Below are 72,089 nucleotides of genomic sequence, written 5' to 3'. Positions count from 1 at the left end.
ATCTGCACACTTCTAAAGTTTCGGCTAGCTCCATTAGAAATAGTAAAGTCACTTCCGAGTGAATTATACTTACATATTGATAACAGATGGAAATATGCAATGGACTCAGAGAGACAAATAAGAGAAAGAAGTCTAGTCCATCTATTGCCTAATATGTCTGTAGCAGAAATCAAGGAGCATTTGACCACATACAATTCTAAATTTCTTGTCAAACAGAGAGCCTTAAAATTGATGAATGGGCTATACATTGATGTGGAAAATGAGACAAAATCCAAGTGGTAGGAGATCTTCAAACTAAAGGATGTCAGTGAACAATCTCAAATTGAAATTGTTGATGTCACCGAGCAAGATCCTAATGTCACCGAGCAAGGTCCAGACCTGGCTGACACTATTCAAATTGATGAAGATGTTATAGATGAAGAAGCACCGGAGCAGGAAATGATTGAAGGCACTACCTATGCAAAACTTGTATCTAGTGAATCTATTTTAGAACAAGTTTAGCCTTATCCGTTGGTGAAGCCACCTGTCTCAATTGAAGCTCCTAAGGACACAGATCAAGGCACCGAAGGTAACAAATCTGAAGCAGCAGAAGATACAACCAAAGATCAGACGTCTCAAGCACCATCAAGCACTACAAATGTTACAGCTGAGACCCCTAGCACCGAGACACCCAAGGACACTACAACAGCTACAAGAACCAACCAAAGTGTTGCATCTACCGAGCAACCTACTGAGGGTCAACAAGCCTCACAAGCACTTATCTTAGTGCAACCGACCAAAGGAAAAGAGAAGAAGGTGAGAAAGCATAGTTTCAAAATTGATTTGACTAAACCGATAGTGTTGCCCAATTTCGACATCTCAAAATCAAAAGGGCAAGCACTTACCGATTTCAGTTAACTATGCAAAGCAAAGGCCGAATAGGAAAAACAATTGGCTATTCAAAAGAAGAATAAATTACTTCAGAAGGTCAAGACACTACTAATAGAAATGCTACCGTCTGCAATAGTGTCAACCGATGCTGCCATCCACATTCAACTGGATGAACTCCTTACTCAAATAGAAACATCTGGAGTTGATGCATCTGAGTACTTAAGCAAGCTAAAAGATAAAGAGCTTACAACAAAAATGATTGAAGAGGTACAAAAAGAGCTTACAGCAAAAATGATTGAAGAGGTACAAAAAGCTCTCGCTATAGGAAAAGTAAAGCTTGTCAAATTCATTATTGAGTTGTCCCCTCAACTCAAGCATATTCTTTATTTATTTCAGAAACTTTGTACATTTTCCTTATTCATTAAAGATATCAAGAATAAAACTGATGCAATTGAGAAAGAGATCACCGATCTCTCAACTAAGTTGACCATCGAGCCTAATTCAATTTAGAATATTTATACAAAGCTTCAACATCTCATGGCTCAATAGTTAGAACTCGGGAATGAAGAGCATAAAATCAGGATGGATATAATGACCCTTCAGACATTATTCCTTCCTCATCTCTCATCAGTACAGGAACAGATCAACAGAGCTACACGCCTATCAACTACACAAGAGGGAAGCACTCTTGATGGCTTAATATCACTATTAGTTGATATTCAAGCACAAAATTCATTAATGGAAAGTGTAAAGGATTCACTCTCAGTTGCCCTCACCGATGCCTGGAACAAGTATAAATCTATTTTTGATCAGTTACCACCTCTGGATGGAAATTAAGTTTTTGATGTTTGTCAAAAAGGGGGAGTAATACTATAATACTACATAGAGGGAGTAATACCAGAAAAAGGGGGAGTAATACTATATTTGAAGAGTGATATAGTTTTGGTAACACATTTTTGAGTATTGTATACAAGGGGAGTATACCGAGCAGAATATATAGAGCATTCAGAGCACACAAGCACAGAACAGAACCGAACATGCAAAATTCAAAGTTATGTACAGAATAATGATAAGGGGAGTATATCTTCATATACTATTTCATTGACTATTGTATATATTGTCAAGTGTAGTCATTTTGCAAAGTATATAGATTTTTGAGTTATTACTTTGAAAGTAGTTTTTGTCAAACATCTCAACTAATGTCAAAAGGGGAGATTGCTACTACTTATCAAATTGCCATTAGTTTTTATATTCAAAGTCATACTATATATTCTAGTCGGTTAGTATTACCGAATCATGTAGTCAGTACACACAGAGAAGTTGGTATGAACAGTCTAGTCGATTACAGAAGAAAGCAATCACAGAACATAGTATTCACCGAGCTGTTTACCGAGTATTTTTTTATGGCTACCGAGCAGTAAAGTTAACTCACTGAGTTGATATTCACCGAGTGAAACGTATTACCAGATACATTGAACCTGGACATGCACATGCACATGAAAACGTGTTACAAGATCGAGGCACATCTAACCGTTATTACATTAGAAATTGCACTAGAAGATTGTGTATGATTGCAAGGTCAATCTAACCAATGAAATATTTTGTTTACTTATTCATTCGAGGAATCTTGTTTGTAAGATTGAAGCAATGAATTAGATCACTGCTTTAAGAGATCTATTTATACAGCATGGGAATAGAGCAATATGTGTGTGTATGTATGTAGGAAGATGGTTACAAAGACATAGAGAGGTCACCGAGAAGGTTATCAGAGAACAGTCGAAGAACAAAGTAAACAGAAGGGTTTATCAAGTTACAATATGGGTTACTGAGGTATGCTATAAGCAAGGTAATCTTATTCTGAGCACATAGAATCTGTTATAACATTTCAGATGTAAAGTTGCAGATATTTGTAATGATTTTATTGTAATATTGAGAAGTTGAAAGAGAAACCTTTAACAGGGTAAAAGACTCTAACCAATTCTATAAATTGTAAATCCTCTAACCAGGTGCAACATTCAGATTAATGTTGTAAAATCATTTAGCAAGGTATATCTAACATATCTTGTTACTCCTAACAGGGTAAGCTATCAGAAATAGCTAAATGTAGCTCTAACCGAGCACTCTTTATTATTGCAGTAGTGAAGTTGTGGGTGCCATCCCCACCGCAGTTTTTCTCTCTAACCAAGAGTTTCTACGTGACCAAAATATATGTTTTATGGAGTGAATCATGTATGATTGTTATCTGTTTGTTTTAACTTTATTTTATGTTACTGCACTATTTTCTTTATGCATAACAGTAAGGTTATTATTGAAGAAAGGTTTTGAAGTACTGATTCACCCCTCCCCTCTCAATACATTAGCTTTCCATATTGGGCCTAACAAGATTTTTGTTGTTGAATTCATTTAGTCTTTCAATATCATTGTTTCCATTATCTACTTTTCACCATATACACATTTTGGTACGCCCGGTGGGACTCTTTTCCCTTTTGTATTTAACATCTTTTGTTGCAAATTTTGTACTTTTTAAGTTGCAGATGTGACATTTTCCGATGATATTTGGACTTTTTGCGTCTACGCCCTTTGAAATCACTTTTTTTTTGTCGCGTTTACACATTCCAAAATCGTGTTTGTGTTCCCGACAGCATTTTTATTTTCCAGATTATAGGTTTTCATTTCAGTCGTGTTTGTGTAGTCTTGTTTAGGGGCGTCTGTGAGTTTAAATCACATCTGCGCATTCCAAAATCATGTCTGTGTTCCCAACAGCATTTTTCTTTTCTAGATTGCAGGTTTTCATTTTAGTTGTGTCTGTGCATTCTTCAGGGGCATTTGTGAATTTAAATCACGTCTGCACATTCCAAAATCATGTTTGTGTTCTCGACAACATTTTTATTTTCTAGATTGCAGGTTTTCATTTCAGTCGCATCTGTGCAGTCTTCAGGGGCGTATGTGAGTTTAATCGCATCTGTGATTGGTTTAATAGTGTTTGTTTCTCTATATTTATTTTTGTGTTCTGCATTTTTTAGTTCCTCATTTAGGGTTTATATTTCGTCAGTTTGTCTTGCATTTAGAGTTTCAGATTTGGTTCATTTAAGCTAATATCTTGTGATCCAACAAATGAAGTGGTGTAGCTTGTCTTTGGATGTAAATTGTGCGTCGAAGGCCCCTATTTTTTACAAAGTGTTTTGGGATTTTGTTAAAATAAGCCTAACTTGTTTTCTTGCAGGAAGGGGTAATCATTTGAAACAACCCAAACTACTAACAAATATTTGTTGTAGGACCTTGCAAGGGTTTGATTTTGATTTTCATTGTGTGCTTTTCTTTCATAGATTAGCAAACACTTCAATTGGTGCAGTAAAATTGAACCAGTGTCTTTTGTGTCTTGAGCAATAGGCTCTTTGTGTTTAATCTTTAGAAGGTCTGCCTCCCCGTGTGGTCACTAGGACTACTAGTGAGGATGGAACAACCCAAGTGGTAGTGAGGTAATACCCCTCTCTTTTGAACCACTATAAATAACTGTATCCATGGTGAAAGCCATGGGTAATGTGTGTTGATTAGTCCATACCGACACTATGCCTCCCCATAAACCCATTTGATCAATAGTAGGGCGTAACCCCTACCAGTTGGGAGCCTTCTGTAATTACAGAGCTGAAAGTGTCGCATGTATGGCCACACGAGTGGATGCCCTTAATAGCACATTTTTGTTTGAGAAAACCAAAATCCTTGTAGTTGTTGAGGAAGGAGGTCGGACCTGTAGAGTGGCCCACACACATACGGTTCTTAGTAGAGGTACAAAGTTCACCATAGGGAATTTACGTGGGGACAGGTGCTTGGCTTCCCCAGAGAAGTGAATGTCGAGGGTGGAGCTAGTGGGGTCAAGCACCTAAGTATCTGCTTTGAATAGCGTAACCTCAAGGGAAACCTTGTGTGGGATCAACAACTATTGTCCTAGCCAACCATAGGAATTGTGCTTGTCTTGTTTAAACATTCAAACATTCAAGACCAAACATCAAAACATTGTGTCTTTTCTCTCTTCAAGTGTATGCAAAACATTTTTACATCAAACAACACACTTGCTTTTGAGTCATTTTGAGTCTAAACACCTACAAACATAGAGTCTTCATCAACATTGTGTCCTCTTGTCATGAAAAAATGGTCAACAATTCAGATTTGGTCACAACAACAACTTCACAAATTGGAAAAATTGCACTTCGGATTTATAAACGCATCCATGTCTGACAGAAATACATTTGTGTACTTTAACCATGTTTGTGTAGGACAACAACACGTCTATGTCATCGCGGCAAACTGTATATTCATAAGATTCTCAGAAACACACTTGTGTAGTATCTAGTCAAGTTTGTGTTTAATAACTCCATATGTGAAGGATACAGGCACGTCTATGTTTAGCAATGGGAAAACTTACAATTTAGTAAACAAGAGCAATCAGTTTTGGAATTCTTGAGCTTCCTAGGTTATTTCTCCAGGTTTCCATCTAGCATTCAACCTATTTGAGTTCATCATTGCTTTACACCTTGCATTACATTCACATTTGTCTAAACTTGAGTCAAAAGGTCACTTGCTTGTCCCCATCTTAATTTGTCAACACAATACATACAACAGCATTTTTCTAAGTGGTCCCTCATCAAGGTCTATCACCTTTGGGTCTCATTTGGTCTTAGTTGGAGTCAAGGTCAACTTACATCATCAAGAGATCTATCATCTCTTTGGAAGTCACACCTACTCTACTACATACATACTTGGTCTTACACTTTGGACATTGCAATTACACCTTAGATTCATTTATATTTCATCCAACTCTTGGTCTTCCATACTCGTTCCATTTTAATCTAGTCTCACACATCTTGGTCAAGACCTAGTTCATGGTTGAAATTTGTTCCCAAAAATCTAGGAGGGAAGCTCAAGAGTCCGCAAACATGAGTGGCTATGAGTACGATAATGATATATTTTTTAATTCTGAACATACCACATTACCTGACATGGACATCTATAGCAACATTCAGAATATTGAGAACATGGATAATAAAAACAACACTGATGCACAAGATGACAATGTTGACAATATTTCAATACACTCAACAGAGGTGGAAGATGAAATCATGGATCCTCATTTCAACAAGATGATACAAGAAATCATGAGAAGAGATAGACAATACTTCCTACAAGTGATGGCACAAAATGGAGCTAAGATACCTCACAATTTTGACATGTCCCAAATAATAGAAAATTGACCTACTCAAGAAAATCAAGTCAACATGGATCAAAGGAGACCTAATAGTGGAGGTAATAGAGGACCACATTTCGTGCCTAAGTCACCATCATCATTGTTTCAAAAACCTAAGATCCCAAATACACATGATCAAGCTTATGATACTCAAGAAATAACATCTCATCAATAATTTTGTCTACATGGACCCTTATAAAAATCTTATGCAGATAAATACACTCAACTGCATACCAATACTAAGGACCAAACTTAAAAGCAATTGGATACCCAAAAGAATGCTCAAAATTTAGACACACGAAAACCCCGTGTCAAATTTGAGGGCAGTACACAAGATCAAACTCATGATATGCCTATAGAACATGATATAAATAGACATTCCAATCCTCATTATGACCCTATATCAGGTGGTCCCTACACGCATTATCATTATAGACCCCCTCCATATGAACATGTTTATGATCAATACCATTCATGCATGCATTATCCTCCTCCTCCACCCGGTGGCGCGGGCATGGGATATGGTCCAAGAAGTCGGTCTCCACCCAAAAACAATTTAGAACAGCAAATCAAGGACTTACAAAAGAAGATGGACATCAATACACCAAAACCATCTCACACAATGAGAGATATATGTCCCTATCCATTTGATAGAAACATTCCAATGCCTCCATTTCCTACACACTTCGTAACACCAAAGTTTGAAAAGTACAAAGGCAAAGGGGACCCTAAGGCACATATAAGACAGTTGTTCATAGCTTGTATTTAGGTAGCAGTAGAAGAAACATACTTGATGAGATTGTTTCCACAAAGCTTAGTTGAAAAAGCTATGGAATGGTTCTCCCAACTTCCACCTAGAATTAAGTCATGGGGTGACTTAGCAAAGGCATTTATCCAACATTTCTCATATAACATAGAGACAGATATATCAGTTGCCACTTTGTGCAATACCAAACAGAAAGATGGGGAGTAATTTTCATTATTCTTACAAAGATGGAGGAATTTAGCCAGTAGATGCTCTTGTGAAATTCCACAAAAACAAATGGTAGAGATTTTTACACAGAATGTCAACATAGAAATTGGTTATGACTTGAGGAAAGCTTGTTTGTCCACTTTTAAGGAAGTCATTGAGAGAGGCTTAGCAATAGAGAAGGTCTTAATTGAGCAAGGTATCATCAAGATATTTATAGAAAATAAAGAAGATTTTAAAGAAAAGGACAAACAGTAAATGATGGCGAAGTTGATGCTAACATAGTGAGACCAAAAATTACTCGTTTAGGACCAAGTTCTTCTACAAACAACCAAGTAAATGCTCAAGGAAATTCAAAACCACAAAGGAAATACACCCCATTTGGAGAACCACTTGAGTCAGCTTTTAGGAAGCTAGTGGAAAACAAGCTAATAACAATTCTAGACAATCCTCCACATGAACCAAAAGTCAAACTAAATTGGTGGAATGACGATGAGTACTGCGAATATCACAAGAGCAAGGGACATAAAATAGGAAATCATCATCACTTGAAGAACATTATATAGGATCTTATTGATAGAGGTGACATTGAGATTGATGGACATACATCCAATCAATAACATGAGATGTTTAAGGATCCATTCCCTAAACATGACAAGGGAAAAGCCAAAGCCATAGATAATCAAGCCAACTATACCAAAGTGCCCTATGACTATGATTCAACCGTTAACCTTACTTTCAGAAAAAGGATAGATAGCACTGAACCATAATGTTGTTCGAGTCTACTAAAAGAATTGATTTGTTGAGATCCCATTGCTTCTATTTACATCTCATCTAAAACTGACCAAATCCATGAAACTAATACTTTATTACAGAGAAGACAAAACTTTTTTGAGGATCCGTAATGTAAGTGTTGCTTTATTGCAGATTGTGCACGGATAGACAGATGAAAACTGGAAGAAATTGTACTCCTCGAAACATGTGATTCTCTTAGCTCCACACCCATCACTAGACTTAGGATTTGCCTTAGACACATATAGGAGCTGATTTATTATGGATGGAAAGGGGTGAAAAGGAAGGATTATTATGAATGACTAACCAATCTTAGGTAGATCAATAACAAGCCATGATGGGAATGGGTAAGTTTATTATGGATGGATAGGCTGTGAGTGTGTGCAAAGTGAAGGGATGAGATTGAATCCTGAAGGAGGGAGGAGAAATGTCTCTACACATGGCTCCAGTAACTTGGTTTTCACCATGGTACTTTCCCAAGGCGCCACCGAAGTCACCATTGGATGAATTTATTTCTCTTTTTGTATTTCTGAACTAGGATATTCTAGAGAGCTATGCGTAAAATCTGCAAAGATGCATGTTGTTGATCAGATCTTCCAAAGGTTCTCCATCTGGGGTCGAAAGATGATATGCATCTGATCCGTAGACTGCTATGATGACATAAGGACAAAGCCAATTGGGCTCAAATTTTTCTTTTTTCTCTCGGTCTTGTTGATTTCTTAGATTCTCCTTGAGAACTAAGTCACCCACCTCAAAGGTATGAGGCTTAACCTTATGATTGTAACTATGTTGTTCCTTGACTGGATGATGTGTTTCTTGAGTGACTATCTTCCTTGATAAAGGAACTGAGATAGAATTACTAGCGTGTGGACTACATAGGCGCATATGCATGTCACCTAAAGAAGTTTCTGCATCCCTGATAACAAAACCCTTCAAGGAAGTTCCATTAAAGGTCCATGATGTATTGCCCGAAGGGAATGGATGTGTGGAACAAGTGAATGAGTGGTGAAGGCTTATGATTATGAAAAGAAGTGAAATTATCATGACATGATGGAGACTTAGGATCAACAAGTATGCTTTTTGACTTAAAATTTTAGAACTTTTGCCCCCCAGTTATTTTGATATTAGGGGAGATCAACTCTTGTTCTTTTTCCTTCATAGGATTTTTATCCTTGACTTTGATTTTTGCAGAGTCCAATAGCTTTTGATTTTGATTTGGACTATAGGCCTTTTCTTTATTTTTGAATTTTAGATTATTCTTTTCAAAGCTTGATTTTTGATCCCCAATTAGTAAGGGCTTTTGTGATTCTTGTTGATCCAAGTCTGGGAGAGGAGTGAAAATGGAATGAGTGGATGAAATGGTAAGGCTATAGAATTTCTCAAGAGGACTTGCGATACACTCAATAGATTCTTTGCTAGAACCACTCTTAGGACTATTGATATCAAGAGTTACTTGCACCACTAGAGGAGATTTTCATTCAAACTTAGTAGCCACAACACTAGGTGGTTCACACCCAATTCCTTGATATTGCAAATTGTTTGTAGGTTGTTCCTGTCGATTGAATACCTTAAGAGATAGTGAGAGTTGATCAACATGAAAGATATACTCACCACATCCCAGGTCTTTAATCTTGAATTTTTCTTTGAGCTTTTCTTGTTTTGATGTAGAAGCTTTCAAGGATTCTATATCAACATATGCTGAAGATGGAAAAACTTCTCGATCGACTGGGATTGTTATTTCTGATCTAGGTCATAGATTGTTGCAATATATGAATGGATTCAGATCGCCTTTGATGGTCACTTCAACTCCATTGTGTAGGAATTTGATACACTGATGATATGTTGATGGAATGACTCTCATTTCATGAATCCATGGACGTCCCAAGAGTATATTGTATGCAAGTTCTAAGTCTAGGACTTGACAAACCACATCCTTAGTTACTAGCCCAACTCTGAGAGGTAAAGTGACTGTGCCTTTAGATGAACACTCTTCATCATCATATACCTTGATGGTAATTTTTTTTGTAGCATTCATATATTTATTCGAGTATCCCAATTGTACTATTATGTTCAAAGTACATATATTGAGACCAACTCCTCCATCTACCAGGACTCATTTTATTCAATGTTTGTGTAGGAAGGCTTCAATGTGTAAAGGTGCATTATGTGGTTGGCTTACGGAGGCATCATGAGCTTTGGTGAATGTAAGGCAATGTGAAACGGAAAGGTATCCCACCATGACTTGAAATTGGTCCACGTTTAGATTAGTGGGTATAGAAGTTTTTCTTAGGACTTTATCAAGTATTGCTTTATGCAAAGGAGAGATACGCAATAGTTATAGGATTGAGATAAGCGTAGGTGTCTTCCCTGACTGTTATACTAGGTTGTACTCAGGTTTGGCCAATGAGGAAGTGGTGGTTTTAGCTGGAGCACCTTGCAGGGTGACCTTACCTCGATGAGTTGTGGCATTACATTCAGAGGTAGATTCAGAAGAAGGTCCAATGCCTTTTAGTACAACTTTGGTTCTTTGGGTAGAACTTTTAGGTGTTTTGTTCTTTATGATAATAGTAGAAACATAGTCTTCTCCATCGAAACCAAATGTGAAATTACCATCGGAATTCCGACGAATTCGAGCATTTCTTTAAAAAAAAAAAAATTTGGTCACAATATACCTTCTCCATTGGAATTATAGACTAAATGTATTAGTGATACCTCATGTGTCTTTGGATCCATAAGTCTATATGCCTTAATACCCTCGAGATATCCAACAAATATGCAAGGCCTACTCTGAGGTTCTAATGCCTTGTGCTTTTGTGGATGAATGTGCACTTATGCTAGACACTCAAACACCCCGAAGTGTCTCACAATCAGTTTTCTACCACACCAAGCCTCAAAAGGATTCATACCCTTCAAAGCCTTATGGGGAACTTGATTTTGGATTTGTGTGGCACAACTGATAGCTTCTGCCCAAAATGTGGGACCAAGAGAACGAGCATGAATCATGCAAGTAGCCATTTCCTTAAGGGTTATATTCTTCCTTTATAAAACACCATTTTGTTGTGGAGTGTACGCAACTAAGTGTTGAAGATCAATCCCCTCAAGAGTACAAAATTCCTTAAGTTTGTTGTTCACATATTCCCTTCCATTGTCTGTGCAGAGAATCTTGACTAGCTTCCCTAATTTCTTCTCAACGTGAGCCTTGAAGGCTAGAAATCTATCAAACACTTCACTCTTGTGAACAAAAAAGTAGACCCAAGTGAAGCGAGAGTAGTCATCAATGAAGGTGAGGTCATAGTAGGCCTTGCTAGATGATGGCACTAGAAATGGGCCTACTACATCATTGTGAACCAAATGAAGAACTTTCAAATCTCTCCAAGACTCCCCTTTATCAAACTTCTCTTCAGGATGCTTTCCCATGGACCCCCATGAACATACACCATCTGAAAAGCTGATTTAAGGGAGACCCATGACCATTACCTTGGAGCTTAGCTATTGAAGATAGTAGTAATTGAGGTGTCCAAACTGCTCATGCCATAGATTACTTTCTAAATTTGAATGAGTGAATAAGGCGATAGAAGGAAACCAAAGCACAAAGTGGGAGAATGAATAAAGTTGTGTTGTGATTGGCTTGTCCCACTACTACCAAGGAATCATTCTCAAGTTCTTTGACCACAACTAAATCAAGTGTAAACTTGAATTTATTTTCATTTCCATAGTGGGTGATTTGGTAGATTGAAAGAAGGTTGGTGCTCAAGTTAGGAACATAGAGAACATTCTCAAATGTTCCATCATTTATGTCAATCAAACCCTTCCCTTTAACTTCCACTTGTGTGTCATCACAAATGAAAATGTGAGGTACCTTGGATGGCTCCAATGAGGAAAACTACTTCCTCATAGAACTCGTGCGATGAGAGGCACCCGAGTCAAGTATCCACTATTTGTGAAGAACTTGTTGTTGCCACAAATTCTTGCCCTTTTCCTTTTGACTGCAAGGAAGTGGAAGGAGATGAATCCTTCTTCTTGTAGGTGGATGAAAAATTGATGTTGTTCTTATTAATGATGTATGTCAACTAATCAATTTATTTTGAGTGTCAAGGATGGTCATCATGAAGTATTGCCTTGTTGTGGAGAGGATGATTGTGCTCTATGTTGTTGTGGCTTTGGCTTAGACTACTTTTTGTTAGTGTCTTTTCCTAGATTCCCTTGATTAGCCACCAAAGCCTTGGAATGAAGACTTGAGAATCCCTATGTTGATAAACTTAGCTTGCTCAAGAATCAATATTTCTCTGAATGAATCAACTGATGGTGTAGTGAATGCACTTGAAGTCAATCAATAGGTTTGGAAGCTAGAAATAAAGGCTGCATACTCTGATGGAAGCTTGTCGATGCCATAATCCTTGATTTTTGTTCTTAGCTCTGTTGATTTCATGACATAGTCTTAGATTATAGAAAAATCCTCGAGATCCAACATCGTGAGATCATTATCAAGCTTGCAACCCCTGATCTTATCAACTTGAGCATACAATTTGCCAAATATGTCCCACACCTCTTTAATTATAGTACATTTATTAATGTGAAAGATGAGGTCATCTGATACATACTTTCTCAAAGTTCCAAGAGCCATAAAATTTTTTGTGAGGCATTCTATTTAAGAATTTGGATCAGATTTAGGATTCATTGTTGCTACCATTGTTCCATTTATGTAATGAGTTAGTCCTTTTCCCATTAACTTACTCCATGCTTTAATTTTCCATGATGCATAGTTATGTGGAGTTAGAAGTGGAAGTTTAGGAGAACCCATAAAATAAAAATGAAAGAGCACAAGATAGAGAAAGGCACAATCACACAAGACACCCCCCCCCCCCCCCCCCAATTCACTCAATCAAAGAACCCCCCTCAAAATGATGATTTGGTACTTTATACGTGTGTATAATGGGCCATATGCAAACAAGGGAAAAGTGGACTTATGATTTCAATATTACAACTGCCTTAAATAGGCTATATTAGACTCAAACCAATAATGCACAAGACCTTAACTGAGATCCAAGCATGTGCATATGCCAAATGAGGCCAAAAAAGACCAATTTTGAAAGTGATATTTCTACTTAAAATGGTGAAAAACTAGTAGCACCACAAGAAAGCAGATGAAAAATTATGCACTTTAAAAAAAACAACAGTTGAAAAGGAGGTGGTATGAGCCTGAATGAAGCCTAGGAAGTTGTAAAAATGAGGATTGAATGAGTACAATTATGGAAAACTAATATTTCTGAAAAATCTACCCACCAAAATCAATTACTAACCACACCACTATGGGGAGCATGAAAAATTAGCCCAAATGATGTTTTTTTTTTTTTAATTGCACTAAAAAAGGCCTCAAAATGACCAAGTTATGAGCCTTCAAAGTTGGACTAAAAAATCAAAAACTTAAATGGTGAGGGGGTAAAAAAATTTCAAAAAGTATGCTGACATAGTGCTGACATCAATATCTCATGGGCTTAAATGTGAAGGCCATTTGGTCATCACAACCAAAAAATCTCTACCTACATGGTTGTCCATATTGTACAAACAATTGATGTGGTTGTACAGAATTCACTAACGTGGCATGCAGATGTGTTGACATGGCATGTGACTAGGCTGCCACATGGTGATACTAATTGTTGACATGTCTTGCTAATTAAATTACAATTTTATGATGTATCGACCATGTGGTGTTGATTGTGTTGGTCGTACAGTGGCATGGCAACATTGATTGTGTAGGTTGTATGATGACAAGGCATCCATGTGGCACTAACTGGGTGCCTACTTGATTGTATGACTACGAATTGAAGGAACACAAATAGACCAGTGAGAGGGGGGGTGAATCAGTGAAACTTTAAACTTAATTTTTTAACTATAAAATCAATAAAGTCAGAGAGAAAAAATATCAAAGAATGAAATATTGAACACACATGCACATCATACACACATAACACAATGTGTATGAGGAAAAACCACAGTGGGGAAAAACCTCGATGAGAAAAGCTGCTAGAGACTACTGCTCTAATTTAGCCTTACAAATAAAGGTATGGTTACAAGTTTATGGGCACCAACCCCTAATCTATATGAGCACCAACTCAAAGGAGCACCAACCCCTAACTTTATGAGCACCAACTCAAAGGAGCACCAACCCCTAACTTTATGAGCACCAACTCAAAGGAGCACCAACCCCTAATCCGAGTACCCACTCAGATGACATACAATGAGTAAATATTCAGTTACAGTAAGACACCTTGTTACAAATGAGATTTTGTAACTCACTATTATTCTACACTTTTGTTCAAGGCTCCTGATGCTTGCTTGCAGTGTTATGCCTGCTTTGTTGTTGTGTTATGCTAATGCTCTGAGTTCATTCCTCTACAACCCCTCTTCAACTCTCAGCCCTATTAATATCTTGTTATGTATCTTTTCTTCACTTGTTTTCTTTTCTACCTCTCATGCACCCTACTGCACTATATCATCTTATTTTGAGTGTCTTCTTCACCTCTTTACTCCACCTTCTTTACCTCTTTACTCTGCTAGTATTACATGCAAAAAATATAAGTTCACTCTTTTGCATCAGTCTCTTCAATTTTTTTCTCTATGACTCTTTCTATGTGTCCCCCCTTTTTGCTTTACCTCTCTGCTTTTCTACTCACATCAAACTTGCCTCTTAAACTCTCCTCTGCAATTATTACAATCTGCAACACCTTTCACTTGATTTTTCATAGAAGTGCTTCTGATAACCCTTCTTGGTCCTTTATTGTCTCCACTCTACTTTGTTTCTTAGTTGTATTTCATCTCCTCTTCAACCCTGATCATTCTGTATGCAATCTCTTTCAGTGTTGTCTACTTGCTCACACTGTGTTATGCTGACATTTTGAGTTTTCTCCTCTGCACCTTCTCTTTTTTCTGTATGTGCTTTATATTCTCATTGTGTCTACCTTCTTCACTTCTTTCTCACTGCTACACCTCACGTATAGTACATGTGTTCTGCTCAAGGAATGAGTTCACTCTTCTACACCCCCTTTTCAACTCTCTACACAACAATATTGCTTCTAACTATTTGATAATCTTTCACGTACTAAAGATTTCCTATGTTATGCACTTGCTCATCATTGTGTAATGCAGGCGTTCTAGGTTTGGGATGTGGATAGTTTGGCTCCAAAACGACTGATGAACATTTGTGTTATACACATAGCCGAAAAATAAAAGGAACAACTAGTTTTGTCGAGCGTGACTGAGATCTGTATTTTTCGACTTACCCTCATGTTATGTGAAAAGCGTGGTGTTTTTTGAGCCAGATTAGCTACAACCTTGGGTTTGCTTCTCTACCTGTTTGTTTTAGTTTTGTGTTCTGTATCCTCTCATTTTTTCTTATCTTTTTCAGTCCCCTACACTCCTACAACTCACATTCATTCATTCACCAACTACCCATATCCACTCACTTCACTTGGTGGTCATCTACGTACTCCAAAGGTTTTCCCTCTGAAAAGGAAATTCAAAAATCTACTCTAGCCCCTAAATGATCTATCTTGTCTCATCTTTAGTCTAGCAACAATCCATATTAAATGCCACCTTCCTTCTTTACCCAATAACCTCTGCAATATGATTTTTCCTTGTACACAACCTCCATTTTGGAAATAGACTTTCAATTGCCCTTTATTTAGCATTTTCTCCCTTTTTTATTCACTAGTCAATTTGAATTCCTCCTTTGACACACATGCTCCTCACAGCTTCATAGACTAGTCAACAAGGGTTCTTGTCCACGTAACCCTCATATCTCATTCAACAACATGATGGATGGTGGGACCCATCAATATGTATTTGCACTCACAAATGTTCTGTGTATAGAAGGCACCCATGGTGGACTCGTGGGCAAAGTGATAAGATGGAGTATCTAACATCTCGACTAACACAACGTGTTATGCAATCCCTATAATAGTCGTGTGACCAACACAGTGTATTATGCTATACTACAACTTTTTTTTTGAGTCAAGCCTATTTGCCCAATGCCTTGACAACCCTATGGCCTTTGTCTTCTCTGTCCAATTACAAGTTCCAATAGAAAACTCCAATAATCTTCTTTGTCTTCTATGTGGCCTTTGACTAAATGTAAACTCCATGCTTGTTCAACTTGCTCAACCACATTGAAATCTGATTAATTCTACCAACATGAGATAGTACCATCTCTATCATGTTGATATTCACTTTGGCACACTCACACTCAATGCATCTCTATGTAGTGCAGCATCTCAACTCTGCTCAACTCTGCCAATATGAGATAACATCATTTCTATCATGTTGATCTTGACTCTGGGACATTCACACTCAATGCAGCGTCTCAACTATTGACATCAATGACAATCTAATACCAACATTAATGTGGTTGTCAAGTCAGGTCATCTATATGATCACTTGGAAGATGATTTGGTGCCAACTAGGCATTGAGTTAGCGATGATGTCAAATCTAATCTTATAGGGTTGGAAAATTAAAATGAGCCATGTGTTGTAGGTTTTTGTACCTGTGACCACTAGTTGTCTGCCATGTGGTGGGCACAGGTTGAGTTGTCACTAGAAGATGTCATCGTTGTTGGTAGTGGTGTTGTCGATGGTGGTGGAGACCATGGTCGAAGAGGCGGAGAGACTGGCAAAGCTCATGACCAAAGCATGTGGAATGACGTTAGAGGAAGCAATTGGGTGTAGCACAAGCAATGAGTAGTGAGGCTGGGGAAACCATAGTTGTCATAAAATGTAGCAACAACTGCAGGTAATATCACCTCATACCCCCCCCCCCCCCCCCACAAATAATATTTTTTATTTTTTAACTTTTTCAACAACAAAATAAAAACTGCAAAAAAATTTAAATTTTTTTTTGAAAAAATCATATCATCAGATAGGTATTGACCGTATGATCTACTTGGCTAATTTTTTTTTGCCTAATTTGCAAATTTTATAGAAATGGCCTCCTAGATGCAGCAGGGTGCTTGGATTTGGCATAGCATGCTCCAAAAATTTGTTGCTCCTTAGATCTGAAAATAAGTGAATCTACAAATATACCAAGATCTCTCCAAAAAGACTATGCAATGGCACCCCAATGACTCTAATACCATGTAAGAATTTGCCTACAAAAACCCAAGATCTGATTGCCAATGAATACCACAAAAGAAAGAGAGAACAAGATAAACAATCTAACAAACTATATTCTCGTCAAGGTGCAAAAATTGATCAATGATACAATGTACATGAGCATTCTTATAAAGGCAAGGCCATAGGGAAATAAGATTACACAATCATGACATGTGGCCCAACGATATACAAGAGTAGGTAGGAGAAATAATAGATTATTCCACTAAAGGTGTCAAGATAACACCACCAAAGGTGGAATTTATCCTACAACCATATTCCCTAGATATGCAATTCCCTAAGTGTCTCATATGAAAATTACTATGAGATATATTATCCTAGTTTGACTTAAGTAAATTGTAATTATATGAGACATAAATTACACCAACACATTTTAATGTATTGCATAATAAGGGTTTCAATGATGTTTCCTACTTTCACTTCATTTCTCAAAACTTTCATACATGTTTCATGTTGTTATGTGATGATATTTTTAAAGATGTTTATTAAATGCTTGGATCTTATTAAAGATTTTAATTGGATATTTCAAGTTTCACCTTTGATAATCCTCCTAGGGATGATGTTAAGATGAATAATGGTTATACTTCTCCTAGAATGTCCTTTAATCACAAGGAAATAGTTAATGCTCCTATCAATGATCTCTATAATAGAAATGTAGCATTGAAGGGTAATGATGAATCCTCTTCTCATGAGGTTAATGCAATGTCCTGAATTGTACTCCCTTACAATTTAGTCAGTATTTGGGGCCCTCACCTTAGTGTTTGTACTCTAATGCTTAACTGAGACCTAATTATGCTTACATCATGCAAATATGACCTTGTTTTCACTTTATGCATCACATGGCCCCTTTGTTTCGGCCTTAAAATGGGGTAGGACCAAGGCGTGGTGCCTTGGTCCTCATTGGGACCATGGCACCATGCCTTGGTCCTCCCTATTTGAGCCCCTCGTTGAACCCCTTGTGCATTTCAAAATCTGAGCGAAAAACCTAGCCCCATGTTGGCCTATGTCAGAAAATTAGCATGTTTTTCGATGGGCAAGTATATATGGAGGCTTTCTCCTCTCATTTGGATATAGAGGATAGATGTGATACAAGGATACAAGAATGAAACTATAATCATCAAGCATTTAAGCATTCAAGCGTTGAAGTATTCATCATCAAGCATTTCTAGAGGTCTTCAAGGTTGCATTCTTCATTCATCAATTGTGGAGAAAAATTACATCGTATGCAAGCATGTGTGTGTGATTAGGGTTTGTCATGTTCGTGCCATTTCATACAAAATATGTGATTACATCAAAGAAGCAAAGCATCATTATCAAACATTGTAGATTTGAGGTATATCTTTCCATTATTTATTTCAATATTTGCAACATTTCGTTCAAGGTTGATTCCTCACACGGGGTTTGACTATTCCCAACCTATTACCCTTTCTTTATGTGTGCAAGAAATAGGCACGAAGTTGCGATCTTCAGAATCAACATCATTTACAGAGACAAATCAATCCCCCTTTGTGCGAAAAGTTCAGAGGACCAAGGCAAATTTTGCCACAGTCTTGACATTTTAGGAGCTCTTTCGAGGATTAGATCTGAATCTACTTATATTTATTAGATCCAGGTGTGTGCCTCAATCCGATGACTGTAACTCACTATTTTTGCATTTTAATCCTCATTTCCAACACTTTACCCCAATTTCAACAATTCAACTTACAAAAGAGGTTAAACAAATTCATCCCTTTAATACAATTAGTATTCAGTCCTAATCCTTGTTGGTTTGTGATTGAATCTATTGGATTCTAACCCTCTTTTGAATGTAATTGGTCCCTAAGTAAAAATGAGTGGTTTTCATCCTTCTTGTGGTGGAAACCCTAATTTTCCATAATTACAATTACTTTGGTAAAAGAGGAATATGTTAAACATACTCTTAATACATCCATCATCTTAGAACCTCATCATTCTCCAAGATATTACCTTAGCCATCAACATGTTTTGAGACAAGATAATGTTATGAATTCCCTTAATTATATGTTACCTGATATGACATTGAGTAGAGATGAAACATTAGATGATGAAAACACTTCTTCCTAACCCAGCAATTTAATGTTTTTAGGAGCCTCTTACCTCTCAAGTGGACATAAATAATAATGTTCATCGTCCAAGGATCTGTCGCCCTTCATCTATTCAGCCCTATGGTACTTCAAAGTATACTTACACAACAAAATTCAATGAGGTTTATGATGAAAGTCCTTCCCCTTCGCATTTGCACATAAATTATAATGTTGCCTCGACATGAGTTCTAAAGAATGATATAGTGGACAAGGTCTTTGATCTACTTTTCCTTTGTTGAATTGTATCTTTTATAAAGATATTATTTGTAACTGCATAGAATTGTTTGTCCTTCGTGAGCATTTTCTCCTAGAGTAGAGGTGTGTATCCTTGATTAAGACCTCTTCCTTACTTAAAAGTGTATGTCTTTTACAAATGATCTATCCAAATGGTGTTGAAAGTGTACAATCCTTCAACAAGAGTCCCCTTTCCTATCAATAAGGAAGGTGTGTATCCTTGGTCTCCTTCCCCTTTCTTAGTGTTGGAGATGTTGCCTTATTAAAGATCTTCTCTTGGAGGTAGATATCTTTAAACAAAGATCTCTTCCTCCCCCTTTTATAGCCATGTATTCTTGAAAAGGATCCCATTACACTTGTTTCAAGATATCTCTTTTACAACTATCTCTTCCTTGCTTAAAGAGTTATATCCTCTTTCCATCTTGGGAATGCATGCATTTTTTCTTAAAGGATATCTCATTGGTAGTGAGGGTGTTTTTTTGGCAATATGTGTCATCATTGATGTCAGCCTGATATTTGACAATATATGTTATATGTTTGGTCCTTTGCTAGTGACAATGGTTGAGGTGTCATTGATGATGTGGTTCCCAATTGGTGACATATGTTAAGGTGTCTTGTGGATATCTCATTGGCAGTGAGGGTGTTTTGTTGGCAATATGTTTTGTCATTGATGTCAGCCTGATATTTGACAATATATGTTTATATGTATGGTCCTTTGCTAGTGACAATGGTTGAGGTGTCATTGATGATGTGGTTCCCAATTGGTGACATGTGTTAAGGTGTCTTGTGGATATGACAATTATGGTTTCCTATTTGCCAACTTGCTTGCTACAGTAATGATGGATTTGTATGGTGTCTACATTGAGATTGGTTGATGGTTCTCTATGGCGGATTATCTATTTGCTTGTTGTTGATGCTCTTGGCCAAGTGTTTTCACTTGGAGGACGACTATGAATAGTATAGAGTATGTCAAATATGTTATTATGTAAATAATTGTTGCAAATTGTGAAGGATCTCAAGAATAGGTTGAGCATATGCTTTGTGATTGATATCCACTATCCTAGTGTTGATATCTAACATACTTTGGTGACATGGTTGACAATATTAATATTTGGATGCTACTCTATAGAGAGAGTTGATGAAGATATATTTGTTCTTATATTACGATGACATTTGTCATATCAGATATGCAATAGTATAGATTAATGTATTGGTAAGAAATCACTGAGGAAGTGTTTGTTGGCAATAGTTTTGTGACTCAATTCTATTAAATTTCCACAATCCATGACAATAGGGAAAATAGTTTTGTGGCTGACATGAGTATTTGTATGTGTGGTTGAGTGGATCATTGAGGATGTAATGATGAGATTGAATTAACTATTTTTTGTCATGGCTAATGTTTATATGTTGTTTTCTTGTTTTTCTTAATTGTTATGAAGAGGTTGATGAGAGAAATAAATGGATATTGGTTGCAAATGGTCTGTGGATGTCTGCCTCCTTGGTGTCTGATGTCTGCACTAAGTTGACTATATTGAGATTATTGATATTGATGGTGGTAATGGTATGTTTACGTTGAGATATTAAGATGAGGATTAGATGCAAGAAGATGATGTATTAGATGAGAAGGTGTTGTTTCCAAGATAGTTTAGTCTCTAAAAGTCTGATGAAGCAAGTTGCTATAAGAAGTATGTATTAATGTGTGCCTAGAAGAATGCTCTGCATTCCTCCATATTTGTACATATGGTCTTGCAGACTTAGATATAATGTTTATGCTCTATGGATATTGCACTCCTATCTTTTCAAGTCCCTTGTTGCAGTTCATCAGGTTAGTAATTGTTGTTGGTTGACAATTTGCTTCTCTGTCAAAAGTGGTTTTGGAAATGCTCTGCATTGATATTTCTAGTGTTTTATCTTGGAGGACATGTTTATAATGTATGTGTTGTATCTTAGTTCAATTATTAGATGGTGTTGTGTTCTATAAGAAATATTCGATATTATGTTTTGTATTTGACTAGGTCTCTGAAACGAAGTGTTTAGTATCAGTTATGATGTGTCAGTGTGATCTTGATATGAAGAAAGAAAGGAAGGATTTGAGAATTTTGTTAAATGTTCATGGAACATCCTAGTGCACTTTGCATAATGCTAGAAGGTCTATTTGATGACACATGGTGATTGGAATTTATGTCTCAAAGTAACTACTTTGGTTCGGCCAACTAGTGTGGTTACTTGGCGTGCGGTGAATCCTTGGATATCTCTACTTGCTTAGATGTTTTTATTACATTGATTTTGGGTCCTACCTTGGCATGTGAGGATCCACATTAAACTTGTTCATCTAGAAGATATGTTTTGGGCTGACTTGTGGCATGTTGTTTGGCGTTTCTACATGTTACCTTGTTGCCAACCTTGGGAGGGTGTTCGATAGTGTGTGAATTATTATCGACTACTTGGAAAGAAGCATTGAGATGTTTTGGGTCCTCTCTATCTTCTGGATTGGACCTTTTTCACCACAATTATGTTTTGGTGGCCGATTTGATAGGACCTATGCTTGTCCTTTGTTCTAGCCAACCTAATTGATGTTTGCAATGAAGAAGATGATATATATAGAAGATCATATTGATGTTCAAGGTGTGTATGCATGTGAGTGAGTGTGAGTGTGTGTGTATATCAATGTGTGTGCAATGCCTACATGATTATATCATTTGTTGAAGTTATTTCTGACAACTAGTGTGTAGTGATTGCTATGGAGTTGGTCACTTGAGATAGAGACTCAAGGATGGCTTCATGTTTGGAGATTATCAAAGGCAATATTGATGAAGGCCTATTTGTTCTTGACTCATATATCCATTGTACCTATCTTTAGAGAAGTGATCTTCAGATTGCAAACTTTTTATCTTGCACTAGGGTTGTGCACTCTAGCCTGCAAGTCCTTTAGGGAGTAATGCAATTCCTTGTCAATGAGCCTAAAACTATATTGTAATCATTTCATACATTGTGAGTTGACTCTCATTGTGGTTTTCCCCTATTTGGATTTTCCACGTAAATCTAGTATTCTCTTGTGATATGGTGTTTCACTATTATATCTTCCATTGTTGTTGATAAGAATAAGGTTAAAGAGTTTTTGGAATAAGTAATAAAGTTTAAGTATTAGGTCCAAACTCATTCACTAGCACCCCCCACCCCCTCTCAATCCTAAGGTATGTTCAACATGTTTATCCTTGATGTGCATCTCTATCTATATGGAGGTATGTTGACATCTTAAGGGGGGGCATGGGATGCCTCCTTGTTGTTTGTATTGGTGCACACTGTAACACCCATTTTGTAGTTGATTTTTTGGATTGTCTTGCAAATAAAGGGCTTTGTTTGGTAATATTTGTGTCAGTGCACCTTGCAAAACCCATTTTACAATTGCGTTTTCAGATTGCCTTACAAATAAAGGGTTTTGTTTGGTAATATTTGTATTGGTGCATGCAGCAACACCCATTTTGTTGTCTAGTTTTTAAATTTTTAAACAAACAAAGGCTTTTGTTTGGTAATCTTTGTGTTGGTGCATGCTGCAACACCCATTTTGTAGTCAATTTTTCAAATTATTTAGCGAATGAAAGGTTTCTCTTTGTGATATTACTTAGTGCGAGGCAACTAACACGCCTTTCTAGCCCTATTCAACTCCCCCTTCTTTAAAATGGATCACACAACATAACGTACCTTGTTGTCTAGTGGAATCCATGATTCTCTCTCTTTCTCCATGGACCCATAACATAACATACCTTGCTAGTTTTTGGATCATGGTTTCTTGTCTCATTAATTGGTGTACGCTCTTGCTCTTGCTATAGGATTTCTTGTGCTCTTGCAATAACGTTTAGAGAGTGATATTAGTGGTGTTGTCATTTTTAATTATTGAGGTCTCTTTAACTAGATGACTTGGAGCCTTTGTTTTTAGCATTGACCCTTTTGTATGTCTTTTGTTTACCTTTTCTTGCCCTTTTGCCCATTGTTTGGCTTTACTTTATTTTTCTTTGTATTTTTATTTTCTTCCTTGTATATGGTTGTGCTAGTTAAGATCCTAAGCTTCAGGGCTTGTTCTCTCAAACTTAGTGATATTGTACCTCTTGTTAAACTCTCTCTCTCTCTCTCTCTCTCTCTCTCTCTCTCTCTCACTCACTCACTCACTTTACCATGAGTATGGACGTAAGTTCATAATTTAGCTAAAGTGGGGGCTAAATTGTAACCCCTTTAAAATTTCACACTCTTTGTGTCCTTGCCTTAGTGTGTCCCATCCTAGCTCTTCCCAAGCCTATTTTTGGCCTCCTTACTAAAAAAACTATTGTCATATGTTAATATGGTCTTTGAAGAAGAAAATTCAATCCGAGTTAGTGACAACTATTGTTAGTGTTTGGCACTTTTTTAAAGAAATATCAGGAAGATAATCTATGTGACATCCTAATATGAAATTTGTTCATGGTATTTGCATCTAATACCTTTAGGTTAGTGGCACCTATTAACATAGTTTGACACTTTTAGGCGCAAATTGTAGACATGTGTTTCTTTCTGATTTCTGTTTCTAAATTTGTTCTCAAAGTTTGCATTTATGTTAAATATTGCCAAATTTATATCTTTGGACCTAATTCTATCATTTTATCTTATCCAATCATATTCAATAATAAACAAGAGAATAATCAATCCATTATGAACAACTCTCCGAGTTTGCATTTGGGCCTATTGATTATTCTTTAATGTATCGTCGATATAAATGTATTTTATTCCTAGTGAGGAAGCTAAGTGATGTAGGAGTGTAGGTTGTTTTATCAAGTGGTGGATACAAGATGGCTAGAGGTTCTATGTTGGTAGCTAAGGGTTTCTAAATTGGAACTTTGTATAAGTTGGATGTATGCATGGTTTATGCAATAGTACTTCTGTGAAGTCCAAAAAAGGGCTTTGGGTTCTTCACCTCACCATCAAATCATGTAGAGAATAAGATTGTAGTATATACATCTAATGGTCATGCTTTTTGGTACCTAAGGGTGCAAATGCTTTGGAGATGAAGCTCTCAACAAAGAAAACAATGTTGTGGCATCAAAGACTTGGCCACATTGGTGAAATGGATCTTAGATCCCTAAAAAAATAATAGCCTTGTTGATAGACTTGATGATTGTAATCTCGAGTTCAATTTTTGTGAACATTATATATATGAAAAATAACACCATGTTGCTTTTCATTTTAGTTCTCATAAATATTATGGGGTTTTAGACTATATTCATTATGATGTGTGGTAATGTTATTGTTCCTTCATTATCTAGATCTGTGTACTTTTTTTTTCATAGATGTTTATAATAGAAGGACATTTTTGTATTTCCTCGAAAGTAACTTTGAAGTTTTCAGTCAGTTTAAGGAATTCAAATCCATGGTTGAAAATCAAACTAGTAGGAAAATTAAGTGTTTGAGGACCGATAATGGTGGCGAGTTTTGTTCCACAAAATTTGACAGGCTTTATAAGGACCATAATATTAAGAGATATAAGACAATTCCATACACCCTACATCAAAATGGAGTTGTGATGAAGGTGCATTCTAGAGATTTTTATATTATTATGTAGGTAGGAATTTGTTTGTTTATAACCTCCCAATAATCTCATATTGATCCAAATCCATTTGTTTTTAGCATAAGTCTAAGAGGTTAAGAGTAATTTTAGGAGTAGTTTTTATTTATCTCAGATAAGGGAAGATTTTCAACGAGGCTATTTTGGCTTGAGATTGTATAAATAAAGGCTTGTATTCAATATTTGAATAAGGAGAGTTTCCGTGTAACTAAAACAATTTGATTAAACTCCCATTTAATAACCTTATTGATTAGTTTCTTATATTACTACATAATATGTTGATATTGTTGCATTAGTTTCTCAAAGTCTGTATGGTAGTGTTGTACATGTGCATCAAGTTGCAGTGAGGATGAACTTAATGTCAATACAAAGGACTAGGAGTATGATGAGTGGTGTTGGCCTTGAATAGTTCTAGGTTGAAGAGGTAGCCATCATATGCTAATTAATTAATACATCTCATACTTCAACACTTGTTGAAAAGACCCCTATGGAAGCATGGTTTGGTAAGAATCCCTTGATGAGATATTTAAGAGTCTTTGGTTGTGAGGCATATACTCATGTGCCTAGCGAGAAAATATCAAAATTGGATAACGAGGTGGTTAAATGCATCTTCATCTACTACGATGTTAGTGTGAAAGGTTACAAGCTTTGGGATCCAATTATAAATTAGGTTCTCTATAGTAGAAGTGTGATATTTCATGAGATAAAACCTTTTAGTGTTGATTTGCAGCCAGAGAAAGAAGAGAAACAAAAGGAGATAGTTCAAATTCCACCCAGTCTAAAGAAGGATGAATTACATACTCCTAATGGACCCATTGATGAGGAGAGTTCTAGGAGCTTTGAGAGTTATAAAGAGGAACAAGATCCTCAACCTTAGCCTTTGAGGAGGTCTACATGTGTTAGGTGACAATAGAAAAGGTTTGAATATTCCTTATTGGATTCCAATTGCATATTTACTTTAATTGCTAGCACTGATTATCTTAAGACAATTAGAGAGGATATGGGTATGAAAGATACATATTTCTAGATGGAAACCATTAATAAAAAGATGAATGCATTGAAGAGGAATGCTACATGGGATCTTATACATTTATCTGAAGGACAAGAACCTATTGGTTGTAAATGTGTGTTCAAGAAGAAATTGAGTCTTGATGGGAGTATTAAGAAACATAAAGCATGATTGGTCGCTAAGGGATATTTCCAAGTGGAGGGAATTGACTATGGGGAGATGTTCTCTCCTATTGCAAAGCTAACATCCATTTGGTTTCTATTATCACTTGCAACAACTTATTATTTGGAAGTTGGACAAATGGATGTAAAGAAAACATTCATTCATGGTGATTTGGAGTAAGAAATCTATATGTCAAAACCAAAGCATTTCATTGAAAAAAGGTAAAAGAAACTTGTTTATAAGTTGAAGAAATCTTTGTATGGTTTAAAATAGTCTCCTAGAACATGGTACCAAAAGTTAGACGCCTAAGTGTTGTCCTTGGGATTTTTGATATCCAAATTTGACCATTGTGTTTATTACAAATCTAAAAAATGGTCACATTCTCATTATTGTCTTGTATGTGGATGAAATGTTATTCATTGGGATAGTAAAAGAATGATTCAAAATTGATGTTTCGGTTGTCAAGATAGTTTGAGATGAAAGATCAAGGTGTAGCGAGGTATATTCTAGGGATGAAAATAAAAAGAGATCGAGCTAATAGAAAACTTTGGATTAGTCGAAGCAAGTATGTGAACTTTGTGTTGGAGAGATTCAACATGACAACTTGTAGGTAGTTGGGTGTTCTCGTGTTATAGGAGATGAAACTTTATGTGGAGGATTGTCTAAACTCTCCCATTGAGATGGAGGACACAACTAGAGTTCCTCATGAGAGCGTTGTTAGCAACTTGATGTATGCTATGGTTTATACAATGCCAAACATTGCCCAAGAAATGGGAGTCCTTAGTCAATTTATGGCTGATCCCAAAAGGGTGCATTGGGATGTAGTGAAGAGAGTGTTCAGGTATTCGGAAGGTACTTTCAAGTATTCCTTATGTTTTCATAGTAATCCTATTAGACCTCAACATTCTGTGGGTATCCGTAGATATTTTGATTTGGTTTGAGCAGACGCTATTGACAATAGAAGATCCACCAATGCATATGTGTTCACTATATTTGGTGGTTCTATAAGTTAGATGAGTAAGCAACAAACTATAGTCAGTTTGTCCACTATAAAAGCAACATACATGACAACTAATCATGCTTACAAATAAGCCATTTGGCTTAAGAGATTGTGCTTGAACATTGGTTTTGATGCATGACATACTACTATATATTGTGATAGCCAGAGTGCCATTTTCTTGGCAAAGAATCTTACTTCCCATTCTAAAACAAAAGCACATTGACGTACAATTTTATTATGTTTGTGACATGGTGGAAGGTGTAAAGGTGAAGTTAGAAAAAAAGTTGACACTTGGTGAATGTTGCTGATGCACCGATGAAGCTAGTGAACACTGAAAAGTTTAGATTGAATGTTGGTTCAATGGGCCTTGGGGCCTGAGCAGAGATGGAGTGTGACTCTTTGTAGGTTATCGACAAGTGGGAAAGTGCTAGGATCAAGGTATATAAACCTTTGAGAGTCCTAGCATGTTTAATTATTCCTCTATTTAATCTCATTGTGCATATTTTATTTTTTATATCTTAAGAGTTAAGTTTTCTATAGTTGCATATCACTTTGCGAGACTTGCCAAAGAGATGCCTTCTCACATGTAAAGTGAAGAGAAAAAATTGTGACACTTGTCAAATGGGTGCTCATTCTAGGCAAATGGAATTGTAAAATCCTTGGGAGAAGCACCTAGATGCCATGTGGCATGATTGTGTGGAGTTAACTCTTGATTATTGTAATACAATTGATTTGTGCTTTGGTGTGTGGGTTTTTTCCCAAAAGAGTTTTCCCATGTAAAACTATGTGTTAAAGTTTTATGTGTTTATGTGTTTTGAAGCTATCTTGCCTTTGAACATCTTAATCTATAACTGTTTATCGGTTTGAAAGAAATTTTTGCATTCACTTTCTTGTGAGATTTTGAATTAAGAAGGTTGTTTTTGCACTCTGCATTCCTTTCAGATTGTGCAACTTTATTGGTACCAATAACACACAATTACTAGGGCATTTTTGCAAGTATTGGACCAATTATGCAAATTTTGTGGTGTTCAAAGCAGACAATCAATAGGACAATAAAGAATATGTATTAAACATCATTTTGAAATGAACACTTTTTGACTCTTACATGCATAATGAATCTGATCGCATTTGTCATAACTACCTAGAAGCCAATTCAATACCTATAAACACTTAAATCGCATATAAAAAACCCCAAAAAATGTTAAAATCCAATGTACTACTTGAAAATTGAAAATATGCAAATAAACTTTAATTAACTATTACAAAGATGCATAATAAATTAACCTAATTCTATAGACAATGTACTACTTAAGAATTGAAGATAATTCTATAGACAATGTACTACTTAAGAATTGAAGATATGAGAGTAAACTTTAATTAACTACTACAAAGATGCATAATAAATTAACCTAATTCTATTCATCTATATAAAACTTTGCCTTGCCTTAACTTCGAAGAGTGAGGCAAATTAAAATATATCGGTTTGTTTTGTCCCAGCCGTCATTTTTACTGTCAGTAAAATGTCGAGGCTGATTAAGCCCTAACATTTCTACCTTCACTCATTTAGCTCGAGCTCACAAACTCTAAACCCTAAAACCTTAAACCCTCCGCTGTAAGGTATACTGAAAAGCATAAAACCCTCATCAAAGGCTATGTGAAACCCTAAATACGTATTTCACATCTCCAATATTTCTCTGCAACATTTAGCAACGAGCGAGCATTTTTCGAGTCGCATCACTATACCATTGGTAGCTAACGTTCGGATCCCATGGCGTCCACAGAAGAGAAAAAGAAGAAGAAGAACTCGTTGCAGAATGCAGAGGACAAAGAAGGTGACTACCTGATAAAACCCCAGAGCTACACCCCCGAAATGGACACCTCCTCGTGGCCAATCCTTCTCAAGAACTTCAACAAGCTCAACATACGCACGGGCCATTACACTCCCATTCCTACGGGCAACTCACCGCTGAAGCGCCCTCTCTACGACTATGTCCGCTACGGTGTTATAAACCTTGACAAGCCCGCGAATCCTAGCTCGCACGAGGTGGTCGCATGGATAAGGAGAATGCTTAGGGTTGAGAAGACTGGTCACAGCGGGACCCTGGATCCCAAGGTCACTGGCAGCTTGATAGTTTGCGTGGAGCGAGCCACGAGGCTGGTGAAGGCGCAGCAGGGGGCTGGGAAGGAGTACGTCTGTGTGGCACGACTGCATTCGGCTGTGCCTGATGTAGCGAAGGTTGCCAGGGCTCTGGAGACTTTGACGGGAGCGCTCTTTCAGCGGCCACCGCTTATTTCCGCCGTGAAGAGACAGCTGAGGATCAGAACGATTTACGAGAGCAAGCTGCTCGAATATGATGCCGAGAGGCATCTGGTTGTCTTCTGGGTGTCTTGTGAAGCAGGTAATGTCATGCTAAGCGAGATTCGTTATTTATAGATTCCAGCTTTGTTTTTGTAGGAAAGCCCAAATAGAACACCGTCAAGGTACAAAACACATTCGACATAAAGATCTAGAGTGTGATTTTCTAAGCCATTTTCTCATTATGGTGAAGCTTTACAAGATAAGATTATTTTCTAGTCCATCCACTTTATATGCGACTTGTAAATTAATATCACAGGACAAGAAGAACCTAAAATCATCCCCGCAAATGCTTTGTTCACCACAGATTTCCATTGTTCTATGCTCCTCTGAAACTGCTCTGTTATTACATGAAGTGTACTTGTTGATACATTGTAACTAGAGTTCATGCATTGATAAGCTGATATTATGATAGGTATATGATGAGTTTGATCCTGACGGCTTACCCAGGATCCCAGAACCGAAAATCCAATTCCTCTTTTTCTATCGAACCAAGCCTCATTGGATTTGGCCGGCGCCAAGGCACTTTGTATTTTTCATTGCGAATGGGGTTTTGTATACAATTCTGGCACCGATTTCTTCTTTTGCAAGCAGAATAGCATATGAAGTATGAAATCAAATATCTTTATACAACTTTCCTCCTCTCTCAGCCATTTCAAATATCTTTAATGACAATTAACTGGATTTGTATCCACCGCAAAAACACCTAATTTGGTGGAAGTGGTCTGGATCTCTTTAGTGAAGTCAAAACTTTAGCCCCCAGACCTAGTTCCGTTTAAATGATCGAAGCCAAAAGTTTCAAGATCAGCTTGTGATCAGATGACTTCTCAAGAACAGGGTGCTGCCTCTGTAGCATATTGTCTAATTCTGTGTATCAAATCTTTTAGATTCCCAATGCTTGTGGTTGTAAAACTTTACTCGAATACACGAATGCAAGAGTTCGTAGATGCCCACATTACTTGAACACAATGCCTTTTGATTTTCCAAAGAATATCTTTTAATGGTTAGTAACCTGCGATCATCATATCATCGACCGCTGTTGAAGCAGGTTTTGTATCTTGATTAAAAATATGGGCATCAACCAGTAAGGAAAATGACTTCTCATTTGTCTTGACATCATAGTATAAGGGTACAAATATGCCATTTGCTTTGCACATGTGAGCTACCTGATCCAGGCACCAATGGGACTCTATGAAATTCTTGGAGAAAATAGGAATGATAATATCACTTGCATTGCTTACTCCAAGATCCTTCCTTGAGTATCCATGAGCAAGATTATACATAACATATTCGTTGTAGTTCTTTACTATTCACATTATGATATCAGATATAGAGACTCCATCAGTTTGCTTTGTTTACTTGAATTTTCCTATTGATTTATTTTTTCCAGCTCCACTTTTATCAGCATATAGAAGAGCATCATGTGCTGCATAATCAATCTAGTGTTTGTCTATGGATTCTCGAGTAAATACCCATGGAGCATCCTTCATCAGTAAACCTGTAGTAGTGCTGGAACTCATAGCATTTTGAATCAATCATAACTGATTTTCCTTTGTACCTGTGAGTAACTTCATCATTGAAGCAATCTTGAAAAATGTCATAATTTCTGCTGTGTCTTGATCATGTAATGAAACATATACACAAAAAATGCTGTTATTCTCTTTGAAAAACAGAGCCCTGATCCAAATGATTAATTGAATCTAGATCTGGAGCATTGTGCCAATTTTCAGGAAGCTTGTCACAAGGAATGAATGTTGCCTCTTCTTCGAGTGAGACATCTGAATGATCTTTAATCTCTAGATGTATTGTTTTCCTTAACACTTCAAATCAAAATCTCCAGCCACTCCTCCTATGCTAAAACAACATCATTGGTGCCTTGTCTATGGTTCAGGCTGCCTGTATCAACAAAATATTCTAGCTGCTGTTGTAAAGAAACTCTTCCATTTCCTGTCTCATGCAGTCAGCTTCATGATATTAACCTCTGTAATTGTTGTACCAAAGTGGGTGCCAAGTAGCAACTAGCCAGGGAGTTACAATTGTATCAACATTTGCTAAATCATACTTCAGCCATCTTTATGTTCCCTTATCTTATGTAACCTAAATTTCCTGCAATCATGGCACAAGGGATGCCTCCAGTATAAACTATAAAATGAATCGTGGATGCTCCTTTGCTCAAAGTTACTTGTTTTGACAGGGTGTACTAGCGTAAAAGATAATGGATGAAAAGTGAATAGGAATGTCTAAATTAATAGATTTTTGGAAGGATGAATGCACAACTAAGATCTAAAGATGAAATCAATGGTGGAGGATTCTTGAGAGGATCAAGGAGGAAATGGAGGATTGAGATGGAGGTAGTTAGAATGTTAATGGTTAGGATTAACTTACTAATTTTAGCAAGTTGGTTTGACCATTAGAGGAAAAGGGAACATCTGCATCTAGTTGGCCTAGATTCTTGGGCTTCAAAGACAAGTGTTCTTGTGTCCCCTTTATTCATGGATTGTGCTGAGGGAATATAGTTCTAATTATATAATAATAGTATTTAAGTATTTTAGCCACATGAGTGAGGTGGATAATAGGTGGAAAATATATATCTATTTGATTTATTGTGAGGAGGTAGAAAAGGTGTTTAATTAATTAATAAGAATTATTCAATTAAGTGTCAACTTTAGGTGAATGAGAATTAGACTAGGTGATAAGATGAACTAGGTAATCAGGACAGAGTAGGTGATGGTGAATGAGAATTAGACTAGGTGATAAAATGAACCAGGTAATGAGGACAGAGTCGGTGATGGTGGTGATTTAGGCTTAGGAAATCATTTAGGTGTCTACATGAATAATAGAAAGGGCCTCTGGATCCACTCTCTTCACTTAGAAATGCAAATTGGGACAGAGTAGGTGATAGTGATGAATTAGGCCTAGGGAATTATTTAGGTGTCTACATGTATAATTGAAAGGGACTCTAGATTTGCTTTCTTCACTTAGAAATGCAAATCTGGACAGGTAAGCTGCACACATTTTATACTCCACCTGTTCTTCGGTTTCATGATTACCCTCCGCTACCATAATAGGAACTGAAAAATCAGAGGCTCCATAAACCTTTTCCAGTAATTCTAGTGAGGTTGGTGATGGGCTTTTTCAAAGATAGATGGATGCCACTTAGCCTCAGAGAGAAGATCTCCAAACAAAGGGCAACATTTTCATGACCACTTACAGACTCTGCATCATTTACTACTGCACCATCTCTGCTACATGATGACCATGATTTATCACCCCTTGGCCTTGGTTGGCCTTGGTTTTACCCTTTGAAAGTAAAGAAAACTTGTAAGAGATACTAGATTGTCTAGTCAGTGAGCTGCAGAAGAAAATATCACATTTATCTATTCTTCCTTGCTACGTTTTTCAATGAAGAAGAAAATTTCACAGCAAAGGTGGCAACCTAATCCAGCAGATATTATATCATCCCTCTTTTGGTCTCCTGATTGATCTCCATTATTTGTTACCTTCCAATAAATATTTTTTATGGTTTTGTGATCTGACATCATGTAAATTCACAAAATATTAATAAAAACCTGAGGCATGTAAACCAAAGAAAACTTGTGAACTGTTTTCTGTCAGTCAAGTCTCCATACTCCTGTGATGAGCCTTCTAAGAAATTAAATAAGGAAATCAATGCAGTTTCAGAATGTCTATTGTGCTGCACAAGAAATGCTTCCACTTGCTAACAAATTACTTAAGCAACAGGCAGATCACACCTCAAATTGGCTCAAAAAATAACTGTTCTCATAGTCACAGAGGCACAAACAATATAAAATAACCAGATCTGGTTATTATTACCCTAGTTTACATTATTAGAGAAGATAGCATGATGATACAGTAGGAATCACTGGATGTGCTTGCACAGAATAGCTTAGATTTGCTATGCTGATCTGACTACTGGTCTGCAAATGCCCCAGGTCGGTCTGAGAGTGGCCGGATGTGAAACCCTCATCACTAGTACAGCTATTGCACAACGTGTATACTTGGATGCTTGAGCTTCATCCAGCTGGGAGTTCTGTGGCAAGTGGACTCTGTTGACCTCTGTTCTGTCTGTTCCTTGTGGATATTTTGCCCCTGGTACGCCTACGACAGGTCTGGGTGTGAATAACCTGGGTGGTGCTGCTCTAAGGATGCTCAGGCTGTGGCTCACTGATATAAATCTCAGTAAATAGGTGCACAGCTCTGTAATCTTCTCTTCTGTTCCTCTAATCTGAAAGAAGATCACATGTAATAACTTACTTTTAGTTTTGGTATGATGAGTGAATTTGTACAAAGGAAAAATCAATCATGAGGATTTGCATCCTCACCAAGGGTTCTGCTGTTAAGGGTTTTCCTCCTTGCAGGCAGAATTTAGAATTCTAAATTATCTGTAAAAATGTATGGCAGAATGCTATCCATTTATACTCCCAAAAGAGCCCATGCCTGCCTTTATACCTGATTGTCTTTGGTGCCAAAAACCTAAGGTCTGTTAATTCATATAACGTTAGTCGAACAATTTCATAGTTCCGATACATTGATTACATGTTAACTATTAGTATGTATGTTAACAAATCAATAATAAAATCTAAACCGAATTATGATGTTTGACCGATCACACCCTTGCATGTTAACATGCTATGATAAGTGATTCATAATCACGTTCCTCACGATCAGCGATGATCTTAAATTGTTATCGGGCTATGTTATTAACGGGCTGTGTTAATGTGTTAATATTGTTAACGTGTGATGAGTGGCACATAGGGAAGAGATGTGTCTTCCCACATAGGAAGACATATCTCTTCACTACTTAACCCCTCTTCCACATATATATAACACACATACAATAAGGAGGAGCACAATACCGAAATTGATAAGTGTTGTGCTTCCTTTCATTCGTAACATGGTATTCACCCGGCTCTTAGTAGATCACATTCCTATAATCCTAGTAGCAATCGGAGTTAGGTTTGAAGATTGACTAGATGGAGCATCAAATTTTGTATCTTGGATGATAAGGAGAAAATTCAGTGGAGCAAGGACAGTGAGAAGGCTCTTAAGATAATTGTGGATTCAGTGAGAGACCACATTGTGCCAGTTATTTCTAAATATGAGACGGCTTTTCAGATGTTCAAAATTCTAGCTGACATTTATGAAATTAACAACACTAGCAGGGCTCTCACCTTGAAGAATCAACTACACCATATAAAGATGAATAAAGGAGAGACAGTTACATCCTATTTCTTGAGGATCATTGAGCTTAGGGATCAACTATCCACTATCAGACATCTAGTAGAAAACAAAGAACTTGCTATGATGGCCCTAAATGGGCTTCCTACCTCGTGGGAATCGTTCATTCAAGAAATCAATGCTTGTTCTAAATTTCCTAAGTTTGATGGATTGAAAACCGATTGCATTCAAGAGGAATCTTGGCTTGTCACAAGAGGAATAAAACAAAACAATGGTAATGAGGACATTCAAGTTCTAAACTCTAATTCCCACAAGAAAGGAGAGAAGAAGAACGTTAAGAGAAAGAGGGACAACGGCTCAAATGGAAAGAGGTCTTCAGTGAAGAAGAGGGACATGACTGAAGTACAATGTTTCAGATGTAACCAATATGGGCACTATGCAGTGAAGTGTCCAGACAAGATCAAGCAACATGCTTTAATGGTAGAAGTTAAGAAAGGGAGTGATTCCGAGAGACTAGTCTTCTACTCAGCCCTGTCTAGTCAAGTCACCTCCAGTTCCAACACATGGGTGATAGACAGCGGAGCATCTTGACATATCACTGGATTTCGTGAGCACCTAGATACACTTGTGGAAAATTCAAATGAGGAAGTGACAATTGGTGATGACTCAAATTATCTAGTTATGGGAATAGGAACCTGCAATATCCCCCTAAAGTTAGGCATATCCCTACAGCTGACTGGAGTTCTATTTGTACCCAGTATAAAGAGAAACCTTGTCTTAGTTTCTGCACTTGAAGATAAGGGTTACAGATTAACCTTTATGGAAGGAAAGGTACTTGCTTGGCCAAAGAACTCCACCATCAAGAAAGCCCACACCATTGGAGTAAGACAAGGGAGCCTCTACAGACTTTGCACCACTGCACCTCAAGCCTTGATTCATGAGACTCCAGATTCGAATGAACTTTGGCACAGAAGATTAGGGCTCCTTCATTTCCATGCCCTACCTAAGATAGAGAAGATGGTGATTGGCTTGCCCAAGCTAAGTCACAGTTCTAAAGGAGCATGCAAGGGGTGTGCCTTGGGAAAGAATACTAAAGGGTCTTTCAGTTCTAGCAACAGTAAATCCAAAAATGTATTAGAATTAGTTCATTCTGATTTATGTGGACCCATGTCTGTACCCTCCTCAGGAGGATTTTTATATGATGTAATATTTGTAGACGATTATTCTAGGAAGACTTGGATATATTTTCTGAGGTACAAAGAGTTTGAAGAAATCCTTTCTAAATTTAAGGAATTCAAAGCTCTTGCAGAAAACATGACAAGTAAGAAAATCATAACCTTAAGAATAGACAATGGGGGGAATACACTTCTGATATGTTTAAAGATTATTTTATAAATGCTGGGATTAAGAGGGAGTTAACTGTACCTTATAACCCACAACAAAATGGGGTAGCTGAAAGAAAGAATAGGACCATAGTAGAAGCTGCTAGGGCTATGTTGTTTGACCAAAATATAAAAACCTCATTTTGGGCTGAAGCATCTAGGACAATTGTGTACATTCAAAATAGATGTCCTCATTCTCGTCTTGATAATAAAACCCTTGAAGAAGCCTTTACTAGTAACAAACTTGACATAAGTCATCTCTGGATCTTTGGGTGTCTATTCTATATTCATGTTTCCAAAGAAAAGAGATCAAAATTAGAACCTTCTGGAAAGAAAGGGGTATTTGTTGGGTACAGTGAAACCTCTAAGGTTCTAAGGCTTACAAAGTATACATACCTGGACAAAGGCAAATTGAACTAAGCAGAGATGTCATCTTTGAAGAAGACATAGCATTCAGGAGGTCCAAAAGCTCTAATGAATTAGAAAACCAAGATCCTCCTACAAGCATGGATGAGGATCCCACCCCTGAGATTCAAAGGGAGACCCCTAAAAACGCTGAGCATGAAGTTCAAGACTTACCTTTGGAAGAACATTATCTCGAAACTAGGAAGAGACCACTTTGGGCTAAAAAGATGCTTCAAGAAGCTGAAAATTATGCTGCTCCAAAGGGGACCTTCAGAGAAAGTAAGAGACCTAACCTATTTTCCAGTTATGCTGCCTTGATGAATGAGACCATTGATGCAAAACCTTCCTGAGTTGGAGATGCTCTCAAGCATCAAGTTTGGAAAGATGCTATGTTAGAAGAGTATCAGTCAATTCTAAAAAATAATGTCTAGGATATTGTGCCTAGGCCTAAAGGCAAATTTGTGGTATCTTCTAAATGGCTCTTCAAAAGTAAACATGCAACAGATGGCAGCATTGAGAATCACAAAGCAAGGTTTGTTGCCAGAGGTTTCTCGCAGAAAGAAGGTATTGACTATGAAGAGACATTTGCTCCTGTTGCCAGATACACTTTTGTCCAAGCAATTTTGGCTATTGTGGCATCTAAAGGATGGAAAGTCCATCAAATGGATGTTAAGACTGTTTTTCTGAATGGTAAGATTGAAGAAGAAGTTTATTTGGAGCAACTTGAAGGTTTTGTGATTCATAAGGCTGAATCACATGTCTACAGATAAAAGAAAGCCACTGAAACAAGCCCCCAGAGCATGGTATGAAAGAATTGATCACTATCTCTTGGAGTTAGGGTTTTCCAAGAATGAAGCAGATCCAAATCTCTACTACAAGGTAATCAATGGTGAATTATTAATTCTTATTCTTATGTTGATGATCTACTAATCACAGGAGAGGATAATCGTATTTCTCGGTGTAAAAAGAATTAGCCTTTGAGTTTGATATGAAGGATTTAGGAATTCTTCACTACTTCCTTGGATTGGAAGTTTGGCAGCAGGCAAATGGTATAATCCTTAATCAAGGAAAATACACCATTGATATACTCGAGATTTGGAATGATGGATTGTAGATCCATAACCACACCTATGGAGACAAATTTGCACAAGCTAAAGGAAGCAGCTGCAAAATCAGAGTTTGCAGATCGTACTCTCTACAGACAAATTATTGGATCTCTGATGTATTTGGTAAACACAAGACCTGATATATGTTATGCTGTTAATACACTAAGTCAGTTCATGTGTGAACCTAGGGAAATACATCTTGTTGTTGCAAAGCATATTTTGAGATATCTTCGGGGAACTATTGGTTTTGGTTTGAAATATAAACATGTAGACCTTGACCTACATGGATTCACTGATTCTGGTTGGGCTGGAAGCATAGTTGACAGGAAAAGCACATCAGGGTGTTGCTTCAGTTTAGGATCGGGAATGATCTCATGGATATGTAGAAAAGAGTCTTCAATTGCTCAAAGTTCCACAGAAGCTGAATACATTGCAGCCTCTATGGGAGCAAGAGAAGCAGTATGGCTCCGGAAATTGCTTGTAGGACTGTTTGGCCAGCCCTTAAATTCTACTGTTATTCATTGTGACAATCAGAGTTGCATCAAGCTTTCAATGAATCCAGTATTTTATGACAGGTTTAAACACATTGAGATTCCTTATCACTATGTTCGAGATATGGTGGAAAGGAATGTGATCTGACTAAATTATATTAGGACAGGTGAATCAGATTGCAGACATTCTTACCAAGCCTCTCTCCAGGATCAAGATCGAACACTTTAGAGATAAACTTGGTATGGTTGAAAATGTTATTTAATTTTGAGATAGAGTCTCATTTATTCTGATATACTAATATATTTAAGATGTTTAATGTGTAGACTCTTTTATTTGTCATGTGTGTGACTCCATGACTTCATGGGCCCTCCTGTGAACATTATTGAAGGGTGACGACCCTTCAATAATGAACACTTGTTTCAAATTGATATTGTAAGGTGACGATTTTACAATTATCAATTTACCTATCTTGATGGATATCATGTGACTTGATTTCTGTGGACATGTCATGATAGTATATATCTTTGAGACATTATGGTAGATATCAGTTGGTTGGTATCATTAAATAAACAATAATTATGATAGAGATCTTCATGGTGAATATTATGGACATAATATTCGTTGACATGCCATGAATCATTATCAATATGGTAGGCATCATGTGACATGATGCCAGTGCACATACCTTACTTGATAACTATGAGCTATGGTGAGTATCATGAGACTTGATATTCATTGTTGAACCATATCTCTAGATATCACCATGGTGTGATATCTCCTCTCTTCACAATCAATGAATGAATTGTGATGTTTTCTCTAACATGAAATGTGTCCTCCCTAGTTAAGAGGGAGTGTTAATTCATATGACGTCAGCCGAACAATTTCATAATTCCAATACATTGATTACATGTTAACTATTAGTATGTATGTTAACAAATCAATAATAAAATCTAAACCGAATTTATGATGTTTGACTGGTCACACCCTTTCATGTTAATGGGCTATGATAAGCGATTCATAATCGCGTTCCTCACGATCAGCGATGATCTTAAATTGTTATCGGGCTATGTTATTAATGGGTTGTGTTAATATTGTTAACAAGTGATGAGTGGCACGTAGGGAAGAGATGTGTCTTTCCACTTGGAAGACATATCTCTTCACTACTTAACCCCTCTTCCACATGTTTATAACACATACAATAAGGAGGAACACGATACCGAAATTTATAAGTGTTGTGCTTCCTTTCATTCGCACTACTGCAGTTCAAATTTAATTCCAGTTTAATTCCAGACTAAATCTTCATCTCTCTTATCCTCTTGATCACAAAATTTAAATAAACTTAACAAGGTCAGCCCCCCAAAAAAAACAATTTCAAATTTAAATTCTAAATCGGCTCCAACTGTAAAATTCGAATTTTAATTTTTAAATTCAATTAATATTTTATTTATAGAAAAGAGTGTTGATATTAGAGTTCCCAAACTTGCCGCAAGTTAGGCGAGTTCGCCGAGTTGGCGAGTCGAGCCAAGCTCGGCGAGTTTTGCTGACTCGGGACTCGGACTCGGCGAGTTTTGACCATAACTCGCCTTACTCGCGAGTCAGGCGAGAATGTTAAGTATAAGTGACATTTCCTTATGTCTTTTCTCTTTCTTATACTTTAAGTTATATTCCATATGTATTGTCAGGATGTTTGAGAGTGGTTTCGGACCTCCATGAGTTATAATGCAAAATCTAGTTTTTGGAGGATCCTTCAAATTTCCAGACTTAGTCAAATTTCAGGCCATTTCAGGATCAAGATGACATTCCAGACTTTTAAGGCAAGTTCACTCTGACCTTGATGTAAGGGATGGGACCTAGGAGGACACTATGCATTCAACCAAGGTTTGATTTAGCAACTTGAAGCATGACCAAATAGTACACAAAAACCCTAGGAATGATCTAAATAACCCTTAATCACTCAACCGACCTAACCTCCTTCACTCCACCTTGAGGAGATCCACCTGATTTGATGACCTTTGAGAAACTCAATCCCTTCAATGCAAAGGCTAAGACACTAAAACAACCAACAACAAAACTAAAAGAGCTAACCCTAGAAAGCAAAAAGTGGGGGTCTTCATTTGCAATGGGGCAATGTGTGAGTACCTCACAACAAGGATGTTTCTTAAAATTTTGAAAAAAGGGGGTGAGTTGGGGACATTTCCTACCTTTCCCCACATCCCAAAAAATTCCCCCATGGGGTGGGGTACAAGGTTATTTTTGGCAAGGGACATGTCTCTGAGGAGCAAATTTTCAAACCCTTATGGCCTCACAATTCCCCCTTCCATCCAACATATATATAGCCTAAAAACTAAGAGGTCCAAGAAAGACCAAGGTCAACTATAGTCCCAAGGTAAAACCTAAGTTCAACAAGCACACTATTCAATGCTACCATACACATGCACTCCTTACAGTTTCCAAGTGAAGATGTTCATGATGTCTCATGTTGGTGCTCCCAAAATTTCAATTTGGCCAAAGAAAATACTAAACAGAAGCCCCAAACAAGTAGATACTCTACCAGCATGCCTTTCATGGCATAACAAGCTAGCACACATTATAATTGGGCTTTATTCAATAATGGGTGCATGAAACAAGTTTTAAATTGTTGAAAATCTCTTAATTTCAAGGGTTTTTTTATTTTGCCGAGTCGTTGCCGAGTCATAGCCGAGTCCCGAGTCGAGTCGGCCTTGCCGAGTCCGAGCCGAGTCCGAGTCTGGGAACTTTGGTTGATATACACTTATGTATAAGGTTTTATAGTGCCTTACTTGGCCGACCTGGAGGGGACATAACAACTCCATCCAAGATGTCTAGTCGAGCAGCAATTACAAATGTTCAGATATTTTAAAAAATGTTATCATCTAAAACCACACAATGAACAAACTGGAAGAACATTTTCAACACGAGAAAGTAGATGGTCTAAATTCTTCTCTGCATTCAGAAGATCACAATTGCTAGCCTCAAACCTTAGCTTAAACACTCCAGGTAAAGCATCATCCACTTCACTAATATTTAGTATTTACTAGCAATAGGTTACTTGATACAGTGAATGTTGTTGCCTTTGCTAGGAAGATCACATTTGCTAGCCTCGAACCTTAGCTTAAACTCTACAGGTAAATCATCATCCACTTCACTAATATTTTGTATTTACAAGCAATAGGTTACTTGATACAGTGAATGTTGTTGCCTTTGCTAGGAAAAGAAGAGCCTTCAAAAGCTTTTAGATCAACGTTATTCTAGACAGAATTTTCTCGTTTGAAATTTCCTCAACCAACTGTAAAGAGTACATCAACTCCCTGCAAAGAACCACCAGGTGCACTATGCTCCCAAGATGGTTTACTGCATGATGTTGTGAAATAGATATGAAGTAACTGTTAGCTTTCCCAAAGCTAGATTCTTGGAGATCAGTTGACTGTTGACCATCAAACAAAGGACATCATTGGTTAACATAGCCATAACCTTCCCCATTGACTTGCCTTCCTTTGGTATTGTATAAACTTGTGGTCTATACTTCTCTGATGAGGAGTCAGAATAAGCCAAAGTCAAGAACTCCTGCAAATTCTGCAGAGGCCTCAAAGCAGATGCCACCTCTCTCTCTCGCTTTTATCAATAATGTCATTTCAAGAAGCACTAACAGAGATGCCTGCTCATTCGGAGCTGGCCATATCAATGCATTATTCTTCAAATAGCAGAGGCAAAATTCAATAGCCAGCTCAAATAATCTTTTCGACCAATGACCTATCATCATCAACCATCAGAGCAGAGAGAAGCCTTTGTGATAATGGCATCATCTTCTCGAGCCGTATGCCCTCTATTCAAGATGATAATCTTGTAGCCTGCATTTTCTGTTGATTATTTAAAGAACTTAAATCATTATCTACAACATCTGCTCTGGATAAGGATCCAGTGGCTTGAAAAGTTTTAACAGGGGTGTCCTTGTGTTCATCACAAGTAAAATTAATTTGCTGCTTAAGGTAATCAAGATCATCATTCTGTAACAACCATTGGAAGAATCAGAACATAAGGCAAAATCATAGCCGCTACTTCTTTCAATCAATTTAGATATTGCACTAAGGAACTCAAGGTACAAATCTGCAACACCATAAGCAGATAAGTGGAGAAGTTTAAATTTTTTAATGCTCAAGAATGCGGACAACAGACATCATAGCTCCCCCAAGTGATATTTATCAGAAGATATTATTCAGTGGGTTAGTAGGTACCAACGATAGCCATTTTTAGTTTTGGTAAATTAGTAATAATTTAGATATTTGTTTAGTATATGCTTATCTGGCATATTATAGGACAACAATTTACATATTTTTATAAACAGTAATACATGTGATATTCTACATTTCTATTTCATGTTGTCTTATTTGGTTCATTTCAAGATTTGCTACTTCTATATTTTTTTTAATCATGCAATAACAACAATAATAAAATTACTTTTCATTTTTTTTTTGTCAATAATGTATTTAACATTTATGATACATTGTTGTTTAATTTATTGCAGGGGATGCTATTTTTTCGCAGTGTCGTATTATAAATGTTTGTTTACTGTATACATATGTTGTGTATGACAATTGGTTATACATATGTTTTTAGAATTTTCCTACAAATATTTATTGTAATACATAATATTCATCTGGCATATTGTCACGTTAGAGAGATTGTTATATATTTCTTGAATGTGTAATATTTTTATATTTGTTTCATGTACACTTACCTGGTACACATTTGATTCATGTACAGGTACCTATATCAGGACACTGTGTGTTCACTTGGGGCTTTTGCTGGGAGTTGGTGGTCACATGCAGGAGCTGAGGAGAGTCCGGTCTGGGATTTTAGGTGAAAAGGACAATCTGGTGACAATGCATGATGTGCTTGATGCACAATGGATGTATGATAATTACAAGGATGAGTCCTATCTGAGGAGGGTTATCATGCCATTGGAGGTTTTGTTGACTAGTTATAAGAGATTGGTTGTCAAGGATTCTGCAGTGAATGCCATCTGTTATGGGGCAAAGCTGATGATTCCAGGGTTGCTGAGATTTGAGAATGGGATTGAGGTTGGTGAAGAGGTGGTTTTAATGACCACTAAGGGGGAGGCAATTGCAATTGGCATTGCACAGATGACTACTGCTGTAATTGCTACTTGTGATCATGGGACAATTGCAAAGGTGAAGAGGGTAGTGATGGAGAGAGATACTTATCCCAGGAAGTGGGGATTGGGACCAAAGGCATCCACAAAGAAGAAGATGATCGCAGAGGGGCTATTGGATAAGCATGGGAAGCCTAATGAGAAGACTCCACAGGAATGGTTGAGAAATTTGGCATTGCCTGCCAGTGGGGATGCTTTAGTTGCCAGCCTTGCGGCTGCACCCAGTGTCCAAACTGAGAGAGAGTTGCAAGTAACAGGTGGGGCACCCAATGTGAAAATTGAGTCTGAGAGCTATGATAAAACAGAGGAGAAGAAGAAGAAGAAAAAGAGAAGTAGAGAAGGTGAAGATGACACACCAGATGGATTGAAGAAGAGGATCAAGGTAGACGAAGGAGAAGAGGATGCTACTGAGAAGTCTGAAAAGAAAAAGAAGAAGAAGGTCAATGATGAGGAAGCTACTGAGGCTGATAAAAGTGGAAAGAAGAACAAAAAAGATAAAGACATTGGAGAAGAGGTGAAGAGTGAGAGAAAGAAGAAACACAAGGAGAAAGGGGAGCAGGAAGAGGAAGTAGAGGTTGAGAGAAGTGAGAAAAAGAAAAAGAAGCACAAAGAGAAGGGAGAGGGAGAGGGAGAGGAAGAGCTGGAGAAAAGTGAGAAGAAAAAGAAGAAACACAAGGAGAAGGGAGAAGAGACTCCTTTATCAGCAGCTTTACATGATGAAGACAAAGAAAAGAGTGAAAAGAAGAAAAAGAAAAAGAAGCATGAAAATGAGGAATAGGATCAGTTGAGCATAGCTGGGATGCTTTGGAAAACAGGTGTAAAGCTGCAAACACTGAAAAACAGCGACATATTTATTTCACTCTTTAATGAATTGTGAAATTTTGCCTCTGATGATGGCCCAGGTTGCCATTATTGTAGCAGCTTTGGAGTTTACCCTTCTGGACATCAGCCTGTATGCTTATTCTATGGCAGGTCAGGTGTGAGGATTATCACCAATGCTTTTGTCGTAACTTATCTTAATCAATGTTATATGTTTTGAGAATTTTTCAAATATAAGATTTTGTCACAAATGTGTACTATCGGTTCTTATAATGGTGGCACAGGTGGTTATGTGAGTTATAGATGTTTGGAATAAATATGAGGCCATGTTAAAGTATTTTCAGATCCTCCAATTTTGACTTGATTTTGTAGTGTATTTACCATGAACTCTGTTACGAAGTTCTTGACAAGGACCCACATCTTTTTCAGCACATCTAATGTTTTAGTTAGTCTTATTTATGCAGCCTCTTATACTGTTTTAAAAATGACATCCTCAAAAATTTACCATGGCGAGCTTAGTTGCATTTAAGAATTTTCAATGTTAAGAATTTTAAAATATCACATGGATGAGTTTTATAGATGCTAAGAAAAAAATCAACAAAGAATCAACATGGTTTACTTATGTTTCAGGGACATTTATTTTCTCCAGTTTTTCTATAGGTGGTCTTTAATGAGCCAAATTATTGGTAAAAGGCAAATCTCTATAATTTGAATGCTATTTTCGGACCAGATTGCTTCAGTATTCTTCTATGTTCTCTGTTGGAGATGCATAGTTTTGGCACATTGATGTAACTCCAAATTTGGATCATTGATGTTATACTCCCAAGGAGCACAGCAAATTGTCATTGATATCATTAGTGTCACGCCCAAAGGGTATTTTAAAAATCTACTCCACTTGAGCAGTTTTAGAAGTAAACCTTCACATTGTTGCGGCATAAATATCCCTTTGAAGGGCACTCAAAGCAGAGGTTAAATCTGATGTCCGTTTGTCAAAATTTATGTATTTTAAAAATCTACTCCACATCAGCATTACTATAAGTAAACCTTAATGTTGTTGAGGCATAAACATCTCTTCGAAGGGCACTCCAAGTAGAGGTTAAATCTGATGCCCGTTTGTCAAAATTTATGTATTTTAAAAATCTACTCAACTTCAGCAGTTTCAGAAGTAACCCTCCACATTGTTGCAGCATAAGAATCCCTTTGAAGGGCACTCCAAGCAGAGGTTAAATCTGATGCCCATTTGTCAAAATTTATGTGTTTTAAAAATCTACACTCCACTTCAGCAGTTTTGAAATTAACCCTTCACATTGTTGCACTAAATCAAAGTTTGCCAATAATAAAAGAAAAACTCATTATGGAAAGAACATTATAAGCATCCACAATTGGAGACGTTAATTGAGTAGAACAAAGCTAGTTTAAAAAATCAAAAGATTGCTGATATATATTTTTCTTCGCTATTCTGATAACTTCTACTAAATTCTACAGCAAAGTGGTAGTAGACCAATTATCGAGGTATTAAGTTGGGACATTCAAATCTTCTCTTTACAGAAATCACCTGTTTAACAGAACCGAGACAAACAGTTGTGGTCTTGGATTGCTCTGCCAGCATAGATGGATCATTTTGCAGAAGTCTGAAAAAGGCATCAACAATTGAGGGATTAAAGTTGACGATCAACCCTGCCTATCAAGTAATTTTTATGACACTGTTATTCATTCAAAATTGCCCTTGAAATAATAAGAGATACCTAATTTGAAAAATGCTATATAAAAACTAAATATATAATAAAATAATCCTATATAAATTTTGACTGTTCATCCAATTCCTCCCCTTTCATGTGATAGTTTTCCTAAAATTTAGTTGTACTTTACGGGATAAAAGCCTAATGGTTATACAGCAATCAAATTTAAGCCCTGGGCTTCAGACACTATCTGAATGTGTCATATATGTTTACTCTACATGTATATTATGTATACATATACATATATGCATTATATATGTGTTTATGTAATCCTTCAGATTTTTTAACGGTCTGATCAATCTTTGATACCAATCATGATTCATAAGAAACTATCCCCTTTGATGATAGATGTTGACAGATAAACTACCAAAGGTAGCCTACAACCTAACAAAAAATGTGCCTTTATAGATACATCGTTCCTAAAACATACAAGAATGGGCATCCTATCAAACGATCATCAAATCAAGAAGCACTTATCTTTGATAAAAAGATCTAAATGGTTGTTGACTTATTTGGTCAAGTCTGTCTTATCTTTTATTTGTTTAGCTTAGGTCACGTTCCTATGCTACTCAAGGATATCCACAAGTGATTAGAGGAGCGAGGATGGATCGTGATTTTTATCTTTGATTTCTGTTTGTGGTTTATCTTGATGATATTGTTAAGGCAACTGCTTTCCTTGTGTGTGATTGGGTTCCATTTGGCATAATTAAAATATCCTATGCAAGTCAAAGGTCATCTAACACTTTTTTCATAAGGATTAACATGCTTTATGGTTAATTCGTCACATATTCCAATGATCTATTGTCACTAACTAGTATGAGTCAAGGCATTCCTTGTCTGCACTACGTTTGTCTATGAAAAGGGATAGTTCCGACCTTGGCCTTCCAAACCTTGGTACAATACATCCATTTGCCACATCATAAGGTTCTATGATGATATTATCATACTTTGGTGAAAGCACAATACAAGTTCAAGACTAAGCTATCATCTATTCCAAATCAATCAATCTCTAACTATTCCTCACTTCTTATTAATTCATTCTTCTAGCTAACACTTCTTCTATTAGTCCATAACTCATAAAATGACCCTTCAAACTGTGTTTTCTCAGTCGAACATACCCAAGGACTCCAATCAATCTAATCAAGCCAATCAATCTCATGCTATCTATTCTGTCTAATCAATCATGCTTATCTATATATGATATCGATCAACTCTTGACTACACCATCAACTAATATTCTTCATTTCATACTAACAATTATTTTCTTTCATCATATTTCCTCTTTCATCATGTTTCCTCTTTCATCTAATATTCTTCATCTTCTTTTTTGAGAGATCATTTATGCCTTTCATGCACAAACAATATCTTGAGGGGTCACCACAAGACCTTGGCCCCATTGGGGCATATTGGGGCAAAATTTTATCAATTTTTCTTTGAAACAACGCTCAAAATCGCATTGTCTAAGAGGGGGGCAAAATGTAGACACCTAAAATTGTCCCACGCATGCAAACACCAATTTTACTAATTATTCCTCTTTATTAATTGAATAACTTAGATTATTAATTAATTTAACTTTATTCTTCTATGCTCAATTTTAAAATTTAGATTTCCTTCCAACTTCATAATTAAATAATTTTTCTTTAATAATAAATTATTTAATTAATCTCCTTTCACATACTTCAAATAAATAATTTTTATTGTTTAATTAAATCAATTTTATTATTTTATCATAATTAAATAATTATTTTAAATTATTTAATTAACTAATTATGTCCTCTCAACTAAATAAATTTCTTAGTTTATTTATTTTTTCTCACATGTCAAATTTCATTTTGAAAATCAAATTTCCTTCAAATTAAATGAAATGATAATTTTATTCATAACTGCCTCTAACTAGTCAGTTAGTCCATCTTTTTCAAACTTTTTTTTGACCAACTCATCTATTCGCTAACTAAGTCAATCAAATGAGTTAACTTGCCAATCAATTCAATCACGTTGAGTAATCATCTCCCAACCAACTCAATGATTCTCCACCATTGATCTTTCTATAGAACTCACAAACCCGATTGTTGATTTGAATCCCAAAACATATAATTCAACCTCATTCTTTATCATGAACAACCACAATTTTTGAATTCTTGTGCTACCATATTGCAAGAATTGTGCTATGAATCTGGGAGCCATTCAATAAAACATAAGGAGAAGAGCAATGGAGGCATTTGCATCAAGTTCAACATTTGATTCAGTAAGACCTTCCATCGCATATTATCATCACCTTCAACCATTTTCTCTACAAGCTCCTCCAGAAGAAGGCTAGCAACATCAGTAGCAACCAGATTATTTTGAACCAAATATTTCACAAATGCTTTCTCAATAACATCTTGCTCATAAGAAACATGATTGTGATATGAATCACCAACCGATTGCACACCACCAGGTTTCCTGATCATTTCAAGTACCTTCTCTTCAGTAAGATCATCATCATCATCATCATCAATTACCTCATCATTACCTCTCTGCATCTTTACTACTTATTTACTCTGAACAACTTTCTGTTCTACCTTCTTTTCTTCTTCTTCATCATCACTATTAATAGTCACCAGTTCAATATCCTTCTTCTTTGGAACCATCTACGTACTTTTCTGAAATTTAGAACTAGAGGCAAAACTTGTTGGCAAGAGACATTGCATGCATGTCCGGATGCTGTCATTGATGGCAACTAGAGTCAGATATCCAATCCGCAGTCCATGATTCATTCCATGGAAAGATTGATTGAGTATTTGTGAGGTCCGATGGATAGAACAGAATACCCGGTACTGTTCAATGTTTTGATTGGCGATTCATTTGTGTTGCGAATCTCAGAGGAGCATTGTGGTCATGTAATATGTCTTATTCCAGGTTTGTGGCCTCCGGTGATGAATTTTGTGTAAGTTGGAAGATCTGGTAGACTGGTTTTTATGTAGAACAATGCTTATCAGCAGTAACGTGTAAAAATTCACTACGTGGATCATGCAGTGATTTTGGCAGTTGCTTGTGTGTTTGACGATGATGAGCCGACATGTGGGAAGCGTGTGGACAATTTGTTTTGGTTTGCATGATTGGTTTTGATCGGTTTGAGATGACTTGTGTACATGTTTCATCTTTTGTGCCGTGTTCATGAAGCCGACATGCTAGAGAGCTAAATTAGTGATGTTGAAATATAAGATAGATTGATTTGATCATTTTGGTATCGATGGTTATGTGTGAAGTGTGTATGAGTGATTGTGCGTAGTTTCACATGCGCAAGGTGAAAATTTGTGCTCTAGTACGAATCTGCAGAATATCAGAACAGAGAAGTGTTGTAGAGTTGAGTAAGATAAAGTATTTGTGCTTAACCGAAATTGTTTTTGGCATATGTAGATGCTATTTTCCTGTTCAGACACTCAGATTATTTTATGTAATCATTTTGTAAGGTAGTGAGCCTTCTAGGGTTGTAGCCCTTATTGTAATTGAGCAGTGAGCTCTAGGCGGTGTGCCTGAATGCATATGCATTCCCCTTATGTAATATTTTTTAACATAGCATATTAATATTGTGGGTTTGAATCCCGTTGTGGTTTTTCCCTTAACTGGGTTTCCACGTTAAAAATCTTGGTGTTATGGTGTTGCTGATCTTTGCTTTATGTTTCTGCACTTTACTTTTTCTCATATGCATTAAGTGGTTGATAGAGCTGGTTAGCAAAGTGAAAAATTGCAGAACACTGATTCATCCCCCCTCTCAATGTTCCTTGATTCCAACAATTGGTATCAGAGCCTAGTTTCTCGAAAGAAGCCTAACAACTTAAGGAAGATCCATGAAAGTGAATCAATGGATTCTTGTAATATGAGACAACAACTAGTTGTTTCTCTTGAGGATATTGATCATGCACAAGATGAAAACCTGAAAGGGAAAGCAAATCTTAAAGATGATGAGGAATATGTTGAAACATTGAAAGACCAGTTGAATAAGTTGAGGGAAAAGAGAAAGTAACTTGTTGATAAACTAAAGGAGAAAGAAAGTCAAAGCATTGATGAAGAAGCCTTGAAGCAAAAGACAAAATAGTGTGAGAGACTTGCTAGAGCTAATATAGTCCAAAAGAATGAGATGGAAGCCATTGTGATGAGATTGACAAAGGAGATTGTAGAAAGAAAGAAGAATGAAGAAAAGCTTGCTCAATCCTTGAAAGACAAATCAAAAGAATGTTGCAGACTTGAGGATGAGATTGGACAGTCGAAGAATGACCTACAAGATCCTAGAGAATATGAGGAAGATCTTGGAAAGCAGGTCCTACTTCTCAAATTTGATCTTGATGCTGCAAATGAGTACAAGGAGAAGTTCTGGATTAGTTCAACCAGACTAGATGAGATGCTTGCAAGTCAAAAGAATCCTAATAATACTCAAGGTCTTGGATTTGAGAAGGGTGAAAGCTCCAATTCAGCTCAACAAAAGAACAACTCAAGAAGACCTCCGGTAAGACAACCTAGTGCTCATAAATTCAATGGTAACTATTTCGTTTGCAACAAATTTGGTCATATGGATAGTCAATGTAGAAATAGGATGATCAATAGTGGTCCATCTTTTACCGGTCAATGTTTCAAATGCAACAAGTATGGTCATAAGACAAATGTATGTAGAACTGTGATGAATAACTTTCCAAATAGAAGAAATGTCAGATGTTATGCATGTGGTATGTTTGGACATGCTGCTAATCAATGCAGATTAAGAGAAAATCAGATGAGTTTCATATCTATGCAAGGAAATATTGTTTGCTATGCTTGCAACAAATCTGGTCATATTGCAAAGCATTGCAGAAGCAGAAATATGAATAAGAGAGGTCCAAAAGACAATAACAAGAACGTGAAGTCAGATGAGAATGGTAAAGAAAAAGTTGAATAGATCAAAGATCTAATGAAGAAGACATGGGTTAAGAAGATTGATTCTGAGGTAGGAAGTGGGTCCGCCCCTGATTCTGGTGTTGGAACAACATTCGGTAACTAGACCTAAGGGATCCGACCTTGGGGGAAGCTATCATGAAAATCTTACAAACCCCCTGTTTGTGATCTCTACCTGATTCCGACAGGTTGCAGAGGTGTATATGATGATTGCAGATGTTTTTTATGGATCTCCGAAAGAATTTGAGTCGATTTGAAGATCTGGAGAAGAATTCTTGATTGATACAGAGTATCCAGAAGTATTAGGGCAAAGTGAATTTATTACAATGAAGAATTAGGTATGCGAAGGATAAAAAGTGACTTTTCCACTTCATTTCTCACTTTCCAATTGAAGAGAAAAAGTTTAAAGAGCTTTGCAAGTGAGATTTTCAGCAACCAAAGCGTGATAGAAGATTTCTCAAGCGATTTGGCATCAAACCCTAATCTGACGCGAGGTATTTATCGGTAGAACTTTCTCAGTTTGAAATTTGTAACTTTGCAAAATCGCTGCATCTGGTACCGCTACCCCTGTTGTTGTGAACATCACTGAGCGTGCCCATCCAAGTTTCAAGAATCATCTCTTCATTTTCATAGAGGATGACCATAAGGGTGCATTTTCTTTGGTACCCTACGGAGTGTTACATATTGAAGACATAAGAGTTTATACTCCTTGTACGATTGAAGAATTGGGAAGCCTTCATATGCTGAATATGTATAATAACCAGTGGTTTGATGGAAGCTCAAAGGTGAAACATGAATTTCAGGATCTGGAAAGCAAGGGTTTTGTGTAGTTTGTGAAGTTCTCGATGTTGTATAAAGAAGAATGGATCCAGTACATATTGAGCCATGTGCACGATGAATTTATGTGAATGGATAAGCCGCATAAGATCACAAAGGGTGTGATTCAGATTGTAACAAGATTATGTCTATTTAGACAACTACCATCACTAAAAGCAATGAAAAATGATACTGTGACTAATGCAACCGAGTGAAAATTTGATAAACAAGCGATAACTATCGACGATATTTTGGAGGATGACATTCGGTTTGCATCCATGGTGATTGGCTATAAGATCTACTATTCAAGCATAATGAACTCTATCTCTGGTACTGCAGTATATGTTGCCTATGAAATGTTGAGAGAGAATAAGAAATATGATCTTTGTGAATTGCTTCGTGTAATGCCTACCAAAATACCTTAGAGAAACTAAACATCTAACATGCAAATGGAGATTTTTTTTTTTTTATTAACGTCTAATAACAACTAGTGTAACACATAACATCTCCATCTAACTACATTCATTAACCATTTAACCATTATGAACATACATCATTACACATTTCATAAATTAACGCAAGCGGAAATAACATAACATCATTAACTTTTCCCTAGGATACTTCAACATCATTACTTGATTAACTAGCTTAATGACATCTTACTCACAAGATAAGCATATTCCATCTTGAGTTAATGCATCATATTGTGGAGGCGAGAAAAGTGAGATCGGGTGACTAGGACCTAATCCCATTTTTGCCAACACATTGGGAATACGAAAGAGCCTAGGGAAATAGATCAATTTGGATACTGCTTGTGAGAAAGAGAGAGACAAGGATTACCTCTTAGGGTTTCTATTCCTCTTGTTGCAAATGAAGAGAAAAACTAGGGTTTGATTGATCAACTAGACTAGGAGATGAAGAATGAAGCATAAATGAACTTGAAATTGCACAAACTTGCAAATCTAAAACTAAGATACTGAAAGCATGAAAGGGGGAGGATTTTGGATGTGTACTTGATGCTGCAAACTGAGCCAAATTGACTAAGACTAAGGTGCCACGCCACTGTCCTTGATGATCTGACAGAGAGTTGTAATTGGAGAGATGGAATCTGAAGGTCATGAAGTTGAAACTGAAAATGATTGATTTTGAGGGGGAATAGGGTGCCACGCCCCTGTCCTTGACAGTTTTTTGCAAATTTGAGACTTCTGGTTGGTTTCGGTGCCTTTCCCTGTTTTGAAACTGCTTCCGGATGCCTATTTTTGCATCTGCAACTGAAAAGGGAAGGTTTGGGTGGCTATATAGGGTTTTGCCTCAGTCAAACCATTGTGTTGGTGATTTCCACCTCCACAAATAACCGATAATGTACTGAAAATGTGTGTGCTAGAACCTTGTGTGTATGCAAGATCCTAAAATGAAAGAAACTAGAGCTACCCTACGCATGAGAGTAAACCCTAAATGTAAATGTGAATATAAATGACAATGCTTCAAACCAAATATGTTAAATGATCTAAATCATGAATGTAAATATACAAATTGATGTAAAGAAGCTCATACAAAGACATAAAAATAACATGAAATCAAACCAATCCCCAAGGGAGAGATATTGCAAGTAGATCTCCTATTTCTCTTCAATGTCTTCAAGGCTCCTAATTGATGATGAATGCTTGATTAAATGTTGTTGAATGTTGTTGAAGACTACACATAGGTTTCTCTCTCAATATATAGAAGGTTCCTTATGCTTGCTCCAATAACTTTTTCCTAGTTTCGATTCCCTTCGATCTTAGTTGCCTTCAAATGAAGAAAGAGAGCTCTTATGTATGAAAGCCTAGATCTTAATTTTGATTTGATTCCGTCTTTAGGCCGACCTAGGAATTGAATTTCCCGCCAATATTTTGGGGTTAAGCATTATAATATCATATAATTATGCTCCCGAAATTTCGGGAAAAAAGTTGAGGACCATGTGTACTCTCGCCACGATCGGACCAAATTTTCACCAAATTTTTAGGGCCGTTAGATATGATGATATTAGAGAGAATCCCAAAGTTACAACTGATTTTGAGGTGTTTTGATATGCGAAATCGGGCCTTAAAGGTCGAAATAGGACATAATTAGGGTTTATGATTTAATGATTTATTGAAAGAATAAAATAAAAAGGGGCACACTTAGGATAAATGGCCCAATTTTATGATGTATGAAGTGATGAAACATGAATTTAGATTTAAATAAATAAATAAATAAAATGCTTAAAGGGAAATTAAAAATGCAAGATGCAAGACATACTAAGGCGGGTGCTAACCTAAGTGTGAAATTGTACCACCCTAGCAAGGGTGTACAATTTACGACACTGCATTTAACCCCCACTTTAGCAGTCATATGACACTACGTGCATATGCAAGCTAAAGTAAAGAAAAGGAAACATTGATGAAAAATGATATATCCATAAGTTGTAGGACGAAGCCCCCGACAGTATCTGTAGTACATAGTTAGGAACTGCACCCTACAAAACCACATGTTAGATAAAATCACAAAATCACCTAAATGCTTACTAAGGAAGGTGATGAAAATTTGAGGGTAGCTATACGCCCCCCTGTTTCAGCTTGCTAATTTTAGTGAGTTGAAACAGGGTATCATGTTTACCACCTCGAATTGTGAAATAAGATTGATGACAAATGCTCACAAGGAGATTTGATACAAGATCAAAAAACTAATGGAGAATCATTTGGTAAGAAAGAGAACTAAGCCTCAATTCCAACACAACAAAGAGTGAGGATTTGAGAGCTCTCTAACACAAGATGAAAGATTTAAACGGAAACAAATGCAAGAGATACAATTAAAAAAAAATGCAACTCCATAAAGGAAATTGGGAAAGAATGGAGGATTGAAATGACATCAAAGAGAGATTATTTATAGAAATACTCTTCTAAAAGAAGGCAAGAGATCCTCATCGGGGATATGCACGTGCACAAAATAGAAGGGTTTATTATAAAAGATACTACTCAATGAAGAAAAGACCCTGATGAATGATCGAAAACTTCCAACACCAAGGAGGAGGTCCCAATTGAGGATATGTACTTAAGATCCCCATTAGGGATGCTTGTTCCAATATGAGAGAAGAAGTTCAAATATGAATACATCTCTACAATCAATAAGAAATCCTTATAGAAGATACTACTTCTCAAAGGGGAAATTTTAATCTTAAGAAGGAGAGATGTTTGAAATCACTCTTGGCCCCATATATATAGGGAGAAGAGATGAGATATAATTAGGCTATTATGTTTCTTCCAAAAGTATGATTTCATGTGAAATTGTACCATCATGAATGACAATGAACCCCCAGTAAGTGAGCTACCAATGTCACATAATGACGAGCAACATAATAGCCATCAATGTTATTTAAATACATGATATATTGAATGAGGTATTTGAATGGGTAAGTGCACAAAATTGTGTCCACTTAGTGTGGAAGTTTTACACTTCGAAAAAAATGGCAAATCTCACGGAGCGCATGAAAAACGAAACGGGATCCCGTTTCACGTTGGGATCTCGAGCCAAAATTTGAAATAGGATCTCGTTTAGCTTCGGGATCCCGAGCCTAGATCTAAGAAACGGGATCCCGTTTCAAAAACAAAACGAGATCCCGTTTTACCGTTTCCTTTTTTTTAATTTTTAAATTTTTTTTAAATTTTTTTTTAAATTTTTTTTTTTTTAATAACAAATAGAAGCTATATATACATGAAATATAAAATTTATACATGTCACATTTCTCTTTGTCTTTTTTTTCCTTTCTATTTCACTTTGTCCACTCTCTCCCAAAATCTAAAACTATGTCTCTACCACTCTCTCACATCCTTAACTCTTTACTCTTTATCTCTGCTCTCTCTATACACCTCCCCTTACCCCCTACCTACCTATATTTCTCTATATATACATCTCTACCTCTCTCTTAACATACCATCTCTCTCTCCCAACCAACTTATCTTTCTCGACATATGTCATAATAGGTCCTACTAAGGGGTCTTATGTCATAATAGGTCATAGTAAGAGGTATAATGTCTTAATAGGTCCCCTTAAGGGGTCTTATGACATAATATAACCTATTATGACATTATAGGTCGTATTATGTCATAATAGGACCTATTATGTCACAATGGGACCTATTATGACATAATAGGTCGCATTATGACATTATAGGTCCTATTATGTCACAATAGGTCCTATTATGACATAATACCCCTTAACAAGTCCTAGTAAGGGGTATTGAGTCATAATAGGTCCTCTTAAGGGGTTTTATGACATAATATGACCTATGATGTCATAATAGTACCTATGATGACATAATATGACCTATTCCATCATCATAGATATTATTATGTCATTATTAGTCCTATTATGACACAATACCCTTTAACAAGTCCTACAAAGGGGTATAATGTCATAATAGGCCCTCTCAAGGGGTCTTATGACATTATAGGACCTATTATGATATAATAGGTCCTATTATGTGATAACTGATCCTATTATCTCATAATAGATCCTACTAAGGGGTCTTATGTCATAATAGGCCCTCTTAAGGGGTCTTATGTCATAATAGGCCCTCTTAAGGGGTCTTATGACATAATATGACCTATTATGACATATTAGGTCGCATTATGACATTATAGGTCTTATTATGACATAATACCTCATAACAAGTCCTAGTAAGGGGTATAAAGTCATAATAGGCCCTCTTAAGGGGTTTTATGACATAATATGACCTATGATGACATAATAGGACCTATTACATCATCATAGATCTTATTATGTCATTATTAGTCCTATTATGACATAATACCCTTTAACAGGTCCTACTAAGGGGTATAATGTCATAATAGGTCCTCTTAAGGGGTCTTATGACATTATAGGACCTATTATGACACAATAGGTCCTATTATGTGATAATCAATCCTATTATGTCATAATAGATCCTACTAAGGGGTCTTATGTCATAATAGGTCCTCTTAAAGGGTCTTATGACATAATAGGACCTATTATGACATAATAGGTCGTATTATGTCACAATAGGACCTATTATGTCACAATGTGACCTATTATGACATAATTGGTCGTATTATGACATTATAGGTCCTATTATGTCACAATAGGTCCTGTTATGACATAACACCCCTTTACTCTCTCTAAAAGTACCATCTCTCTCTCCCAACCAACTTATCTTTCTCTACATATGTCATAATAGGTCCTACTAAGGGGTCTTATGTCATAATAGGTCCTAGTAAGAGGTATAATGTCATAATAGGAGGTATAATGTCCTAGTAAGAGGTATAATAGGAGGTATAATATCCTAGTAAGAGGTATAATAAGAGGTATAATGTCATAATGTCTTAAGGGGTCTTATGACATAATAGATCGTATTATGACATAACATGTCGTATTATGTCATAATAGGACCTATTATTTTACAATGGGACCTATTAGGACATAATAGGTCATATTATGACATTATAGGTCCTATTATGTCATAATAGGTCCTATTATGACATAATACCCCTTAGCAAGTCCTAGTAAGGGGTATAAAGTCATAATAGGTCCTCTTAAGGGGTTTTATGACATAATATGACCTATGATGTCATAATAGGACCTATGATGACATAATAGGACCTATTACATCATCATAGATCTTATTATGTCATTATTAGTCCTACTAAGGGGTATAATGTCATAATAGGTCTTCTTAAGGGGTCTTATGACATAATAGGACCTATTATGACATGAAAGGTCCTCTTAAGGGGTCTTATGACATTATAGGACCTATTATGACATAATAGGTCCTATTATGTGATAATGAATCCTATTATGTCATAATAGGTCCTAGTAAGAGGTATAATTTCATAATAGGTCCTCTTAAGGGGTCTTATGACATAATAGGACCTATTATGAAATAATAGGTCCTATTATGTGATAATCGATCCTATTATGTCATAATAGGTCCTACTAAGGGGTCTTATGTCATAATAGGTCCTAGTAAGTGGTATAATGTCATAATAGGTCCTCTTATGGGGACTTATGACATAATAGGACCTATCATGTCACAATAGGACCTATTATGTCACAATAGGACCTGTTATGTCACAATGTGACCTATTATGATATAATAGGTCATATTATGACATTATAGGTCCTATTATGTCATAATAAGTCTTGTTATGACATAGTACCCCTCAACTCTCTCTAAACCTACCATCTCTCTCTTCCAACTAACTTATCTTTCTCTACATATGTCATAATAGGTCTTACTAAGGGGTCTTATGTCATAATAGGTCCTCTTAAGGGGTCTTATGACATAATAGGTCGTATTATGACATAATAAGTCGTATTATGTCATAATAGGACCTATTATGTCACAATGGGATCTATTATGACATAATAGGTCGTATTATGAAATTATAGGTCCTATTATGTCGCAATAGGTCCTATTATGACATAATACCCCTTAACATGTCCTAGTAAGGGGTATAAAGTCATAATAGGTCCTCTTAAGGGGTTTTATGACATAATATGACCTATAATGTCATAATAGGACCTATTACATCATCATAGATCCTATTATGTCATAATTGGTCATTTTATGACATAATACCCTTTAACAGGTCCTGCTAAGGGGCATAATGTTATAATAGGTCCTCTTAAGGGGTCTTATGACATAATAGGATCAATTATCACATGGCAGGTTCTCTTAAGGGGTCTTATGACATTATAGGATCTATATGACATAATAGGTCCTATTATGTGATAATCGATCCTATTATGTCATAATAGGTCCTAGTAAGAGGTATAGTGTCATAATAGGTCCTTTTGAGGGGTCTTATGACATAATAGGACCTATTACGACTTAATAGGTCGTATTATGTCATAATAGGACCTATTATGTCACAATAGGACCTATTATGTCACAATGCGACCTATTATGACACATTAGGACCTATTATGTCACAATGAGACCTATTCTGACATAATAGGTTGTATTATGACATTATAGGTCCTATTACTTCACAATTTATAAGATCTTCTAAAATCTAGAATCTGTATTATAACTCCTAGAGATCTGAAACCACTCTCAAACATCCTGCCAATATATACATGAAATATAACTTAAAGTATAAGAAAGGAAAAATACAAAGGGAAATGTGACTTAAACTTAAATGTTATATTTCATGTATATATAGTTTATTTTAAAAAAAATTAAAAATAAAAAATAAAATAAAAATGTTTATATAGTTTATTTAAAAAAAAAAAAAAGGGAAACGGGATCCCGCTTTGTTTTGAAACGGGATCAAAACGGGATCCCGCTTTGTTTTGAAATGGGATCCCATTTGCTGAATATGTTTTTAATTATTTTAATAAAAACGGGATCCCGTTTCTAAAAATTTCAAACTTTGGTTCGGTTGTAGCTTTGGTTTTGGCTTGGGAAATGGCTTGGAGAGCCGACCCTTTGGCTTGGACCTGGTTTGACCTGCAACTTGAAGGCCAAATCAATCTTCATATAAAATAATGACTTCAAAAATATATTTTAACACCAAATTTTTAGAATTTTTTTAAACAATGAAAACCCATTATAGTAGAGACTGTCTAGATTCGAAATATGTAATTTTTAAAAAAAATGGATCAATATTTTTATTTTTAAAATAATTACTAATGAAAGAGGTCCATAAATTCGAAATAACATGGTTTTTTAGTTTTTTAATAACTTTTTTATCTCTAAGTTTTTTGAAAAAAAAATTATATGGCATCAAATTAGAAACAATTCTATAGAGTTTTAAAAAAAAAACCAAAAAATGTTAAGTTTAGGTCAAATTATGCTTGCCGTACACAAGAATTTTTCAAAACAATGATTATGCCCAATAAAAAATTAAAAAAAAAAAATATGCAGAAAAAAATTACAAAAAAATATTCTTATCAAAGGCGAGTGAGTTATAGATCTTTTCCCAAAAGGATTTATAAAAACAATTTCATTTAGGTCAAGTTATGCTTGCCGTACACGAGCATGGTATGGTCCTAAAAAGTGACTTTTAAACTATAGGTTTTAGTAATGCCTATTCAAACTTCATTTTTAAGATCTGGGTATTAAAATAAATTACATATTTGGAAAGTAGAGTTCGATCACTACATTTTCTATTACTGGATTTTTTCAAGATTCATTCTTTAAGTGCCTCAAATCTTTAGGTCAAACATGATGAAATTGAAAAAAATGGGAAAAAACTTCCACTTTTTGGCCAAAAAGTGGACACAACTTCTTGCAGGTACTCGAATATGACATGTTAAATGCTCTACTATAAATGAGATTAAAAACATGTGTAAGATGATGAATATTAAAGTCTTTAGAAAGAGAGAAGTTTATAGGAGAAGAACAGGCCACTAAGTCATACTTTTCGTGCACACAAGAAATCTTAGGAGAAGGATAAGTGTAACTCATTAGAGTCTTATTCCTAGAAGAAGGGATTTTAAAATGAGTAGAAGATAAAGTCTCATAAGTGGGATTAGAAATATCTTGAGGAGACTCATAAAGAGATTCATTCATCACCAAGATTTCCTTATGAAATGGATGAGTGTTGAAAGAAGTAAAAGATGATTTAATTGAGGTGTTGTCATCATCACTACTAAATATAGCACACATGGAGAGATGGTCTTTTAGATGCTTTGGTAGGCTTAGAGGGATTATATCCAAGTACAAATGAAGATTCATGTGTATTATGTTGTAAAGGAACTTGAATTCCTTGTTCATTTGTGCCACAATCATTGCCATCGTAGCCACTCTTAGCTAAAATGTGAAAACCAGGGCCATAAAGGGATGCCAAATCAGAAAGAGATGGTGATGCCTCAGATGTCTCAAGGCTATATGAATTAGAGGAAGGATTTATAGAATTATTTGAATTAGAAGCAGCCACAAAGTGGTTACTTAGCTGTTTAGACAAAGTGGGTTGCTCTTTAGGTTCCTCAGATATCTCCTTCTCAGACTTTGATCCTTTCCAAGATACTCTATAATCTCCTATAAAAGTAGGGGTAAAGTCTATAGATCCCCAATCATCATCTAAGAGCACTCCTTCGGGGGAAAATATATCCTTGGAAGGAGATTCCGATTGAGTAGAAGAATCAAGAGTACTAGAAGGAACAAGATCATTAAAGGAAGTAGACTAGAAGTAGGCATTGCTGTTTTAAAAGGAAGAATATTATTAGGAAGGGTCATATCATCCTCTATTATCAAAGGATCTACACGGGGAATAAAATATCTAGGAGAAGGATCAACATTACTCTCCAAAATTTCACCTTTGAGAGGGAGATATTTGAAAGAGATGTTAACAATCTCTTCTTGAACTAAGGTATCCTTATGAGTAGAACCTAGTTGGGGATAATGAGACGCTTTACCTTTAGAGGGAAAATGATTGAGATTTATGAGAGGTGAGGTGCTATCAAGGGGTTACTCTCATAGGGTAGAGAATAATCAACACCTTCTTCTAATGGTTCATCCCAAATAGTGAGGTTATTGAAAAAAATATTAGAAATATCTTGCAAAAAGATATCCTTATTACCAATTTTGGGAGAAGGGATAAAATTGTTCATTAATTATTCATCCTTAAGAGGGAGAGAATCATACATGTGTTTAAATCATCCTCTAGCATCAAAATGTGTTCAATAGGATCTTTAGGGGAGAGAGCATTAAGGAAATTGATTATGATTTCATCTTCTTTCTCTAAGGCATATTTATAGGTAAGACAAGCTTTAGATCAAGGAGAAGAATTTCTCATTAATGCATCATCTCTAGTGGGAATTTTGTTGAAGTCAAAAGAGGAGATGCCATCCCTAGGAAAAGTAGGGATAATACCATCTTCTTGCACAAAATGATCCTCATGAGGGGAGTGTTCTTTATGAGGGAAATGGACATCTTTCTCCAAAGATTCATGCTTAGGAAGGAGATCTCTGAACGAAATGCTCATAACCTCTTGTTGCACTAACATGGTCCCATTGGTAAGACCAATGTAGGAGAAGATAAGTCAATGCCCATCAATACCTTTTCACTTAGAGAGGCATCATGTAAAGAAGGTAAAGTAACAATAAGAAAGGTGTTTATGATATCATCCTCTTCTTCTAAGATAGCTAGATGGGAAGGGCACACTTTAGGAGAATTGTCAAGATCACTCTTCAAATCTCCATCCTTAGAGCACAGGATAGTTTTGAAGGGGTTGGCAACAAATATTTTAGGCACTAAAATGTTGTCATAGATAGGAGGAGTTTCTTTAAGAGATTGAAAAATTGAAGCAAGGGAAGCTAACCTTATCACATTTATGAAATGAATGCATCATGGCAAAAATTTTCCTCTTTCAAATGATAACATATGCAAAATAGAAGGAAATGTTCAATTTTAACCAATGCAAACACTCTAAATGTTGATTTAGAAAATAAAATTTATGAGTGAAATGTGTTCCTAAATCAGATCTGAAATTAATGTTCCAAATTAAGCTATCCACAAGTTCAATTTTGAATTGAAAAATTAGGGTTTTAACAAAATTAACCTCTAAATTTTTGAAATTTGCAAGAAATTGAAACTTGTAAATGTAAATTTGAATTTGAAATAGAAAAAAATACTCAGATCTGAGAACATAAACCAAAATTGAAGAAGGTTGGATTCATGTCGGGTTCACTAAAATGTGGAGTCGGGAAAAGTGAGATCAAGTGGCTAGGACATAATCCCACTTTTGCCAACATATTGGGAATACGAAAGAGCCTAGGGAGATAGATCACTTTGGCTAGTTATTATGAGAAAGAGAGATCCAAGGGTTACCTCTTAGGATTTATACTCCTCTTGTTGTAAATGATGAGAGAAAATAGGGTTTGATTGATCAACTAGATTAGGAGATGAAGAATGAAGCATAAATGAACTTGAAATTGCATAAACTTGCAGATTTGAAACTGAGACATGGAAAGAATGAAAGGGGAAGGAATTTGGATGTGTACCTAATGCTAAAAACTAAGCCAAACTGACCAGGACTAGGGTGCCATGCCATTGTCCCTGATGATCTGATAGAGAGCTGTAACTGGAGAGATGGAATCTGAAGGTTCTGAAGATGAAACTTGTTGAAAATGACTATTTTTGAGGGGGACCATGGCGCCATGCCCCTGTCCTAGGTAGGGATAGGGTGGCACGCCCTTGTACTTGACAAGTTTTTGCAAATTTGAGACTTCTGGGTGGTTCTAATGCCTTTTCCTGATTTGAAACTGCTCTCGGATGCCTGTTTCTGCACCTGCAACTGAAAAGGGAAGGTTTGGGTGGCTATGTAGGGTTTTGCCTTAGTCAAACCCCTATGCTAGTTATTTACACCACAAATAGTCAACAATGTAGAAAATGTGTGTGCTAGAACCTTGTGTGTATGCAAGATCCTAAAATGAAAGAAACTAGAGCTACCCTATGCATGAGAGTAAACCCTAAATGTAAATGTGAATATAAATGACAATGCTTCAAATAAAATATGCTAAATGATCTAAAGCATGAATCTAAATATGTAAATTGATGTAAAGAAGCTCATACAAAGACATGAAAATAACATGAAATCATACCAATCTCCAAGGGAGAGATATTGCCACTAGATCTTCTATCACTCTTCAATGTCTCCAAGGCTCCTAATTGATGATGAATGATTGATGAAATGTTGTTGAGTGTTTTTGAATGTTGTTGAAGACTCCTCATAGGCTTCTCTTTCACTATATAGAAGGCTCCTTATGCTTGCTCCAAAATCGTTTTCCTAGTTCCGATTCCCTTCGATCTTAGTTGCCTTCAAATGAAGAAAGAGAGCTCTTATGTATGAAACCCTAGATCTTAATTTTTACTTGGTTCTATCTTTAGGCCGACCTAGAAATTTAATTTCCTACCAATATTTTGGGGGCAAAGCATTATAATATCATAGAATTATGCTCTCAAAATTTCGGGAAAAAAGATGAGGATCATGTGCACTCCCGCCACGGTCCAACCAAATTTTCACCAAATTTTTAGAGCCGTTAGATATGACGATATTAGAGAGAATCCTAAAGTTATGACTGATTTCGAGGTGTTTTGATATGTGAAATCGGGCCTTAAAGGTCGAAATAAGACATAATTAGGGTTTATGATTTAATAATTTATTGAAGGAATAAAACAAAAAAGGGCACACTTAGGGCAAAGGGCCCAATTTTATGGTGTATAAAGAGATGAAACATGACTTTATATTTAATTTAATTAATTCATTAAATGCTTAAAGGAAAATTATAAATGCAAGATGCAAGACACACTAAGGTGGGTGCTAACCTAAGTGTGAAATTGTACCACCCTAACAAGGGTGTATAATTTACGACACTACACATATTTAATTTCCTAACCATGAGATATGAAACCTACCAGATTATCTATCCATCTTGATATGCATGCCATCATACCATTCTACTACCATATTTCATTCCTAATTTAAAATGCAAGACAATCCCATAATCCTACATTCATTTTATGCACCAAATCCAAATATGTTTTAACCCAACATTTCGTATCTACATGCTCTTTTCCTTTTCACGATAATGCAATCCTAATGCATAGATATGATCCACCTTTACTAATCATATTAATCCTTTCTAACACAATCATTTCTTACTCTTTGAACATTCTTCTTCTAAGGTTACTTTGCATTCTAACTTGCTTTCTAAACATTCCATAAAGTAATATAGTTAAACCATAATACAAATTCAATTCTATTTAACCCATAACCATTGAATTCTAAGATACATAGATCACATCCTTACAATAATACAATTACATCCCTAATATCTCATTACAATGTATAACATAGTCCCAAATCCAACTACAATCCATCTTACAATTACAAGTATATAGAATACATAATGAGCGTAGCTCTTCCTACTACAAGATTCCAACTACTACATACAAGAATATTACATATATTTCATCATATTCATTACAAATATTTGCTACAAGGTACACCCATAATCATCATGAAGAAGTATCCACATCTACACATGAAGAATCCAAGAGAACATCCCAATGGATAAAAAAGAACCAACCACCCGACCATGTGGAACCAAAGGAACCACCCCCCGTGCTAGGAAATGAGACAAGGTCCCAACATACACTCTAGACCTAAGCTGGAACTCTAACCAAAGAGACTAACCAAACAATGACACTCATGCAAGAACCCACATGAAACAACAAGAATACACTCCCAGAGGCATATAACTCATCAAGACATAAATACATCCAATAGGGCATAATCATAATTCATCAAGGGAAAACATGTAGGAGTGGAGTGTCATCACATGCCATCCTCAGAACATAATAATATAAGGCTCTATTTTGATGGACATGTAGAGCCATCTCAACCTACGAGAGACCAAAGGAGATTATCTTATTGTCTTCACGGCCTTCTCATGCTTATCCTAAAATATCCTCCCTAGGACTAAGTCATGAGACTCAAATCAATTTATTATCTTATTAATGGATCTAACTACCCAACCCATCAATTATTAAGTTATCACTTATTTATGAATCATGGTAAACTCCTAATGTGCCATGGGGGTCTACACTTCATGCATCCTTACAAGGAACCTCATGTAAGTGTATCTCTCGTGACCTTGGTCATCACATGGAAGCCCACTCCCCCTAACATGGTCCAAACAATAAATGCAACAAGAGGTTCATAATAACAATCAAATCTAAAATCATAATCATCATACAACCATACACGTACATGACCATCCAAAGGTCATAAAGCCAAATAAATATCAAGAGCCTCATAGCATGAAAATGCATCAATAAGATAACCAAAACTGCTCATCAAATGAAATAACTAACAACAACAAGGCACATCAATTTGCTAGATTGAGCACAATATATAACTCTCTACCATGACTTCTCAACATGATAGAGGAATAAATCCATCATAAAGATCATATAGAAGCGAAACCACAAAAGATTCATCAAATCGATTAAATGTACAATTTGAAAAATCATCAATAAACATTCGAAAAGCCTCTGGTACAAAATCAGATTAAAAAAAAAGCCAAAGAAAAAATCAAACTGAGAAAAATACTGAAAATCCATAGAATAGCGCATATGATACTTATTTTAGCGCATATGACTAATTACTCAGTGCATATGATTATTCTTTCAGCGCATATAAAACATCTTTCTGTGCATATGACCAGAACTTCAACACATACAAAAGACAGAACAACACATACAATCAACATAATAACGCATAAGATAGAATAAATAGTGCATGTGAACAAAAATTTAGTGCATACAACAACTGTTTTAGCACATATGACTCAGATGATAGAAAACATGAATAGCAGTAAAATTTCGAGTCTAACTTAAAAATGAAGTCCCAAAACCAACTGAAAAAGTGATGCCCAATCAAGACGAAATGGAAGCAACAAACAAAACTCAAATCCATAAATATATGAAGGAGAAAACACAATTTGAACATAAGGGCTATCCTTACATAATACACAAAAAACTAAATGTAGATAACTAAATCCAAGACTGAATCACATTCTCTAGATAAAACCACACTCCAGAAACACAAAGAATATCATATAAAATAAATTAAAGACAAGGGGAGATAGATTAACTCTCTGCGAACTTCCTTCATGGTTATACCTGTGCAGAAAAATCACAGGAGAAATCGAATCTCACAAATAAACCCAAATCTGCTGAGCACAATCAAATTCTTCAAAAATCCTTCCAACCAAACTACACTAAGAAATCTGAATGCCAAGATTCAAGCAATAGAAATTACACAGAGCCGTGCATCCACGACAACACACCCAACCTATGAAAACAAAGTATTTTTCCCAAGCCCTATAGTTGAACTTTATATTAAAATATATGCACATAAATATTTCTCCAAAACTATAGTATAAACTATACAATAAATCTTTTCCCCAAATAAAAGCCACAAACTACAATTTCTGTAGACACGGAGAATACACATAGATAAAATAATCTTTACAAAAGACAGAAGCTCCAACCTAGATTTAGAAGTAATGGAAGAAATTTGACAAAGAGCCCCAAATCCATAATTCAAACTCAAGCTCCAACAAAACAAGCCAAAATCCAAATGTTTCAGAAAAAATCTCCAAGAATGGTAACCAGACAACAAGCCCAGACTACCCAATAAAATGAAATAAAAAGCAAAAACCCTAGCCAATGAAAATAAACCAAAATATAATATTTTCTACCAACCCCATGTTAGTTTAGTTTTATATTTTTCATTTCAAATTCAACCAATGAGAATGGAGGGTAGGTAGAAATAACACAAAATCTTCTTATACAACTAAGTGGGAAGATATTATTATTTTATTCAAATGTGTTCATACACTCCCACTATTAAGTAAAGTCCACTATATAAATAAAACATAAGCCATAAATAAATCAAATAGGGAAATTAAAACCAAAAGCTCATAAATAAAATAAAAAGCCAAATAAATATTGAATATCAAATGAACTATTAAACCATAGGCAATAAATAAATAATTAAATACCAATAAAGATTAAACAATAAATACCAAATAAATATTAAAATCACACAAAATAATTAAACATAAAATATCAAATAATTAAATACTCAAGGCCAATAAATTAAATACATTAAAAATGAACATTATTAATTATAAAATCACACATCAAGGATCAAATAATTAATCTAAACATAACCAAATAAATCAACCATCTCTAAACATACTGATAATATTGAAAAGATCAAACTCACTAACTGACGTGGATAATTACTCCAAGACACTTACGACACATGGTGAATACCTTAGACCTAGAGTATGTGTAGGGAACTCATATCATCTCCAAACCATATAAGCCATTGTAATTAAAGACACGCTCAGACCTGTGAAGCCAGGTGAAGTCAATGTCTGGTACCTGCAAGATCCTGCAACCACAAAACAACATCGATACAACATATGTATATATCTCATAATAGACAAGTGATAGGGAATCACGACGACACATCCCGCTCGTAATGAGTGATGTGACATCATCCCTCTTACAAAGACAATCATACAATAATCAAACACATCTCATTATATGTAGCCATGAAATAGGGTTAGCATAATCATAGTCAGCATCAAATCCATGATCAACATAATCTATCAATGATCCATCACATAGTAAGCATATGAAATCATCACATACATATATCCATCAAATCACATGATCAATAACGATAGTATCAACATCCACATAGATCATCAAAATAGCATATGTTCAATAGCTTCTAACATCAATATTAAGTAACTGAAACACATGAGTAATCATCATCCAAATCATCAAATATAGTCTAGATAAGTCTATCAAACATAAAATAATAGTCAACTTTGGTGAAAACAGTTTAAATCAAGGGTGGACACTACATCCTCCCCCCCTTTTCCCAGACTTACTCCTAGAAGCCTGAGAACAAATAGGGGTATAGCTCTCTCATTTGTGCCACATCCTCCCATGTAGCTGAAGAATCATCAATTGGATCCCACTGGACCCTTACCTGCTCTACACTCTAACTTCTGAGGGACATCTCTCTGTGCTGAAGAATGCGCATGGGCTCCATAGAAAGCTGCCCTTCCTCGACCTGTAAAGAATTCCAATCCAACACATGCGAAATATCAGGATGATATAGCCTCAAAACTGAAACATGAAAGACATCATGGATGCGAGACAAGCTAGGTGGCAAGGCAAGGCGATAAGCCACAAGACCAATCCTCTCCAAAATCTTGAAAGGTCCAACAAATCGAGGTGCCAACTTAGAGCCTTTTCTGTAATGGATCAAACTCTTCCGTGGACAAACTCTCAAAAACATCATGTCACCAATAGAAAATTGTCTGTCCACTCGATGTGCATCTGCATACTTCTTCTAGATATCCTCTGCGATCATCAAATGCTCTCTTATGCGAGCCACCTACTCCTTCATATCCTACAACATCTCTGATCCAATACGCACTCTGTCCTGCAAACGGTCCCAACTTAAGGGTGTACCACATGGTCTACCATATAATGCCCGATAAGGAGACATACCAATAGAGCTGTGGTAATAATTATTGTACTCAAAATCAACCAAATAGAGGTAATACTCCCAACGAGACTGCTAATCCATCACATACATCCTCAACATGTCCTCCAAAACCTGGTTCACCCTCTTTGCCTGTCCATCTATCTCGGGGTGATAAGCTGAACTAAAGTTCAATTGCGTGCCCAAATCATGCTAGAGAGCTATCTAAAATGCTAATGTGAACACTGGATCCTGATATAATATGATCCTCCGAGGAATACCATGCAACCTCACAACTCCCTCCAAGAAAACCCGAGCCAGTGTCGCTATTGTATATGATGATCTGATCAGAGAAAAGTGCGCTACTTTGGTCAATTTGTCCATAGTGACCATAATAGCATCATGGCGATGTGAAGATATGGGAAAACCAACTATAAAATCCATAGATATAATATCCCATTTCCATCCCAGAATCAAATGTGATTGTAATAATACTGCGGGATGCTGATGCTCTGCCTTCACTCGCTGGCACTCTAGGCAACATGACACAAAATTTGCAATATCTCTCCTCATACCAGACCAATGATACATTTGTCTCAAATATGTGTGCATCTTCTTGACACTTGGATGTGCTGAGTAAGGTGCACGATGTGCCTCTAACATGATCAAATCTTGAAGACCATCTGATGGTGGAACATAAATGCGTCTCAAATGTCTAAGAAGTCCATCTGAATCCATTGAGTAACCTACATATCTTCCCTTAAGATCTCTACCTGTGGCAACCTCTGCAATAACCTCCTGATAAAACACATCTGAAGGAAGGGTATTGAGAATACGACTCCTCAAATCCACACCAAGAGACATTGCTGAAATCTCATGCCTCCTACGGCTCAATGCATCTGCTACAACATTCTCCTTACCCTAGATGTATCTCACCTCAAAGTTGTACACACATAAAAAATCCATCCAATGCCTTTGCCTACCATTCAAATTCAGCTGCGTGAAGATATACTGCAAACTGCAATGATCACTGTGCAACTCAAATCTATGTCCAAGGAGGAAATGCCTCCGTCTAACCAAAGCATGAACCATTGCAACTAACTCAAGATAATGGGTGGGATAATTCTACTCATGATCTTTAAGTTTTAGTGACTCATATGCAATCAAACGACCATCCTGCATCAACATTGCTCCTAGACCCTCCAAAGAAGCATTTGTACACACCAAAAAATACCCCAAAGGGTTTGGTACTACTATAATAGGTGCACTAGTCAAACGTTCCTTAAGGATCCGAAATTCTTTCTCACACTGCTTTGACCAAACAAAATTCTTCCCTTTCCTTTGAAGAGAACTGATAGGATGGGCTATCCTAGAGAAATCCTGAACATATTTGCAACAATATCCTGCTAAACCCATAAAAGTGTGCACCTCTCCCACATTAGTGGGTTCTGGCTAATCAAAAATCACCTGAATCTTTGAGGGATCAACTGCAATACCCTCTCCTGAAATCACATGACCAAGATATCTCACCTCTGTCGGGAAGAACTCACACTTTTCCAAATTGGCGTATAGCTGATTCTCCCTAAGACATTGCAAAACCTGCCTCACATGATCCTTGTGCTCCTCAACTGATCTCAAATAAATCAAAATATCATCCAAAAATACCAATACAAATTTGTCCAAATACAACCTGAATACGCCATTAATCAAGCTCATGATAACCGATGGTGCGTTTGTGAGACCAAAAGGTACCACTGTGAACTCATAATGACCATATCTATTGTGAAAAACTGTGCGATGAATGTCCACCTCATGAATCCTCATCTTGTGATACCCGAAATTAAGGTCAATCTTGGAGAAGATCTTCGCATCCTTTATCTGATAAAAAAAAATCATCTATCCGAGGCAAGGGGTATCGGTTCTTCACCGTCACCTTATTGAGCTACCTATAATCAATACATAATCGAAGAGATCCGTCCTTTTTTTTCACAAATAACACAGGCGCACCCCAAGGGGACACACTAGGACAAATAAACCCCTTCGCCAACAAATCCTCCAACTGAACCCTCAACTCACTCAACTCTTGCATGGTCATCCAATAGGGAGCCTTAGAGATAGGCTCAACTCCTGGCACCAAATCAATCCTGAAATCAATATCTCGCCGAGGGGGCATACCTGAAATATCACTAGGATAAACATCTATGAACTCTTGAAGAATGGGATGCTGATGTAATAAATCCTCTGAACTAACTCCCTCGTCCACATCCTTCAATCTAACTACAAACAATTGGCAACCCTTACGCGCAGACCTTTTCATTTGCATAGTGGAAATCATGCGAAGAGAGATAGGTCTCTGAATACCTACAATCTCCATACTCTTCCCACTATCATCCACACACTGCACTCTCTTACCTCTACAATCTATCTGTGCTTGGTGAGATCCAAGCCAATCCATACCAAGAACCACATCATAATATCCCAAAGACATAACATGAAAAATCTATAGAAGTACGGAAATCCCCAAAGACTAAAGAACAATTGAGCACAAGGGAAGCCACCACCAGTTTGGATCCCGTAGCTAACTCTACCTGCAATCTATCATCCTACTTTGCCATAGCAAGCCCACATTGCTCTTCTCGAAAAGGAGAAATAAAATATTTTGATCCTCCTGAATCAAATAAATCTGAACAAGAGATACCACCTATCACACCTGATGTCTCCACAACGATGGCCTGATGCTCAACCCGATGGTTATCAACCGCCACAAATAACTGATGGGACCTGCCTGCATATCCAACTGTGGGCTCAAATGTAGCTAGCTTCTGCTGCCCTGGCATCTGAGAAGTATGATGAGGACAATGAATGACAATGTGTCCTGGCTGTCCACATGCAAAACAATCCTTCCTGCCAAACACTCTACTACCTAGTGCTGTACTCAACTTCTGACCAATGCCTCTACTAGAAGTTGGCTACAAACTTTGTGCTAACTGAGAAGGAGTAGGTCTCCTATCATGTTGAGGACTGCGACTCCTATCACTCTGAAATCTAGCACACCGTGCAAAGTTCTGCCCCTGAGAATACTTCTTAAATCGCTAACCATTGTGGAAAGAATAAGGATGACTCCTAGCATAACCTGAAGACTGCTACTGAGATGCTCTCGCAATAGATCTTGTAACAGGTGCACTAACTGCCTGTCCTCCTGTCACACCTCCTGACACTAGAGCAATATTTTCCTCCGCTATCCTTGCCTTCTCCACAACTACCTCCAAGGTCTTAGGTTCATGCATCCAAACCTCACCACTGATATGATCACTGAGACCTCTCACAAAGTGTTGAATCAACATAGACTCATCATCTGCAATCCCAACATATTGTCTAAGATCAAAGAACCTGCACTCATACTGCTCGACAATCATCCTCTGCTGTCTCAAATCGTGGAACTCATCAACCTTCCTTTGCCTC

The 72,089-nt window shown here is 36.5% G+C and overlaps 1 protein-coding gene across 1 annotated transcript; it reads left to right on the top strand.

Moving 5' to 3' along the window:
• The first annotated feature begins 28,599 nt into the window (after nucleotides 1-28,599).
• On the top strand, nucleotides 28,600-44,420 carry LOC131033090 (H/ACA ribonucleoprotein complex subunit 4). Its single transcript, XM_057964225.2, has 2 exons — nucleotides 28,600-29,535; nucleotides 42,856-44,420. The coding sequence occupies exons 1-2, from the start codon at nucleotides 28,905-28,907 to the stop codon at nucleotides 44,040-44,042; spliced, it is 1,818 nt and encodes a 605-aa protein (XP_057820208.1). The 5' UTR covers nucleotides 28,600-28,904; the 3' UTR covers nucleotides 44,043-44,420.
• The last annotated feature ends 27,669 nt before the right edge of the window (nucleotides 44,421-72,089 follow it).

The sequence above is a fragment of the Cryptomeria japonica genome, chromosome 10 (assembly GCF_030272615.1).
Source record: "Cryptomeria japonica chromosome 10, Sugi_1.0, whole genome shotgun sequence".
Taxonomy (NCBI): domain Eukaryota; kingdom Viridiplantae; phylum Streptophyta; class Pinopsida; order Cupressales; family Cupressaceae; genus Cryptomeria; species Cryptomeria japonica.
The sequence above is the reverse complement of the archived record's forward strand: the minus strand, read 5'-3'. Positions and strand labels throughout refer to the sequence as shown.

Excerpts from the sequence above, each read along its gene's own strand:
- LOC131033090 (XM_057964225.2), top strand. The coding sequence starts at position 28,905 with ATGGCGTCCACAGAAGAGAAAAAGAAGAAGAAGAACTCGTTGCAGAAT. Across the intron at positions 29,536-42,855 it reads CTGGGTGTCTTGTGAAGCAG|GTACCTATATCAGGACACTG; the intron begins GTAATGTCATGC and ends ATTCATGTACAG.